This window comes from Amblyomma americanum, chromosome 2, assembly GCF_052857255.1.
Source record: "Amblyomma americanum isolate KBUSLIRL-KWMA chromosome 2, ASM5285725v1, whole genome shotgun sequence".
NCBI lineage: Eukaryota > Metazoa > Arthropoda > Arachnida > Ixodida > Ixodidae > Amblyomma > Amblyomma americanum.
The window spans coordinates 93987000-94039140 of NC_135498.1; the positions used below are offsets into that span (position 1 = coordinate 93987000).

The 52141-nt window shown below is 48.1% G+C and overlaps 1 protein-coding gene, 1 long non-coding RNA gene and 1 pseudogene across 3 annotated transcripts; 1 reads left to right on the forward strand and 2 right to left on the reverse strand.

The window, feature by feature from the left end:
* Positions 1 to 2467: 2467 nt before the first annotated feature.
* On the reverse strand, positions 2468 to 9521 carry LOC144119894 (membrane metallo-endopeptidase-like 1). The gene is made up of 3 exons (XM_077652405.1): positions 9320 to 9521; positions 6853 to 7014; positions 2468 to 2580 (listed from the first exon to the last, which is right to left on the reverse strand). Exons 1-3 carry the CDS (start codon positions 9519 to 9521, stop codon positions 2468 to 2470), a joined length of 477 nt encoding a protein of 158 aa, XP_077508531.1.
* Positions 9522 to 10011: 490 nt separating this feature from the next.
* On the reverse strand, positions 10012 to 11399 carry LOC144119895 (uncharacterized). The gene is made up of 2 exons (XR_013312414.1): positions 11315 to 11399; positions 10012 to 10244 (listed from the first exon to the last, which is right to left on the reverse strand). It is a non-coding gene; the product is annotated as an uncharacterized LOC144119895 (long non-coding RNA).
* An 8346-nt stretch (positions 11400 to 19745) lies between these two features.
* LOC144118823 (neprilysin-1-like) lies at positions 19746 to 51879 on the forward strand (annotated as a pseudogene). Its single transcript, XR_013312156.1, has 22 exons — positions 19746 to 19841; positions 20559 to 20591; positions 23336 to 23454; positions 25242 to 25322; positions 26268 to 26429; positions 31224 to 31310; positions 32906 to 33108; positions 34015 to 34197; positions 35230 to 35316; positions 36074 to 36204; positions 37477 to 37708; positions 38527 to 38626; positions 39277 to 39354; positions 40645 to 40757; positions 41408 to 41466; positions 44422 to 44473; positions 45123 to 45190; positions 45810 to 45940; positions 47678 to 47743; positions 47853 to 47960; positions 50683 to 50759; positions 51715 to 51879. The product of XR_013312156.1 is annotated as a neprilysin-1-like (transcript).
* Positions 51880 to 52141: the final 262 nt, after the last annotated feature.

Sequence of the window (52141 nt, forward strand, 5' to 3'; positions counted from 1 at the left end):
GGCTCGTGCTTCGGCGTCGTTGAGATAGGAACTTGCTCCGCTCGTGCATGGACGCCGTTATGAGTGAAGATCGCGCCCGCTCGAGGGTTTTTTCGCGCTTTGACACTGCTGCGAAAATTTTCCGCGCGCTTTCGTGCTTTAGAGAGGGAGCAGCTCGTGTGCGTGGCGTCAAGCAAACAGTACAAAAGGGCGCTGTTTTCATCACGCCCCAGTTTAGTGCCCAGAGCACATGTCCCCGTGGTGTACGAAGTGAGGACTGAAATTTAGCCTACCTTCGAACGAAACTGCGGTACGAATGCGTTTCGCGTTTTTTTCTTCGTGTCTCTTCAAAATGTGATAGATCGACTCGATCTGCTTGTTTCCGCCTTGCGTGCTGGTGACATGTTTCTGCTGCCTTTTTCTTTCCCTTTTCGCGGTGTTTCGATGGCTTTGGCGCTATGCTGCTCACCCCAGTGTCACAGGTCGAATCGCGCCGAGTTTAGATTTGTGCAAAATACGAAAGCGTATTTCGCGATGTCGGAGCGCATTAATGAATCCCATTCTGTCGAGCTTTGAGAGTGTTAGCATGGGCGTGCGGCTGATGCGACCAATATGGTAACGCACTGCCGTTCCTACCGGTGTCGCGCTTGCCTAGCTGCTTCTGCCATATGGTCGTATTTAAAGCAGATGGCGCATTTACCAGACGGATATCTAAAAATAATCTGTTATTCCGGAGCCCTTCAAAAGCGGATTTTCGCACAATCTACGTACAGCCTTAGGACGTTAAACTCACAAACCACTGGCTCAAACCTCAGTTCTGATGCGCATCGACGGGGCACGTAACACTATTGCGCGGCCGCCTGAGGTCTGCAGTCTGTAATTTGCAGTCCCACACTGCTACTCGTGTGTACGACAGACACAAGGTTAATTCACATGTGGAATCGTGTCTGCCATATTCGCCTTCGCAGTTGTATGCGCTGCCACTTTACATGGTGTCGGCCGAATAAGTGCACGTATATTAAGTGCTACCAGCGATATCTCCTGTTCCCGCAGGTGGTGGATCATTAGTACTATTTTTAAATCAATACTGCAGCGCGTGATAATCCACCGGCACTTCGCATTGAACGATCCCTGCCACCTGGGTAATTTCTGTTGACAGCACACACGTCAGTAAGCAAATGCGTCATTCCATAGAAGCCCACAAGTCAAGCAAGACGCTTCCCCACCTTTATGCAACCACGGTGCCACTTCGATCACCGCGTAAAAACTGCCCACCGATGGACATAAACGGCGCACTGTGCAGTCGTAAGGCTGTGCTCGCACCCGCCGCGCCAGCGAGGAGACGGGCGCGAGAAGCACGCGGAGAGAAAGGCGCACGCGAACACGGCCAGTCGGAGCGCCTCGGCGCCCTCGTGCCCGATCGACGCATTAGAATTCCGCCGCTACGGGAGGAGCACGGCGCTGTCGTCGCGCGGCGTTTAGGTTTTTAGGTTGGGGTACCTAAAGCGCGTGCGCACTGACGGCGGGCGACGCCCCGGTACTGCGGTCATGGTAGCACGGTATGCTAAAAGTGGCTGTTGAGACATTGGTATCTGCGCCACTTACGGGGTGATGAAACTAGGGGGAATAAGGCGGGTCAGACAACTATCACTGTCAGTTCAATGTCCTTGCAGCAGGGCGAGAAGTTTAGCATTGTTTAATCTACAGGAGTTATATTTACGTTACGTTGTGAATCCTCTTTGCAGGAGGAATATTTTTGCAATGGTGCGTGAGACATTTGTATGCATGGATGTCCACTAGGAATTTGCCGACGCATAGTGAATAATTTGAAATTGAATTTCTTCTGACATTAATTTCAGGTTCATAAAGTCGAATGGGGACTATGAGGTGCGAGTTAACTTGTCAAGTGACAGGCATGCAAAGAACAGCGATATAATTAAGAAGCGTAAAACATTGGGCAAGTTGATGAGACATGCTTTGCGAAGGCTGGCGCAGCAGGAATTGAACGCGAGAAAAGGACACGCACACAAGCGCCTTGTGTGTGTCCTTTTTTCGTCCATGTTAATTATTGCAACGCCAGTCTTAGCAAAGCAATTTAATTGCCGCTGATTTTTCTTTTTTGCCATTCTGGCTCTTGAAGCATGCTGTCGTCCTGTTTGGGGTGCATTAAAATGACAAAATATACGATTACAATCTAATCAGCTAAAGGACGAAGCACCGACTTTAGTGCAACTATTGCATGCTTCACATGACCTCACGTGACTTTACCTTGACCTTACAATTGAGCTCACGTCTCCAGCCACCGTAGTGCTGTCGAAACCTGGACCAAAACAACACGAGATATTACCTAGCAGCATTTGCCCAATACTAGGTGGAGATCGATGTTTACTAATGCCTTGAGTATCCTTCCAACGAGAGAACACACAGAGAGCATTTGGTGCCTCTACTTCTTGCCCACAAGTGCCCACCACAGGGACAGCTGCTGTGGTCATGGTGACTCACTCCAGTTGGTGCACGACTCGTAGAACTGAGCCACCGTTTCCTGCACGGGTGCCAGCTTGGAGCCTTCGTTGCGCTCCTTCATCAGGTTGTTCATGGTGCCTGAAGGAAAAGCAGGGAAAGTGAAAGCGCGTAATTGATTTCACGCTGTGGCGACACAGTCTTTATGATGCTGCGTGGCATATTCTTCACGCACATGGACATCTGCTGGTTTCTGGTCATCTGTGTGTCCTGTGTTATTCCACGGAATTCCAACTAGCATGAAGTCACTAGTATTTCTTTTTAATTCTTCTTTTTTTTATGGTAGCGCTTGGAAGCCAACTGCGGAGGAGTGTTCCACGAAAGCTTCCACTTCACGCCGGCCGGACATGCGGTAGATTCTTCTTCTCCATTCTTTAAACGCTACCGGCTGTATACAAAAGCTGCGTTACGGTGTTATTGCACTCATCATCATACTAACATGAAGGCACATAGTAAAAAAGGAAAACAAAATTAGTTTGGCGAATAGCAGTCTATGGCTTGGCTATCACCTTACGTCCTGTTGACTAGAAATGTGTTCCAGAGTTGAACCGACGTAATCAGCGATGTGGTCCATACTTCATGTTAACCGTTATGACAGAATTAGCATACTTCTCTGGGTGAAACCGCTGCTGACCACGCGCTAGCATCCAAAGGCGCGCGGCTTGGTCGAACGGCTCAACTGCACCCGGAAACGCATAGTAGGATGCATGTGTCAAGAGTGCCTTAAATGCTGCGGCCGTCACTTGAGGGACATCAATGTGTCGGACCGTTATAACTGTTTATAGTACGGAAGATACGTGGGGGAAGGGGGCGATGAGCCTTCTTAAATACCTGTGGGCCAACAGAAACCAAATGCATATATACCAGCATGCGACGAAGATGTGACAGCGCTTGGAGAACGCCTAGGCTACTATCCAAGAGAAACGAAAGAGGGGCAAGCAGGGGCAAAAATCGTACTGCGATAAATTCGGGAATGCAGAGCTCGCTGGGCGTGACAAGGTTCTCGGTGTTTTGCTGGCCGAGTGCTATAAACTGATTTGGTCTTGAATATGACCGTATAACACATTCGAGAGAAAAAAAACTAGGGAAAGTACTTAAGACTACTTACATGCTGTGAAGGCGAAAGCATTGGCTTCTTTTTGATCCACCCAGAAATCCACTGTCATCCTCGTAATGCACCCTAATCCCCCTAATCCAAAATACACCTAATCCACTCGAAAAGCACCGTAATCCGCCACAATCCACCCATCATTGACCACAGTACACCATAATCCAACTTAATCCATAATACTCCAACTTAATGTAATGTAATCCACTCTTAACTTAAGCAAATTCAAATAAATCCTACGTGATCCGCTTTTAACCCACCGCAGTCCACCAGTATCACCCGCAATCCACCACAATCAACCATGATCAAAGCTTATCTACCCTTGTGCAACTTAATCCGAACCAATATACTCTTAATCCAACCTAAACTACCCTACTGCAATTTAATCTGGTGTATTCCAATCTTAATCCACCACAATTCATCGTAATCTAACCTAATTAACCTTATTGCAACTAATTGTCATATAACCCACTTTTAATCCACTGTAATCCAACTTAATTCACCGTGCTTCTAACTTATTCAATGTAGTAGTCTTAATCCACCACAATCCACTCTAATCCAACTTAATTCAGCGTAATCTACTCTTAATGCTCCGCAATGGGGCAGAATTCGCCGTAATAAAATTTAATCTAACGCAATTCATTCCCATTCCACCGCAATCCGCCATGATCCATCCGTAATCACCGCAGGACGCCGTAAGCCAACTTAATCTCACGTAATCTCTCGGACTATGGCGTGGATAAAACCCTTTTTTTGCAGCATCTCCACATACATACAGATGCCGCTGGCTTTTCTCTCAACACGATTAGCAAGGCTTTCGCTTTGAAACAACGCCGGCTATTTGTCGCCGACCCCGGCCACAGGGTGAAGATTTCTCGGATCAGCATGTCGATGAACTACCAGGAACGAGTGATTGGCGTGCCACGGTTATCGGTAGCTTCCATGACCACTCAGTATACGATGGAGAAGTGCCGGAAAGTGCTCCCCACCCGATGCTGCACCAAACTAAGGATGAGGGAGATGTCGGCATGTCATCCGAGCTCACTACCGAGCAGCGACGGAAGGCGGACAAGGTACTGTCCTAATGACTTTTTTTATTCACCTGGTCAAGCTGACTCCGTTCAGATCCGACTCAAGATCAGCACTGATACTTCTGTTCAAGTACAACAGTTATCGATTGCATTTGCCCTGAAGAAAGCAGTCGAATAAGAAGCCCATGATATTCGTTTATTTATTCAGTCGTACTGCAGGCCAGTAAAAGCCCATACAGGAGTGGGTTGATAAGATAAGTCGAATATGGAAGCGCAGGAATTCAGCAAAAGCAACAACAACCGTTATACAATAAAAAAAAGCAGCAAGAACACCCCATCTCTGAAATGCTGCGCCTTGGAATTAAAGACAAATCATAAAGTAGTAATTACTCGTTACCTCCCACCCAAACGCAGCCGTACAGATACAGAAGAAAGGTATGCAGCTTTCACAGGAACCTCATGGATGAGATAATTTCCTTCTGGTCCGGATGGAGTTGACCTCTCTACTCAAACTTATGAAATTCCCTAAACTTTGGACTTATAGAGAAATCTAAATCACTGTGCCACTCACCAATTTCGATCGTAAGAAAGAAGGATGGCACGATCCATTTGTGTATACACTTACATATAAGCTCGGCATGACTTTCATCGCCGAGTGTGAACCGATACTTCGTGCCGACAATGTTAGGCAAAGCCACCGGACGCAACCACTTCTCGAAGTTTGATTTCTGAATGCGCTACTGGTAGGTACTTATAGCCCCGCGCAGTCGATGAGAGCCATGGCGTTTCCATGCGACTCAGGCCTCTACCTCTTCAACTTTATCCAGCATGGAAATAAAACTGCTTCAGCTCTATTTGAGCAAATAACGAAAAAAAACTACTAGGAGACGTCCCTCACATACGCCGCTACTTTTACGATGTACTGGTTGCGATTTAAACCTGGGAGGAACACACTGAGAACTTTGAACTGTTGTTCTGTCGGTTGAGAGCTGCCACGATCACAATCAAGCACAAAAAAGCGAAACTGGGTTTAGACTCCCACCATATGCTTTCTAGGCAATGACTCCAAACAAGAAGTACCTCAACCCTTGAAAAAAAAAAAAAGCTGTGGACAAGATCCAGGCGTCCAAAAGCCCTCTAAGTCCGAACGTTTCTGGGCTTTACCGGCTAGTACTGCTAATATTAATCGTTATAACAAAACTGACGCCATTTATTTAGATTATGCAAAAGCCTTTTGCATAATCCATAAGCCTTTTGCCATTTTTAACTCACGAACGTTTACTAATAAAGCTAGATAAAGCTAGAGCAGCTCATTCGACACCCTAACGTCTTCACATGAATCGAGAAATCTCGAACTAACCACTCCCAGTTTTCGTTAAGAACAAAAATTCAACCTCCCTTGCTGTAACATCAGGCGTCCCACAATATAAGAATGCTCTGTCCTTGCTCCACTTTTCCCTATTATACATCAGCCATTCATCAAAGCATCCAAAATGAAGGGTTCGCTCTTGAAAATTATCTTAAACACGTTCAGAGTAGGTGTGACTAATGGCTGACGAAACTAAACGCGAACCAATACAAAGCTGTCTCGTTTCGCCGTCGCCAACAGCCGGTTGCACATTATCATCACCTTCGCTGTTGAACTTGTACAATCTTATATGTAACTTGGAGTAACCTTTAGCAGCGATCTTTCCTGGCATACTCGTATAAATAGCGTCATATGATAAGCAAACAGATCTCTCGGATTTCTGTGCCGTCACCTACGACATGCAATACGGCACGTAAAGTTACTTGCATAAATCGGCATCAGGTGAGGGTAGAACATGCATCTCCGATCAGGCGCTCTTACCGAGGTAACGCACTGAGGCTTTACAAAATTGCGCTATAAGATTTTCATCCTGACTACTCCTATAATACCAACATAACAGCATTAAACCTTCAATCCGGACATCAGAACCGTGGCACTACTAGTGTAAACATGACTTTGGCTATAAAAAAAAATTGACACTAAAGCATAGAGGAAGAGAGCAGGGAGACGGGCGGGATATAGGTGCTGAGCCGTAGACAAAAATTCCTAATCTCTTTGTCCATACCATCGTTTTTTGCTTACCTTACATGAACGTTTTTGTAATGAGCGCAATGTCACCTTCGAGCATAGCTCTGAGAAAGCAAATGGTCCCCGACACGGCGGACGGGGCGGCGTGGAGCGCTCACCCTCCAGCTCGGCGATGGCGTTCCTCCGGAGCAGCGTCCACACGTTGCTGGTGTTCTCGGCGAGGCCCGCGGCGACAGTGCGGGGCCATCGGTGGCACGCGTACTCGTAGAAGTGGCCGCATGGCTCGGCCGAACGGTTCAGCGTCGACTCGAGCAGGCGCGCTGGAGGCGAGACAGGGAGACAGGAGCCGCAGTTACATGAATGCCTCTGAAGTCGACTTCAGTGCACTTCTTGAGAGAAAGAGCGGGTTTTGAGAAGGAGAAGAAGCGTGACTCGTCCTCTGCTCTCTTCCTCGACGTTTTTCACTTTCCATCTAAAAGTGGGCTGGAGTCGACTTGTGTCGCATTCATGTAAACGCGGCTAGGGAATGGCATGGTATGCACGCGGGCAGGAAAAGGAGACTGGGAGTGCGAGCACATGCCGGGAAGAGAGGAGACGAATATCAGGGCATGCCTGCAGATACACAGGAACGGTTGGAAATTCTGAGCATGCAGCCGAAAAAGGGAGCCGGGGAAATGTCAGGGCATGTCTTGAAAGCAGGAAATGTCGGAGCATGTTGGCGAGGCAGGGATACGGAAGTCAGGGTTTGCCAGGGAAGAAGAGAACGTCAGCGTACATTGCGGGGAAGTGAGTCGGTGAATGCATGCTATAGGGAGAAACAGAGGCCGGCAGTGTCAAGGAACGAAGCAGGGGCACTCATTTATACCACCTCACTGCTACCGGTAGCTTCGTACAGCAAGCGGGAACTGTCTCGCTCTGCGTGGTATACATATATAGCAACGTCAGTGTCGCGCATGACTGTAACTACGTTTCATTAACCCTCGAGGCATGTTCCACTTAAGTCTAGGCTGCTGCCGAGAATACAGAATGACCAGACAGAGAAGACAAACTGGCACCGCTATGCGTGGTATTGCTTGCAGGCATGCATTGTTAATAACTAGCAGACACAAAGAAGGATGACATGCCGTTATTCGAGGACAGAAGCTTGCGAGCTGCATTTGTTGGCTTGTAGGCACATTCGCAGCATGGTGAATAAGTGGCTGCGCATTTTATTGTTCCCGCAAAAAGCTACGCGAACCAGGTACACAGGGTTTGCTTTAGATCGTCAGTTACTTTTAAATATAGGCCTTGAGTTAGATGAACACTTTTTTCGGCATACCATTATCAGTGGTGTAGTGCATAAGCTAAGAAGTGCTGCAGCATTAGCTAAGAGATTACAGCGAAGAGGTGCTAACTAGCAGGCTGGTAAACTATAATATAGAATAGTAGGCACTCTAACTAATACTGTTAAAGTGCTTATTTATTGAGAGGCGTGTAGCCTTCCCTCAATAATAACCATATCAGTTTTTAGAATTTAGAAAGCGCGAATACCCCAGCTGCCGCGGCTCAAGAAACTTGGGCCATCTCTCGCGCCATTCAAAAATCACACGCTTGCGGAGAGCGAAAAGCGACGTCCATCAAATCGCGTCACTCCATGGCACACGTCACAATCCCTGCCTTACCCGCGCTGGAGCAACGATGTGGTGAGGAGCGCTGAGCGTGAGTTCGGAGGGCAGAGTTTGTACGGACAGAAGCTGCGGGTGTTCTGATGCAATTTTACGATGCTCCGGGAACCGATAATCTCGAGATGCTATGAATGCGTGCGTGATATATGCCACATTCAAGGCCGAAAATTATGAACTCTCGATCGCGCTTTTAGGATAGAGATATGATGTTATGTATCTGGTCTGCTATTACCCGATTTTTTTTTAATGCAGGGACAGCTTTGAGCGAAAACGCGGCACTTTCAGCCAATGTTTACAAATAGTCTAGGCTGTCCTCCACTGGAAGAGTGCATTGCAGAACCATTAGAAAGTGCCCCTCCTCCGCATCTGTCTCTCTATGAGTAGAGCGAGAAGGAAACATTGCACGAGTACAACAGCAGGCACCACATGCGTGGGTGAGAGCATCGTCTGAAAAGTGCTATCACAAGTTCTGGGGGAAAGGGAGGAAGGGAGCGTCTCGCTGGCACTGTGTTGTGTAACTATTTTACGAACAGCACTGTCCCTCTAGCTAACTGCACTAAAGTGGCGAACGGCTCACATTGTGGGCACCCGACGGCCCATCGGCGACTACGCCACATTGCGTTCAAAGCTACGCGCTGTTGGCTAACGTCACGTGACATTTGTAAGTAGTACTAGTGCAGTGCTAGTGCAAACCAACTGGACGTCGGCTCCACCGTAATCAATCGGTGTCGCCTATTACACAAATTATACAGGTGTACAGGCAGTACAAGCCGTGCTTGTACCAAACTATGGCTGACAGCGGGAAAATGGGTGAAAGTGACGCAGTAATTAGAACGTGTCACTGAGAGGTGCTCCCATTCGATTTAAAGTAATGGTGGTTCGAATAATCATTTTTTTATTGCTTTGGGTACGAGAAGGATCAGTGAAGTCATTGGGTTTCCGGGTCCGCAGAGCCGCGTACCGTGCTCGACGCAGACCTCTTTGGTGCAGACGTCGAACTCCATGCCGAAGACGTGGCGTCGGCCGGGCAGGTTGTACGTCTGCGCGAAGTAGGCCAAGTACGTGGCGCTGATCATCAGCAGGAACAGACCGAAGCACAGGCCCGTCAGAAGGAGCTGCTCCAGCGGGCTGCGGTCGTCCCACAGCGAGTCGCTGAAGTCCATGCTGTGCATAAGAGGACACACCTTATTAAATCGCTTGCCGTACACCCATGCCTACGGTGAGAGGAGCTTATAAGGCGGGTTCAGCAGCGGGCTCTTGCTTGTCGAGTGTGTACTAGATGTGCTAATAACGGACTGGATGAAGATTTTAATAGAGTATAAAGGGTTTGACATCAACTGAACATGAACCGCCAAACCTCACTTGGCTTCGCAGAATGCAGGAGTCGGGCATGTATTACGACCAGCAGAAGCGATTCGTTACAAGCCTTCTAGAGCATGAATTCGAATACTATTCCTGCTTGTTCCAGTGTAAGCATCTGGAGAAACAAACAACGGACGCTGACTATAAGTTGAATTTCAACAGCCTGCTCGAAATCACTTCTGAAGAAAAAGTTCGACTTCTGCCGCAACTTGTCACGTTTTAGCGAGCGAGATAGCTGATGCAGTCTGTTGAATGACTGCGTGATAGTTTTTCCTGCCTTTGAAAAGATGTCTAACACAAGGCACGTCCAGGTTCCGAACACTGCTCGACCTCTGGCGCAGCGCGCATGGCGACGACGCGGCGCCTGCCTTGCCTTGGGTACAGCGCGGAGAAAGTGGTGTGGAAGTCTCCGCCGGACTTCCTGCGAGGGTTCGTCCGGGGCTTCATGATGGTCGACATTGACTCCAGGCGGCGCCCGTAGCCGGCCAGGGACGACGTCAGCTTGTGACCCCACGACCGGCCCTCTGCACAGGGAGCCAACAGGAAAATGCTGCAGTGCATGCTGGCAGAATTGAGCCTCAGGAAGTGAAGGGTAGCTAGATGTTGCCTATACGATCGAGTAGTTATCCCATTAAAGGCTAACAGTTTTCTTTTGTTCCATGATCTTATCTCAAGTAGTCATTAGAGGATCGGCAATTGCATCTTGTTTCATATGCTCGATAAGGCAACGTTTATGAAGATCAATACAGGCGTGTTTTTTTTTCAGCCACCTTGTTGTAGATTACAAAGCAAAGCAGTCACGCTGCATGTGCTAAGGTGGAGAACTTAAACGGCGAACCAGTCCTTGAAGGTAAACAGTGTTAAAAGAATGGTACTTCTAGGTCATAGGAAAATAAGTGTCTTTAGCTAAGACAATCCACACAGAGCTTCGACGAGGAAAGCGTAAAAGGTTCGCCCTGATGAAAGTGTACGAAAGTAGGAAAAAATACAGAAGGAACGTAATAAAGGAAAGAAGAGTGATGGTGGGAATGAATAAAAGGAAGGCAATAAAGCAGAAGAAAGAAAGCAAGAAAGAAGGAAGGAAGGAAGAAAAAAGAGAGTAAGTGTTCCTGTGGAAGGTGACGAGCACAACAGAAGCCGTTCGATACAAAGATAAAGAATGTCACAGGCCGCAGAGGGGCAGTGATTAAAGGGCGGTTCCTTTCCAGTAATAGCGCTCTGACTTACACTCAGATTGCTCGCGGAGCACGCGAAATTATGCTATCGGCACGAACATTTAAAGATCCCCAGGTGGTCGAAATTATTCCGGAGCCCTCCACTACGGCACCTCTTCTTCCTTTCTTCTTTCACTCCCTCTTTTATCCCTTCCCTTACAGCGTGGTTCAGGTGTCGAACGATATATGAGACAGGTACTGCGCCATTTCCTTTCCCCCAAAAAACCAATTATTATTATTATGCACGAACATTTAGCGGAGCTGTAGACCGAGCTAATAGGAGCAAGCGCAGCGGCTACTCCTCAATGTGTGAACAGTAATGCGCAAGCGGGCTCTGCGGCGAGGCATCCACGTCGAGTGCGCCTGCACCATGCACTCACGGGGCTGTCGGGGCATCTTGAGCGCTGTGCCGGACATGGGCGAGTAGAACACGTCAGCCGTCTTTGGCGATCCTCCTTCTTCGACTTCTCGTATCACGTGATCTCAGCAGCGCACGTGCAATGCCAGCTTTGTTTTCCTTTCGTTCTTCGAGTGTCTTCTTCACCCATGGCCATCCCATGTCCGCTCCTGTGACAGGGCGACGCCCTCAAGAGCAGTCCCCAAGGGTAGCACCGCGGGGAATCATCTTGCGCCACGGCATTTCATCCGTGCACACAGCAACTTCTCAGCTGCTATGGCACACATGGGTTAAAAATAATAATCTCCAGACATGTTGCTGTCCTGACCTACCCTCGAGCAACCATTTTCTGTTTCTTACAGAAAAAACTTCCATGCGCATCAAGGGCCCTTCTAAAGCACTGGAAAAGCTGTACTTGCCGTCGAGAACGGCCTTGCAGCGATCGCCGAAAATCAGTGGGCGAAAAGCGTTTTCCGAAATCTTTTGCAAGGTAGATAACTTGCGTCGGATGTCGTGATGAGTGTCTGCAGAAAACTCAATGATCAAAAATATTGCGTGTATGGTCCCCAATTTTTGTACCCCGTAGCTTATGTGGTGTCCCTGTATGTCGCTTCGGTACGAGGCGTTCGCCTGCTTGCCACTACGAAAGTTATACAGGAGAGCCGGTGACCGAAAATACTGGCGAATGTTTTCCAGTGTAGTCTCGTGATTCGGGCTAACCGACCCTTGTTGGCTCAGTCGTGAGCAACGTTGTGAGTCCGTGGGTGTGGAGAAGGGCACTGTAATTGTAGTCTGTTCTGGACCAGAATGTATACGCGAAGAGCCTGAGTTTTCTTTACAAAGACAGCTGTACAGGCACTTCCTCCGTGATAAATCGCATCGCTATTGCTACCATCATCTTCCCAAAGACGTTAACTGCAGGAGAAGGGCCTCTCCCACATACGTCCATTCAGCCTTATTCTACGTCTGCTACGGCCACTCAGTACAAGCAAACTTTCTATTCTCCATGCGCTCACCTGACTTTCTACCGGCCCCTATTGCATTGCCTTCCCTCGGAATTCTTTACGTCACCCTTAACGACCATAGGTCAGCTGTTCTGCTTGATTACATGCCTGCGCTGGCCACGACCATTTTTCTTGGCCTCAGCTATAGTCCCCGTGCATGGCCTGTAGAGGCGCCACTGAAGGCCTCCTAGCGGTGTCCGCTTAAAACAGAGTCGGGTCGCTCTCCCACCGGGTCAGCGTGCATGCTCGCGATGATAATCATCGTGGCGTATAGGTTTATTCAAAAAAAGGTCCAAGGCGCCACCATATTGGGCACTGGGTTGTGCGCGTAGCACAGGAGAAACTGCAGGATTAAGCTCAATGTCCATTCCACAGTACAGAAAACTGATCGCTCCGATGGTCGTGAAAATAACTAAACGATACCGGCACCGCATTATATTCTACCGCCACACTCCCATGCTCATCCGCTGGCCAGTTGCAGTGTCATCAAGCCCCTTACAAGTGGACTCAATGGGTTATTTTCAATCGCTGAAGTATAATTATAAACCATTCCGAAATGAGAATGTTTCATCACTCGTTCTAAAGCTTCTTTTGCTGCCTCGAAAGCACGGGAGCTAAATCCAGTACCATTCGCTTTGACATGCATGCCTTAATTTATTCGTGGGAGAAAGAGAAAGGAATTTTAATTAGAGGAAAGGAGGAGAGGTGGCTGGTGGTGACATGACCCTGGCCTGCTACTCCACACTGGAGGAAAGGGGAAGGAGAGGAAAGGGAAAAAGCGAATGAAGGTTGATGATGGCATAATACAATGAGTTTCAAGGGTGATGTCCACACACAAGCTGGCTGGCACTCGCATCGCGGTGATTAGACGCATTTGAAATTCATGTCTTGAACAAACACCGACGCATGTAATTAATACATGCTGGAGTAGTGGCTCCATCAAAACACAAATGTGCATACTCATTCACGCATGATGTCAGAGCTGTCACTGTGTAGGCACTAACGCAATACGCTGTGTAAACCGTGTAGGTAGTGCACAGGTGGTCCCAGACGGGTGTCCAGGCCTGTTTCTCATAAAAACCTGAGCACGGCCTTCGTCGCATGCCTTATAAGTGCTTCCGTGCCGGCGCTTTGGCTCTCGCAGCGTTTGCGCCAAGACGTGATCGGTTCAGCGCTGGCTGGCCGCGTGCACACGCTTCCAGGAAGGAGAAGAAGAGCAGGAGGAAGGGGCTGCGAATCTCGGTGAGCGCTCTCTCTCTCATTTTCGTTGTTCTGCTTGCGACTGATTGGAACATCGCTATAAATTTCACTTGTGGTGGTCTGGAGTCACTGCTTGCATGCAGCTCGGCGTCACAAAACTGAACTGCGTACATAAAATGCGAGTGCTGCCTATGTTTCCAGTCGTGTGTGCAATGCAGTGTTCCTTCACGCCTTTACCACTGAGGCTCTGAAGGGGTAATGGTAATGCGCTATTGTTCAGGACACTAATGTGTTCAAGATTTCTTGCCGTGTTTTGACTCCATCCTTCCTGAGTTGCCAGGATTTAGGCGCTACGGTGGCAGCGTTTGATGGGAATTAATGTGTTGTCGACGCTGGAAGGAACGAAATTCTTTTCACGGAGTAGCAAGAACAGTTACCTAGGTTAACAACCTGCGCTACTCCCGTCGCTGTAGTATTCTGAGGTCGCGGCGTAGTATAGTATTGCGAGTAATGTGCCAATACTTCATAACGAGGCGTGTTGCATTTGCTGCTTATCGGACGCATTTTTTACGATATATGTCGAAAAGATGCATGTTGCTTAGAGCAAAATGGGATAAAGCAGATTTCCTTTTGCACGTTATGAAACAGCTTCCACAGAGAGATTCTTGACGTTTCACGAAACACCTGGTGGCGCGATGGCGTCACCAAAGTCGTAAGTATAATTTTTTATTGCCTGCCGATCCTGCTTTGACTCGCTATTTTCGGTCTCTCAAATCTTTGCCGCCGAAGTTCGCCTATACAACTGTCGTGAGCAAACTAAGAGCCGGATTTGCAATAAGCGTTTTTGATTGGCAAGTGTTTCTGCCGTCGTGTGCCATGAGTCTTCTTGAAGTCTGAAACTACGAGTGAAATGTTTTAGTGTTTTAGGAGACTCCCCCAAGGAGGAATAGATTTGTAATAAGGGTGTAATTACTCACTGGCATCCACCCAAGTGCAGCCATACGTCAACGAAGAAAAGCTATACAGCTTCCACAGAAAGTTTGCAGTTAAAGAAAAATTCGTCCTGGTCCAGGGTTCGAACCCGGGACCACCGCTTTACCGGAGCAGGGGATCTACCAAATGAGGAAACCGAGACGGCCTGCATATGGTAGGGCGAGAGCGAATTGGTCAGTAACTCGAAGTGGGAACAGTGTTGGCCAGATGTTGTAGGAGAATCCGCCAAGGCGAAGTAGGTTTGTAATAAGAAAGTAATTACTCAGTGGTGTATACCAAAGAGCGAGTGCTCTGGTAACGGGGGTCCCGGGTTCGTACCCCGGACCAGGACAAATTTTTCTTCAACGGCGAAGTTTGTGAGCAAGCTGTATAGCTTTTATTTGTAGCCGTATGGCTGCGCTTGGGTGGATGCTAATGAGCAATTACTTCATTATTACATACAAGTGATACAGTAACCCACGCCTTTACTTCAACGACAATTAATTGTTCTATGCCATTTTTCTAGTTATTTCTAGTTCATTCGCCCTTTCTTAACTACCGCTCATGGAATAGTACTGTTGAAAACTGTAATGGAATAAAACTAAACTGTTTAACACTAAGCCCGCGTCAGCTCATGCTCACACTGATATCGACTGCTTGGAAAAAAGAATTAGGCTGTCGTATATGTATCTTTATGGGGCCTTGATTCGCAAGCACGATAGCCGAGCGCGACTCCTTGTATAGCACGCGACTTAAAATAGCTAAAGTATCAGTAGACATGAGAGTGCCTAACCAGCCCATATCCGACATGTAAATTATTTTCTCTATTTTACTTTTAAATCGAACAGCAGTGGTTCACATCCTACATGGTTTTGTCAACTGCTCTTTCTTACGCACAGCAGTCCAGATATCTTCCCCTCCGGTACCCCCTTCCCCCACCTATTTTAAAGCCGCCGCGGTGGCTGAGTGGTTATGGCGCTCGGCTGTTGGCCCGAAAGACGCGGGTTCGATCCCGGCCGGTGCGGTCGGATTTCTATGGAGGCAAAATTCTAGAGGCCTGTGTACTGTGCGATGTCAGTGCACGTTAAAAAACCACAGGTGGCCGAAATTTCCGCAGCCCTTCACTACGGCGTCTAAAATAGCGTGAGTCGCTTTGGGACGTTAAACACCCTAAAACCAAATCAAACCACCTATTTTAAGCCTGAACTCTAGGGAAGTACACCCCCACTCAGGTCCAAGTGGGCCTCAGGGCCAGACGCTGCACAGCTGCAACTTTGGGAGGGAGAAAATTCCCTCCCACAGTTGCAGCTGTAAAACGCAACATGCACACGTTACCGCGATCGCTTCCGTGTTAGGCCCGTTTCACATGCATGCGATTTTCGCCTGCGACACTGCGAATTCTGTCGGTATGCGACTGCGGAGGGCCGTCGGTCTAGTCGCAGACGGCTTGCGATCGAGTTCCGTCCGGTTGGAATTCAGTCGCAGCGTCGGTGTGTTCGCTCTGCGACTGACCATTGGGGAGCGCCGAGACTGCGTGCGGTCACGTGGGAACTGTTACCGCGGTGGAAGCAAAAGTGTTTATTCTAATCAAAACATACGGAATAATGCATTGCATCTAAAAGTACGCTGGTCATAAAATCATTAACACATTCTGCGTGATGTTTCTGTCGCGATTAATAATGGGTTGCCTATGCAAACATCAAGGAACCTTGCCTATTCCTCTGACCGAATTCGTTGTGTCGGTGTCGCATGTGAAAGCAGGGACCGAAAATCGCACTGCGGCCTCACCGACTACACCGCATATTTTCGGTCCAGTCGCAGCATGTGAAACGGGCCTTACGCGTGAAACCGTCGGTGTACGGTTTACGCGCGCAGCGTGGTAAATAAAAGCGATCATCTTGAATCCATAATTCTAGGGTATCAGCCACACATTGTTGTAATCACAGAGACTTGGCTGCACGAAGGAATTGATGATGGAGATGTTTTCCCTCCCCTTTACCGGGTGTTCCGTCGGGACAGATCTACCAGAGGAGGCGGTGTTGCCGTACTCGTAAAACATGGCATCGACACTTCTTTCCTAACTCAAATTGAAAGGCATGAAAGCCTCGCGTTAAAACTTTCTTGTTTTGGGCGGTCCTTTCTAGTAATTGCAGTTTACAGAGCTCCCAATTCCCCTACGCAGTTTCTACGTGAACTGTCTGATTTCATGAATGATTTTTATCATGACAGAATCTTATTAATTGGTGATTTAAACCTTCCATCAATTAACTGGGACAAGCCCTTTCTCAATCCCGATCATGCTGCTCATGAAGAGCACATATTTAATATTATGTTGAGGCATGACTTGCAGCAAGTAGTGAGGCAGCCAACACGTGTACATGGTTGTACTTCTTCTCTACTTGACCTTATCTTTGTAAGCCGATCTATTAGTGACTACCATGTTTCAATTGAGCAGGAAACTTCCGATCATGATTTGGTATATTGTTCCTTCCCTGTCCATATTGTTTGCAAAAAGCTTGTGGCCAAAGTGTGCTATGTAAAGGACTTCTCGCGTGCGAAAGATGAGAGCGTGTTGGATTATTTAGATTTTTGCCTCAGCAGTTTCCGAGGCAGCAATGCTGATGAGCTATGGAATAAATTTAAAACACTGTGCAATCACTGCCTTGAGAACTTTGTCCCTAATAAAATAATAAAATCTCGCAAAGCTTCTCCCTGGATCACACGTGAAGTCCTGCAATTGAAAAGAAAAGTGAAACGTTTGAAACGTGGAGGCGCCAGTCGTTTCATTATTCAGTCTTTTCAAATATGCCTTAATGCAGCTGTGAGGTCCGCTAAACGTCATTACTTTGAATACAGACTGCCTAATTTCATTCGAACTTCACCTGAAAAATTTCGGAACCACTTATGTCAAAAGAAAAAACCTATTGACCGAATAATGCACGACGGCAAGCCTCTCACAGATAAAAATGATATTGCTACGCAATTTAACCGCTACTTCCACAGTGTCTTTGCTAATGCAAGTGGTGAACATTATTCTTTTGAAACGCCCTCCACTATGCCTTCTATTACGATATCAAGACCTGGCATTGTTGAATTGCTGCTAAACCTGAAAACTAAAGCATCGCCAGGCCCTGATAAAATTCCAAACGCTTTCTTGCGCCGGTATGCCGAAAAGCTTTCCGAGTTTCTGGTTGTTATTTTTTGCGCATCTCTTTCATCAGCTGTGATTCCTTCAGAGTGGAAAACTGCACGTGTTGTTCCTGTTCTAAAGAAAGGGGACGCATCACTGATATCAAATTATCGTCCCATCTCTCTCACTTCAACCTGTTGCAGATTACTAGAACACATAGTTGCCAAGTACATCATCGGTTTTCTTGACGATAACAATATCCTTTCTAACGTTCAACACGGGTTTAGGAAGGGCTTTTCTACTGTAACTCAACTAACATCGGTTGTTCATAGTTTTGCATCTGTACTTGATAAATCCGGCCAGGCTGATATTATTTTCATGAATTTTAGTAAAGCATTTGACCTCGTCTCCCATTCTAAATTAATTGACAAGCTTAAACAAGTTGGTCTTCCGAACTTTATAGTTAACTGGGTTTCAGCTTACTTATCTAACCGACAGCAGTTTGTTAGTATTGACGACCATTATTCAAACAGCCTGCCTGTCTCTTCTGGTGTTCCCCAAGGAAGTGTCCTCGGTCCCCTGTTATTTTTAATATATGTGAATGACATTGTAAAAGTAGTTACTCATCCCGTTCAAATCCGGCTATTTGCAGATGACTGTGTTTTGTTTAATGTAATTACTTGTCGTGAAGACCAACTATTACTCAATTTAAACCTAAAGAATATTCTGGATTGGTGCAACCAGTGGGACATGAAACTTAACGCTCAGAAAACCGTATTTATGAGATTAACCAAAAAAACAGCCTTTTATATCCTTACGGTCTTCCATCATTTCCACTTTCGGAGGTAACTGAATATAAATATCTTGGCGTGACGATAACTAATAATCTAAGCTGGAACAAACATATAGGTAACGTATGTGCATCAGGTTTTCGTAAACTTTGTGTCCTCAAGCACAAATTGAAGCATGCTCCTGCAGACTTGAAATTTTTAGCCTATTCATCATTAATCAGACCCAAGTTAGAATACGCTTGCATTGTTTGGGACCCATTTACTAAAACTAACTTTCAAGCGCTTGAAATGATCCAGCGCAAGGCCATTCGATTCATCTTTTCAAAATACCGTTCAACCGATTCACCTACTGCCATAATGCGAGCACACCGAATTCAAACATTGCAGGTACGACGTAAAATTCTCAGATTAAAATTTCTTTTCCTTCTCAAACATAACAAGTTGTCAATGTGCCCGGATCCCTACGTCAAGCCATTTTCCGCTCCACGACCAACAAGACATCGCCACTCTGATTCACTAACGCCATTCACCGCCAGAACTAACCTATTTAAATACTCCTTCTTCCCTCGCACCGTAACTGAATGGAATACTTTACCTTTAACAGCACTATGTGACATAGATTCCATTGAATAAATAGAAGATTGACGCCATCAAACTTATTTTGCTTTGTGTTTTAAATTTTCTTTCAGTGTTTTTTGTATATTCATGTTGCACTGTATTGCCCCTCCTGCTAGGGCCCAGAAGGGCCTGCAGTATTCTGTAAATAAATAAATAAATAAAATATTGGCATATTGATTATTGGGTTAGTGTCCCTTGCAGTCCAACGCGTTACAGCAGTGGAGCTGGAGAGACTAGTTATTTAAGCTCACACTGTATTCTGTTTGCTTGCAGTGTACTTACAAGGCGCAGTCTATCTAGATTTTGTTCATAGTTTTTTCGTGCTACTTCGTTTATTTGTCACTACTCACGTGATGCAACCTGATTGTAGCCACATTTGGACTTATTTCTTTTAATTTACGTAAAGGCTTTGCTGTATCTTCACTGGTTATTTCTAGTATTTCTGCTTTTATCGTTCCTATTTGTTACTGCTCATTAACCGGCTTTCCAACTGAATGTTCCTATTATTTTTAATCATGATATTGTTGCCCCGCCCACCTACAGCAATCCTAAATGGGATCAACGGTAGGTCCAAGTAAATAAATAAAATAAATTTATGCATGGTAGAGCGCCTCAGGCCGAGCTCCCATCGCTGATTTCTTGGTGCTCTCCTTTTTGGTTTAAGCGCCTTTTTGGCTTCGGGCATTGCCCATTCGTGCGTGTCTTTTCGTCGGTTTTGAGTGCTCTTTTCGGTTAAATAGAGATTGTTTACTATTTTTCTTTGCTTGACAGACCCCCGCCGAAGCAGAAGGAAGAGTAAGTCAACCAATCGCTTGCCTTTTAAACACTTTTCACGCTTTATATTACTTACAGCGAATTCTGGAAAAAGGAAGTGCACCACTGAGTAGTCATGCTTTCCAGTTCAATAAGACTAGGAGCCTGGATTGCGTCTGTGTTTCAGGCAAATAAATAAAAAAATTAAAGTCGTGTGCATGCGCCTTTAGTCAACTGTTAATTTTTGTTCATAAAAAAAATAACCAATTTCCACTCTTTCGCCAGGTACGTATTTGGTAATATCTTAAACAAAACAAAACTAGAGACAACGGTATAGAGATTTCTTGCCCTATACATATCCACGTTACTCCGTCGCAAAGCCAAAATTTGAGGTTGCTAGGTGGTTGAACTACGGCCAGTTCGTCAGGGCTGCTGATACGTCTTCGCGCGAAATGGTCTGAACAGCATCGCTCTCCGTGCCCTGTCGTCAGCCTCCGCAAGCAAAGCTCTAACATAAATAAGGAAGAGAACAAAGGAACGTAAAGCGCTGTATGCGCTTATGTCTTCTTCCGGCTTGGCCGTTTTGTGTAGTCCTTTATTCCTATCGTTTGCCACCCACACTTTCTGTTCACTTTCTACTAGATTTCAAATCTTGATGACTTCCTATTGGCTTTTTTACAACATTTCATTAAAAATATATATGGCCGTTCATCGAAAATATGTTCAGAAAAACTTCATGGTTGTGTTCATTTTTTTCAGTAAAGCGAAGCTTGTCGAAAAGGCAGCAAAGGTGTAAGTATTCCATGACTGTACAAAGGCGTAGTACAACGGTGCATACATTGGCACCGCCTTCGTCAAAAGCATGCAAGCCAGTGGATTTCCCGTTGAACCGTGGAGTGAAACACGCACGGCATACGGGCGTTCTATATTCTAGAATTATGCGCATAGCACTCCTCCTGAACCTTCCCAAACTATGGGGCTTCATGGATGACTCATACATCGCACTAAATACCTTAATCACCCATTGTATGGCCTGGCAGGCTCATATTAATGGCACAAGGTTCACATCGTTCGGTGACGTAATAGTAACATTTACTGTTGTTAGGTCTGCTTCGTAAACAGCTCTTTTCCTTTTTTTTTGACCAAACACTTCTTGAGTGTTATTTCGAAACAAGCTCAGGAGGCGTTTGTCCTTTGTATCTACGCGTGTTTTCTTGCTCATTTCTGACGATATTTTCGGCTTTGGTTGCAATGTGAGTATCGCCGTTGGTTACGGCGTCAATTTCGCCGCAATTTCGTGACAAAGTTCCCCAAAGCTTGGCTAGCATTATAGCTTGAAGATGGTCTATGCCCTGCTTCACTTGATACAAATGGAAAGTCTCTTCTTAATATCCGCGGCGCAAACGTAGTCTCCTATGTCTCCATACAAATTGTGGCCGCACTGGAGTGAGCGACAGAGTCAGAGACGTGAAAGAGAGAAAAAGTGAGTGAGTGAGCGTGGAAGGCTGAGTGAATGAAGAATAAAGTGAAGAGGGAATGAAAGACAGACAGAGTGAGTAATTGAGTGGGGAGTGAGACAGTGAGTGAGCAGTTAATTCGCGACGACTGGGTTGTGAACCTTAGCATCCCTGGTGGATAGCACAGAAGCCTGGAAGGGCACACTTGCAGCTCGATGGTCAAGGACATGGGCGGCATGTCGCTCTAGGCGAAGCCAGCGAACGGGACGAAGGCACTGCTTTGGGGCGGCGCAACTCTTCCATGTGTAAAGAACTTGGGGAGGTAGGCGGGTGGGAAGAGGCAGTACTGATATTGTCGGACGGGAAGATGAGTTCAGTGTGTGTGTTTTGTGGCACGATAACCACCGCACACCTGACAATGGAACTCTATGTCTTATTCAATCGCATGTAAAGTGAAAATGCTGCGGGTGAGGTCATTTCTGGCTGTAGAGAAGACTAGGCTGGTACGTGCATTGCGGGAGCAAAGATAGACCTGTACTGGTGGCATAGTCGTGCCCAAACAATATCTTATTCATTTTTCTGCTGTAATAAAGTTGAATGGATAGTTGCTTTGTTCACTGTAATATACTTAATACGAGCGCACACGGAACTCCGAGGACTTGATTCGTGAAGAACATTTATTTTCTCACAAACAAAAATAATACTCCTACGAAAAATCGCGGATATTTAGAAATTTTCACGTAATATATAACAACACAAAAGCCTCTGCTCTACAAAAAAGTCGGCAACTGCGAACGAATGGCATTTGTCAAAATTTCTATCCATGCTTGTGAACCTGCGCTCGGACGCAGAGGCGCTTTAAAAAATGCGCTTTTTGTTTTCGCGATAGTTTACGATCATTTGTAGTTCTAGACAATGCAAGGGTGAAAAAGTATACTGGCAGAAAAGGTGTGTTTTATTGGATGAACTGTGCCTACAATTAAAAGGAATGCCATACGTCGGGCTAGGCGAAGAAGAGTGACTGTTTACTGCAAAACTTCCGCTCCTATTTGAAGAACTATTTTTGTCAACAAACCAAAGCTCGATCTTTTTATTTCCGTTTGTACATTTAAATATATCGATGCGGTGTGAATAGCATGGGCGAAAAAAAGGCCGAAAGGAGGGTGTGTGTGCGTCTGTGGGGAGGGGGGGATGGTAGGGAAATGGAGCGCTTAGATAATTTCTGGGGGTGTTCTGACACCGAACCCCCCCTGGCTGCGCCCCTGACCTGTGCTGCACAACGTTTTTGTTACCGATGCGAGATCCGCTGCTTGGCGACGCGCTTGTTACGCAAAATACACAGGGTGTCTCACCTAAGATTTTAAGCCATTTTTAAAACTAGGCTTTTTGAGTTAGAAGAGCGCTTTTTTTTGGATTATCATTGTCAGTGGAAAACTGCATCAGAATAAGGCTAAGGCGTACTAATTAACTAACATGCTGGTTAACTAAAATATTCAATAGTTAATTTTTTTAACTCTTACTGGCAGGTTCTGTAATTATTGAGAGTCGTGTAGCCCACCGTAAGTAATATCCATATCAATATTTATAATTTTTTTCTTTTTCGACGATTTCCGTGCACTGAATATATTGCTTTGCCTGCAAACTTGCCAAAAGCTTATGCATTTTGGGGCGATGTAGCCGAAATTTGTTGGGCGACAGCGCCGAGGTCAACCACATTTTCCAAATTCTAAAAACTGACATAGATATTACTTACTCAGTAATTAAAGAGCATTAAGGCAAGAGTTAAAAAGTTTTTTCAATATTAATTATTCAGCCTGCTAATTAACATGTTTTAGCTATTTTCTGATATACTTCACCCCTGACAATGCTATGCCGAAAAAAGCGCTCTTCTAATTAAGAAAGCCTGCTTTTTAAAATTTTGTAAGTCTTGGGAGAAACACCCTGTATGCGTGACAAGCACATTATTGGCCTGCTCCGTCTCAAAATAAAAGCATGGGTCGTTTCGCTTTCGGCATGCTTGTCCGCTTTTCTTGCGGTTTGAAATAGCGTGGCGTTCCCTCACCATGTATTGCACTGCAGCGCGCAGAAGCAGCCGGACACGTTCTTCAACACGTGCGTCACCGTCATCGCTGTGCTGATCGTCATCACGCTCATCTGCATGACCATCATCTTGCTCAAGTGCTTCGCGAGCAGAGACAGTAAGCGAGCCGGGGAACCGAACGGCCTCGTTTTCATGTGTGCGCGTTTCGCTGCTTTCTTACCGGACCCATTTCTAAGTATGACTTTTGATGTGTGGTCAAAACAGTGTTCAGCTGAAGCTTTGTGAGGCTGCCTTTGCTCCATTGTGAACCTTGACGTGAGTGAAGCAGCGCTGGATCAAAAGAGGGAGCCATAAATAGAGAACAGACGCGGAACTATCAGGGTGGTATTTCTGAGCTATTGCTTGAGAGCACGTAGTGCAAACGTTGGAACCCTGCAGTCTAATTGCTGCAAATAACCACCACCCTTTGGTTTCGCATTACGTGGCCTCCGTTGCCGCTCCTCCATTGGCCCTCAAATACTATACTACCACTACTACTACTGCCAAGTCGGCAGAGAAAAGGTTCTCACAAATTTCGCAGCCATATGAGCCAAAGAAATGACCGTGACAGTTGTTATAGCGTACAAAGTTTTTTTAAGAATACCCCTTATCAACTCACCCTAAATTGGATAGACCGCTTCTGAGAGCGGAACAATGTAGCACGGTAGAGGGAAACTTCTCAGAAGCAGGAGCGACTGAGTGATTGACCTTACTGCGGAAGCTGTGTCAGTGCAGATCTGTGGCCGGACAAATAGAGGCAAATAGTTTGGTGAGTGTAATCTATTTACTGCCATATTTAGCATAGAACACTGAATATATCTGCCTAAACCTTCAAAATTGCCCAAAATACTCGAAGCGACGGTTCAGTGTTTGTGGGATCCTGCTAACAAATACAAGTTAGCGATTCGATCTCCCACTGCAGCGGTCGTATTTTAACCCTTCCACTCACTAATTATTATCCACTGTGGGAGAAGAAATTTCAAATTCTCAAACTTCTACGAAGAACACGAAATACTCTCACCTTTCAAAGCAATTATTTCTCTAATTTCATTCGTGTCCTCATGAGTAAACAGCGACACACGGTAACTCATTCTTTACGGGCTCCGTGAAGTCTGTACGGAAACAATTTAGCTCATTTTAGGCCCTATCGGGGTTGCAAATCAAGCAGGAAGAAACGTACGCTCACCACAGCTCTCTTAAAATGCAAAGTGTTGTAACCGCAGCGGATTAAGCCAGGACAGAGCGACTAAGCAGCATGTGCATTCGCCATATTAGACCCTAGAAAAGAGAGCGATCGATCTGCACCGAGCGCTTTCATACAGATAAGTGAGCGTAATAGTAGCGACCTCATTTCGTGGTGCGCACAGTCGATGACACTGCGCAAAAACCTATGTCTTGAAAACAATTTTGCGCATTCATTACGCATGCCTGGCTTCACATTGCGCCACCTGACTTGGCGCCATGTTCCAACTATAAGCTGCATCCGGAGCCCCAAGAGCAACCGCGAAACCCAAAACAAATAAGTTGAGTGTCCGTGTGTACACGACGTTACATAAAGGATTCGCGCAGGTGCCGTGCAGAAATGTTAATGAAAGCACTAAAATTTTGGTACACAAACTCATGCTGTCCAATTTATCAGAGTCCTTCGCAAGAATATATGTGCCGATCGCCGGAGTGCAGCTGTAGCACGTAATATGTGCAACTTTTCATTTAATTAAGCTTCCTCTATCGGCTGTACGCATCTCCTATTAAATGCGCAGTAAGTCCTGGGAGTCGCTTAGCCGCTCGGAAACGATCACGGCGCTCTACGCAAGACCTTGTTGCGAACTGTGAACAGAGAACGGCCGAAGCGGATATGTTTCCACTCCCCTTTTCGACTCACTCACGTACGCTTGTCTACCGCAGTCTGCCCTCACCCGGAGGTCCCGTACAACCCGTACACCAACACGGCGCTCTCTTGCAACTCCCAAGAGTGCCGTAACTACGGTGAGCCATTCAACTGCGACGCCCATATTATAAGCGTCGCAGCTTGAGCGTTTGCGTCATGGCAGTGGCCGCCGTTGTACACTGGGTCTGGCCAAGGCCACCTAGACTATATACATAGTAGGCCCCCGCACTGCCTGCTTTTATTGGTCCTCTAAAAAAGTATAAAAACAGCATAAAAGAAAGAGAGAGGCTGCCCAAACCAGCAAAGCTTTGACCGGCCTAAATTTAAACGGAAAAGCATGGAAGTAAAAAACAACAACAAAGAAAAAGAACAGCAAAGTCGCAGCACAGACAAAGTCGCAGTCACAGTCAGACAGTCAAAGCGCAGTGTGCAGGCGGTGGTATGGAATGGGGAGGATGCAATCGGTGCCAGGATCGTCACGAGCAGAACCATCTTACTTGCGTGACGTCACGTCGGCGCGCGCAAGCCTTCCAAGTCTAGTAGGTTGTTGAGGATGGGGTTCCAAGCCCATCGCAGGCCACCAGTGTTGGAGACGGAGGAGCCCTTGAGTAGGCTGACTCGTTCAGCACCGCAGGTGCCACACCTTCTTAACGGAGTCCGACATCGTAAACAGGGACGGGACCTGCGCTGTTGAACGAGTCAGTCTACTCAACGACCCCTCCGTCTCCAACTCTGGTGGCACCGGTGGCGCTGAAGCGCAAACCCCAACAATGGTGGCCTGAGATGGGCTGGCACCCCCATCCTCAACAAGGTGTTGTTTTCACAGTCAGATGCACAGCGTAATAGCCGAGAAGCCAAGTGTTAACGGAATAGATAAGTTAAAAGAGAAGGTCGGAAATGTTATATTTTAAGTTAGCTGCCTGTCCTAGAAACCACGCGGTGGTGACCACGACGGACTAATAAACGATTTCAAGGAACCAGTGATAACTGCGAGAGACGGCGCATACAAGAAAGGCGTTCCTGCTTGCTGCCGCATTCCGCAGTGGATATCTTCCGTTCGAGCCTGATGCCGTCGATGGAGCCGTGCGAGGACTTCTACGAGTTCGCCTGCGGCGGCTGGGTGAGGGGCGCTGTAGTGCCCCCGGACGAGGTCACCACTAGCGTCCATTCGCGCCTGCTGCGTCGAGTCGAAGACGAAATAGGAGGTGAAAATGGGCAGGCTCTGAACAGAGAGCTGCATTCGGATCACTCCGATGGTTAAATCGCTGTGGTTGTGCTCGCACATGACGTACGCTGGTTGTTCTTAGGACCGGACTCCCAAATGATGAAAAATCAGACTAACGTTGCGACCTACACTGAAACCCAGAAGGACTAAAAAGTGCCACAGGTCTCGTTGCCTCGGAGCTAATTGCTTTGTCGCAACCTTAAGTCACTCCAGAGAAATCATTACTCCCTCACTTACAAACTGCAAAAGGACATGAGGCACCTTAGCCTCCCAACGGAGTAACCGTTCCGGGACAAAGTGAGTCGTTTAGTGCCGTTTTACGCACTTCTGGCTTTAGTGTAATGCCAAAGTTTTGCACCGACTAATCTGTACTCAGCTGTTTTTGTTGGCGCTCTTAAAGAACTGCATAACTGGACACGACAAGGCAGTTGTAATAAAGAAGCTCCAGCTTAGAGTTTGTTTCAATACCAAGATCGCTGGTGTCCATGGGCAGTTAACGACAGCCAAAGAGGAAAAAGAAAAACACGTTAGCACGTTTGGTGGGTGAGTAGGGGAGATATTTTGTTACACCACCCACGCGCAGGTTGTGAACCATCAGTACCTTTGTGGGTTACGCAGGAAGTTAGGAGGGCGCAGTGGCAGCTATGGTGTCATAAACGGAGGTGGCGGACATGCCGTGCAAGGCGAGGGAAGAGGATGGAGTGAACGTCCTGCGGTGGTGCGGTCCAGCAAAAAGAGACTTGGGGAGTGAGGAGGGATGTGTGGGAGATTGTGTCGCGACGGTTAGGAACAACCATACTGCCTGTACGTGCGTTTTTTGTCAGCATAACCACCACTGCTAGGCCTGACTACTCTTGAGTTTTAGCATAGCGCGATCCGCTATCGTGATCCCCTTCCGCGCCACCAGTGCGCACGCGCTGATTGGTTCTGACGCGGCAGGCGTGCGAGCAGCTAACCGGCCCCTGGCGCCATCTGTCGCCCTTAGAGCAATGTATACATGGTAGTGGTTGAAACATTTATTGCCAAATACCGAGGGGGGCAAACCCCCTAACATGATACGAGGCAACCCTTAGGGCGGCGTCCTTACAGGGCAAAGGAGAGCCCTTGGAGGGCTATCCGTTTCAGGGCATCGGTAATTATCCGGCGCTGGTCAGCAGCAGCGGAGCTGGCCAGGAGAGTCTCCCAGTATGACTCCGCCGTGGTGGGGGATGGAGGGTGTGGGAAGGCAGGACATGTGAGGAGTACATGAAGGAAGTCTCCCGGTTTCCTGCAGAGCTTACAAGAAGAAAGGAATTGATTGGGGTAGCGGGCATGAAGGAGAATAGGGTAGGAAGCAGTTGGGGTCTGGGGTCGGCGCCAGTGTGAGGCCTGGGTTAAGGTCAGGGAGGAAGCCGGCGGTGCGTAAACGCGCCGGGTATCTCGCTATTAGGCAAGAATATCTTTGAACGTAAGCAGACGCTCCCGGGATGGCGGAGGAGATCCAACTCCGGCCTGAAAAGTGAGACCTCGGGTGCGGGAGTGGACCTCCTCGTTACCCGGGAGGCCTGCGTGTTCGGGGGTCCAGATAAGGATTACAGGGTGGGTGGGGTGGGTGGGGTGCCAGAAGCGTAGAAGCCGAGCCACTGTGCGGGATATCAACCCTTTGGCGAAATTGGATGGGGCGGATTTTGAGTCGGAGATAATTCTGGTGGCAGAGGTGGAGGCAAGAGCGAGTGCTGTGGCCGCGTCCTCTGCAATTTCCGATGAGTCTGTTGTGACGGATCCTGATGCGATTAGTCGGGCCCTAGAATTAGCAACGGCGAGAACCATGCGGGAGCCCAACGAGTACGCTGCCGCGTCCACGTAGGCTACCTCGGGACTGTTGCCGTAGAACTTGTGCAGGGCTGTGGCGCGGGCTGTCCTGCTTTCTCCGTCGTGCTCGGGGTGCATGTTCTTAGGGATTGGAAGGATGATGAGATGGGAGTGTAGGTCTGGAGGTAGGGGAACCCCCTCGGTAGGATGTGTGATCGGGGTGATGCCTAGCTGACAGAGTATAGTGCGGCATGCCGCGGTACTCGACAGGCGAGTCAGCTGTGCTGTTAGGGTGGCTTCTGTCAGCTCCTCAGACGTGTTGTGGGTATCGAGGTTGAGGAGCCGGGTAGTAGAGGTGCTGGAGGGTAGGCGGAGGGCAACCTTCGTGCAGTTCCTGGGGAGCGCGTTGATGCGGTCTCGCCCCTTCTGCTTTAGGGGGAGGTAGGGGAATGAGTACGCCGTGCGGCTCGTAATGTAAGCTTGGGTGAGGCGGAGAGTGTTCCGCTCTCGCAGACCCGCGCGCCGGTTCGCCACGCGCCGAATGAGACGGGTGGCTTGCTGAGCTTGGGTCTGGAGAGTGTGGATGGCGTTGCCATGCGTGCCGTGGGAGTGAAGGACGAGGCCCAGGATGCGAATCTTGGAGACCAGGGCAATGGGGAGGTTTCCTAGAGTGAGTGAGATGGGAGGGTTGGCGGAGTCGTGCGGCCTGGGGCGGTAGAAGATTTCTGATTTAGAAGGGGAGAAGGCTAGGCCGCGCGCGCGAGCGTATGAGTCGATGATGTTGAGGGCCGACTGTAGGTTGTGTTCCATGTCGGCATCACTGCCTTGATTATCCCAGATAGTGATGTCGTCAGCATAGAGGCTGAAATGTATGTCGGGTATTTGGGCGAGTTGGTGGGGGAGGTGGAGAAGGGCTATATCAAAGAGGATAGGAGACGGTACATCACCCTGAGGGGTTCCCCGTGCTCCCAGTGAGACATCAAGCAGCCGGTGGTCGCTCATGGTGAGTGTGGCTGTTCGTTCGGAGAGGAAATCGCGGACGTAATTGTACATCCGCGGGCCTACGCCTAGGGCGTGGAGGCCCTCTTGGATATCTGCGTGGGTAACTTTTTTTGTTAGGTCGATGCCGACGATAGGATTGGTGTCGCCCGCGGGGGGAGTCAAGGATGTGGTGCTTGAGCTGTAGATAGACGTTCTGGGTGGAAGCCCGGGCGGAAACCAAACATGCACGAAGGCATAAGGTTGTTGTTCTCCAAATACCGGCCGAGCCGGGTCTGGAGAACGCGCCCCATGAGCTTCCCACACACGACGTAAGAGATATGGGACGAAGGTTAGCGGGTAGAAGTGGTTTGCCGGATTTCGAAATAAAGACTACTTTGGCGTCTTTCCACTGAGGTTGGAGGGAGCCGCGCAGCCAGCATTCGTTGAAGTAGTCGGTTAGGGCTTTGACGGAGGGGCAATCGAGGTTGCGGAGTGCCTTGTTGTGCACTCCGTCGAAGCCAGGAGCTGAGGACGCGTTGAGGCGCCGAAGTTCTGCCCTCACTTCCGCCTCGGTGATCGGTTAGTCGAGAAGGTCGTTGGGAGAGCCTGTGTAGTCAGGGTGGTCTGCGGAGGGATATGCCGGGAATAGTTCACGAAGCTCCTCGAGAAGTTCCTACGGGGAGGCCTCGCATATGAGTATGAGCTTTATGAGGTTGTGTTTCTGGTGTGTCTTGGACTGTGTCGAATCAATGAGATGGCGGAATAGGTTCCAGGTCTGGGGCAGGCTCATGTTGCCGTCCAGCTTTTTAGAGAGAGATTACCATTTTGGCGAGACAGAGTTGCAGCATGCATCTCAATCTCCTTGTTGAGCCGGGCCAGTCGGCGTCTGAGTGTTCTATTCCAGCGCTGACGCTGCCATCTCCGTTCGAGGCCCGCCTTGGCGTCCCATAGGCGCAGGAGATGGGAATCCATCGCGTCTTCAGGGCAGTCCTCTGGGAGTTGGCGACTCACGGCGCGGACGTCACGCTGGAGTTGGTCGCACCAAGTGGCTATGCCTGATATGGTGTGTATAGTGCGGGCTGCTCGGGAGGTGCGGAACGAGTCCCACTTCGTGATGGTAGCATCATGAGAGGGTCTACATGTTGGGCCTGGTTGTAGGAGAATCTCGGTAGTGCAGTTATCACTACCCAAATTTTTCTGGGTGTTACACCACGCAGCGTGAGGGAGGCGGTGGGTGAAGGTGAGGTCAGGAGTAGTGCCTGCGCAGACGCTGTTCCCGGTGCGAGTAGGGGTGGTGGGGTCTGTGAGGAGAAGCCAGTCTGCTGAGCTGCGAGCCATACCCTGCGCCCCATGGGTGTGTCGGCTGTGTAGCCCCAGGCCGTGTGCGGGGCGTTGAAGTCCCCTACAATCTGAAGGGGACATTTGTTTGCGGCTCGCTTAGCATGCGTGAATAGTCGGTCGAAGTCGTGCCGCAGGCACTTCGGGTGGCTGTATACGTTGAGGATGAAGAGACTAGTATCCTGAGTGCGCTGCGGCATGAGTTCGATGAGGAGATGATCTATTTCGGGGACGTCTAAGGGGTGAGAGATAGTACTGAGCGCACGGCGTACAAGAAATGCAACCCGGGGGGGGGGGGGGGGTGTAGGAGAAAAGGGGACGATGGGCACGTAGCTGGGTAGGATGAGGGGATTGGAGGGCTCTTGCGGCGCGAGCACTTCGGGGCCGTCTGCCCGAACTAGGAACTGGTGAGCAGCCCCCGCTTGGAACCACAGCCTCGACATGAGCAGTGACGCCCCGCGGAAACAGATCACGGAAGCGGATCGCAGATCGCGCTATGCTGTACAGCGCTCTAATAATGTGGTGAGTTATTACGTCGCACGGCAGTTTAAGTGTTCGTTCCTCACGAATGGCTCCTCCTCCTCGGTGTTTGAAATCAGCGGTTGTAGAAGGACCTCGAGCGAAATTGCTTCCTCTTATATGGAGACTTGCTTGTTCCGTGCAGAGATCCTTAACAACACCGTGGTAACGTACCGAGACCAGACTGCAACGCAGAAGGCTGCCGCACTCTTCCAGTCCTGCCTCAATGTCGGTGAGTCTGCGGCGACCTTCATCATGCTCATCATCAGCCTGAGTGCGTCCACGGCGCGGCAAATGCCTTCCTTGCCCATACCTCTCCAAGTAATCCTGCCATGTGGCTGCTGCGGCCACCATATCCCCGCAGCTGGCACAGGACAGGGTTAACTGCCAGCTGCAGGAAACACAACTTAGGCCCTGCTATCGCATGCGGCGAAAGTTAGGTGGCAGATTTTTATTGTTTATTATTTTTTCTACGTTGCTGAAATAAAAAAGTGCGCAGCTTGGTGGGCGCATTTGTGACAGCGATCTTCGGAAGCTGCTATAAAACTCTCACTGTAACACCCAATGCTTCCTTTTATCCGACACATGAGATGACAGCAGGGTTGATCGCTCGGAGAATAACTAAAAGGAAACGTGGAATGCAGGTTACGCGTCTATTCTTGCGAAAACAGAAAAAATCTCTTTGAGTAGTTCCGGAACTGCTTCGCGCGCGGGACCGCTAAAAAAATTATCGAGGTGCCCTATCTATAATTACAGTTTGCGTTTAAATATTTGTCGTATTTTTTTTCTTTGAATTTCTGTCAAGATTTTTCTGGAAAGATTGTACAACCGCAATGTTGCATGGACCATTATAGTCAAAACCGGGCACGTATCGGCGCTCCCCTGAACATGTATATTTTTCAGAATATCTCCCCATTACATAAAAAAACGTTCTTTTCCTGCACTAGGATAACGGGAGAGGGAGCAGCATCCTTCTCTGGCGGCCATTCTGCGAAGTAAACACCATTTTTTGTGTCATGAATATCAACCTATGCTTTCAAACGGGCGCTCTATTTCTGCTGCATTAGCAACAAAATCTTGCGCATTCATGGCAGGCAGGCCAGACAACACAAAACAACTGCAGATGGGGAGAGCTATCTCAGTACCCGCGTATTCCTCATCATCGTTATCGTCATAGTCAACCGAGTCACGTCACGTTCACTGCAGGACTAAGGCTAATGACCCTCTTTCCAGTACCGTCCTGCGCATGGGCCAAGCCTCGTCAGCCGTTTTTGCCCACTATGGCAGGCGAAAATGGGGAGGAGTTCGCTGCATGCGTTTGTCCACGAACTAATTTCCTTTTTTTTGAACGGATGAACTGTGGAATCATAATTAGGTGCAGTGCTAGCATCTTCTAGGCCCTCGCAGAAGCACGCATGGTCCCCGCACGCACCGATTCCAAGCCCTAGAAGATGCGGTCAGGCTCACCAGCCTTCGTTAGTCGGGAAGTGGAGTGCGAAAGGTGTGTCCCCAGACGACTTACCCCAATCTGCTCTGGCTAGGCAAACCCTTCGCTTCTATTAACTATTGCCCAAAAAATAAGCCCACTATTGTAAAGGAACTGTGGCAGAAATAATGCGAGAGAGCTTTTTTTGACCCGACCCGGAAAACGTGCTTCGCTTGGCAGCCGCTACAGTGGTGCGTTACTTAAAAAAGGTCCCTTATCCCCGCAGATTTTCTAATCTCACATACCCACCTCACTGCCCGCTACCCTCTGCTGCGTTCACCTTCTCTTTGGAGTCCAGTCCACTAGCTTAACAAGACCATCGATTGCGTGTGTTTCCGTAGACCTGCGCAACAGCAAGGGCACGCGGCCGCTGGAGGAGCTGCTGTCGTACGTGGGCCTTCCGCGGTGGCCCCTCCTGAACCGGACGGCCAAGTTCCCCACCTATCTGATCCTGGGCAACGTCATCCGGGAGTTGGGCCTGGACGCCATCGTCTCCGTGCGGGTGGGCCTGGACTACTACGACAGCGACCGATACCTGGTCTACGTGAGCAGCTCTGCATTCCTCCTCCTCACTTGCCGCTGTCGAGTCGATTGGTCGCAGATGCTTCGCGGGCGCCGTGAGTAAACGGCAGAGACATCCTGATGAGAAAAACACGTACGGAGATGCATTTATGACACAACTGCCGGAGAGTGCGAATTGTGTGAATAAAATGTTAGTATGGCATCGCGGAAACTCGAGTGCAGAAGGAGGTCCCCAGATTTCATGTTCGGCGCCTTGCAAAATCGTGGTGGTACGTACAAGCAAGCAACCTTAAAATTCTCTTTCAGCCCTCGGTGGAGAGCGAAAACTTGTTTCTGAATTTCTTCTCGGCATAGTAATGAGCTCATGCAAGGCGTAACGATCCGCTCTCACAAAGCAAAGATACAGGGCCGTTGGGAGCCATGAGGCTGATCGTTAACGCACGACGAGATAGGAGAGAGATTTAGCATAGCGCGATTAACGGCCGCTACTGCTATCAATCTGGCGCCAGTGCGCACGTGTTGATTGGTCCCGACGCAGTACGCGCATGCCCAGCTGGTTGGCACCTGTCACCATCTCGCGCCCTCTGGATGATCTGCGCCTACGCAGCGTCTTCCCATGCAAGCGGATTGCACTATACTAAATATCTCAAGTCACGCGAGGAACAGGCCCGCATATGGATGCGGCTCCTGGTGGCGCAGAAAAAGAGCTTCTCGCACAGCTCTTTGCGTCAAGAGAGAAAGACAACGGGTCATTAAGCGGGCCTTGAAATGTGCAACCGCCGCGAAGTAAGAACAGGTGCCCAGAAAGACCCAGCAAAAGCGTTTTGATGACTGCTTTTCCCGCCGCCAGATGCCGCGACAAATGGGCTTGTAACGCACTCCTAGCGCACAGCCTGAGATTGATTCCGTTTCCCGCGCGCGTGCACAGATCGGGCAGCCGTCGTACGGCGTGGAGCCCATGGTGCTGCGAGGTCGCTACCGGTCGCCCTTCTTCCGCATCCTTCACCGCTACAAGCTGTACATGTACCGCTGCGCGCTGCTCATGGGCTCCAACGTGGCGGCCGCCGACCTGGTCAACGAGATCGTCATCTTCGAGGCCAAGCTGGCAGCCGTGAGTCGGCCCTGTCGCTTTGAGCTGTCCCGCCTCGCCCTTCCTCTCTTCTTCGCCCACCAACGCCCCCGATGAGTCCTCTTACGCCTCACGACCCCTGGGCCACTCCGAAGGAGAGATCGTTTGTCCTGCAGGCAGTAACTTAATTTTGGCGTGGTAGCGTTGGCAACGATGAAATTCTATTTTTTTTTTCATTTTTTTAACAGCTCCTAGTTTGCGTAACGTTTTGATCATGAAGGAGGCATTGACATATACGCGGTTTCAACTGTAAGCCCTGTTAGTCGCTCGCCATGTCAATGAAATTCCAGTCGCAGAGACTTCCAAGCCAAGCAGAGGTGGTATTTGTGCTATGGTATGCTTGCTTCTAGGAATTGTGCCACTGATTAAGAAATCGTGAGGCCTGCGGTAAGATTTAAGTCAGCGCTGATGGCTGCAGATAATCGCCCCTCCCCCCTTCCGCCAGCAATCCGCTTTAAACAAACGCATTATGGGGAGCTCGGTTTATACAGGTTGTACCAAAGTAACATAGACTACGGTGTTAAAGATAACTGTTAGCTTGTTGGTGCAGAGGTGAGACAACATTGTGTTGGTCGATTTGTGAAGGAAGCAGGGGTAAACAAAACAACTAAATTACCTTAAGAAGTCAACGAACATTTCAGTTGTGACAGGCAAGATTGTGTTGGTCGATTTGTGAAGGAAGCAGGGGTAAACAAAACAACTAAATTACCTTAAGAAGTCAACGAACATTTCAGTTGTGACAGGCAAGAGAAAGTTCAGATTAGGAAGTAATACAGTGTTGTAAATGGCTCACTTTTTTAAATATACCCATTTTTTCTGAACTATTTTCACGCATTCTCGAGGAACTATTTGGAACTACAGAGAAACGCGAGAATGGGCCCGCAAGCGAGCGAGCTAATAGCGACTGAGTCTTCGAAAATTTGGACTTGCGTTTGGCCATCCAGCTCCTCTGGGCGTTCTGGTCATGTATCTTTACGAGAATTTTTGACGGTGTGCTGATGTTTGCCTTCGCAGATATCGGAGCCGGAGGTCGTAACCCACAACCCGAGGAGAGTCTACAACCTCATGGCTTTGAGAACTCTCGAGGGCGCCATTCCTGAGGTCAGTTTAGGCAAGTTTTGAACAACCGTTGGGATCGAGGCTAAAGACACCCTACGCCCGCCGTGAAAGGGTTATAACGATGTACCTTCAACATACATTTCAGATGTAACTTGGACGGCAGTTAAAAATCGGCCTTATATTTTCTTTTTTATTCCAATAAACTGGTTCTGATTCTTAGTTGCAGAAATTCGCTCCGTATATGATATCGATGGAAATGAAGTTTCTGCAGGTCCGCGCAGCCTTTACGTGCTACTGGTGTTAAAATGTTGTAGTATGACTTCATTATTTGAAGGCGTGTTCCAAATCCAAAGCATGTTATTCACGTACGCTTTTAAATTAATTTTTTTGTAAGGCGAACATTTGCGTCGCGTTTCTTAGGACGCTCATTTGTCGACATTTGTTTATTAAGCGACGCCCAATGTAAGATAACGCCAGTCGTCCAACAAATAAAAAAAATCAAATAGTATGCTGCCTCCCGCTACGCTCAACACTTGCATGCCAAGAAAACGTAGAAAGCTGCGTTAAAAAACGCCATTGAATTTAAAATGCGAAAGCGTGCTATTACGCCCGCTCTTTGTTTTGTTTAAAACGTCCTGAAATGAAGTACAGCCATTCAGAAGAAATTTGCAAGGTTCTCGGGCTATCGCGCCAGCGATATTGCAGAGAAACAGGAGCTAGAACTCTCCATGGTACCGTAAATGACAAGTCCCAGCGATGCACGTCAGCTTGCTTTGTGCAAACATCCTCTGTTGCGTAGGTTCGGTGGACGTACTTCCTCAACCTCGTTCTGCGCGACGTGGGCGTGTCGATGGACCTCAACGACCACGTGGTCGTCACACACCCCATGTACCTCAAGAAGCTCTCCAGGCTGCTCAAGGGGGTGTCCAGGTAAAATAATGCACCACGCCTGCCTCCCACTCGACAGAAGCGTCCGTGAAGGCCATGAATTATTCCTTACTCCGCTGAAGTGTCTGCAGCGTCTCTCACTGCCCATGAACGACATGGTCTTTAAATTCGGCCCATCATTTCAGTCGTCTTTGAAGGTTTCCCCACAACGCCACACGGCACTGGCGCACGAAAAACCTGTCTCCGTTAAAGTAACCGTTAAGACCTACTCATACATCACTCTATAGATGTTTGCGCACAATACGTATAGTTCTTCAAGACTTACTCAGAGGAGAGGGTGTAGACAAGTTAGCCAGCATCCCAGGCACGGCCCCATTAGCTCAAAGCAGTCGGTCAGTGTGAACGTGTAAGCACGTTTGTGCAATGAAATCAGTCATCTAGGCGTCATATGTGGCATAGTGATCATAGAGCTCAGAACCTGTGATAAGAAACATGTACATAATTTTCAGGAGGATTCTCTCGTTTTATGCTAAATAGCATTGGTTCTCCATACCACGGTGTCCAATGAATGGATTGCTTGGCAGCGCTTCAAAGTTGCAAAACCACCCTCGGGGGCTTTTTCTCTCTCAAAGCGCCCCTATCGCCTCACCTACATATATTGTGTGACGTTTTGGTTCTTGACTACGCATGTATGTAATTCGGTACGGATGTTAGCCCAGTACCTGATCAATCTGGATAAGTGAGCTCGTCTGTGTCCTCGGTTGGTGTCAGTGGGGCTAAGTTGCCGCAGAGTAATAATAACACCTTAGTTCTTTTTGATATAAGAAAAGGAGTAGACGGTAAAAAGCTGCTTCGAAGAGTAGCCTCACGAAACGGCCGCCCCGTGTATGATGGCATTTGACAGAAGGCGACAAGTCACGACAAGAATCTTGTGTAGTAGGATGCAGTTCAAGACCTAAGCGGCAAATATCTTTTAAAAGGGGCCCTCATTCAGGTAATCGCATCGTCCAACCATCATGACGTACGTCGTGGTTAATCCGGTAAATCGGGGCTAATACCCTTGTACCTGCCAGGCCTCTGCGATGTCTCCCGAGCTGGTGCTGGTGTGACCCCAACGTCATCACAATTTGTCGACACCATTGGCTGGAGCAGGTCTACTTTATTAAGGTAGTATTTGTCACTTCGATCTTGAGTTGTATCTGATTACAGGAGGCTCCGGCTGTTATCGATTTACGGCAGACTTGTTTGGTCTGCCGGGCCTCTTAGAATGGCTTTGCAACCAAGTACACCGACGTCCTTGTCGTTGCCACGCAGCTCGATGGTGGCCAACTATCTAGGCTGGCGTGTCGTGGAGTCCTTGGGCCAGCACACCATGAGCCGCTTCCGGCAGGCGCGCTTCCGGTTCGACCACTACCGCTACCTGCTGCTGGAGCCCACCGAGGTTCCGCGAGAGTGTGTGCGCCTCACCATGCGCCTGCTCAACTTCGCCGTAGGCAGGCTCTACTACGACCGGCGCGTCACCAAGGCGGGAAACCGATACAGGGCGGTGGGTGCTCCGCTTCATTGCGCCCCCGTATGGACGCGCTACTTGTTCGGTTTAGGTTACACTGCCGGGATATAGTGTGCCGCGAGTGGAACCTTTGTAGACAACGCGGGTAAAGCCATCTGATGCCAGAAGAACTTAATGAGCGCAGAAGATAGTTTTCTAAATTGACATCTACGCGTTCTAAAAGGGCTACACAGGGGCTCCTGTGAGTGCGTGAGAAGCAGAAAGTAATTTACGGTTTTAAAATTACATAGAGGGGAATAACTGGTCCCGCAGGCTGTGCGGTCCGGTGTGTGAACCCGTTATGCACGAGACGTTATGTACGAGATGGCGCAAGGGCATCTGCGACCAAAGAACTTCATGCCACGCGGTGTTTAAGTTTTGCTCAATGTGGAGTCAGAGACCCATTTCCCAAGCATTTCACCCTAAATAAGCCGAGCATCAGACCAGGGGAAAGCTTGTACCCATTGTATCAACGGTGGGTACCCGGCGTCATTGGGGATCGAAGCTCGCACCTCTCGCATGCGAGGCGGATGCTTTACCACTAGACCACCTCTGCGGTGTAATTGCGCTCGTTTACGTGGATCCCTGATTACATAGCGGGTGCGTAAAATTTTCAAAGAGAAGTTTCAAAGGTTTTCGAATGAAAATCTGTGAATTCCGAACCGTATAAACCGTAGGTTAAAGAGATCTTCATCCTGATAAAATTAACCTTTCTAGCTCGCAAGCTCTGTAGGCCACACGATTGGCTATTGTTATTTTACCTGCCTGACTTTCAAGATCGGCGAATTTCCTCAATCCGTTTTCTTCTTTCCTAGGTTTACGACATGGCCGAGGAACTGCGGGCAGGCGTTCAACGTCCTCATCGACCTGAATAACTGGATGGACCCGGAAACTAAGGAGCGGGCGATGGTCAAGGTGGGCACCTCCCCCGTTGTTATGCACAGTGGTAGAGCAGGACCAGCCAATTCCTTTCACTAACTTGTTACGAGTACGGCCCTCTCAGTTTGTCGGTTGAATTTTTCAATTACGTGAGAATATTTGGCTGCGAGATTTGCCGGCATCGAAGGGCATTGCAAGACCTACAATCATAAGACTCCGGCCTTACCACTGTAAGACGATGTCTTTTCGCTGTGAACTGCTATGTAAATGCCAGAATGTCAGAGCCACAAGTTTCCGAGCAGGAGGGCGATAAGGCAACACCAATTTTAATTCTAAGTTTCTTGAAGCCGCCCTATAGCTGAGGGATTCAGCAATCGCGGCTGTTTCAGTGATGCTGCAGAACTGGTGCATGTTCCTGGCTTGAAGAATTAATTTAACCTGGAATAATTATATCATCAGTTATTATTACGTGTCCGTAGTTTCCTCGTAAGTCCAGATCATAAATGCTTTCTTATGTCCAGTTCTCGGAAAACGCACGTTTGTCTTCTTCATCCTTGTTTTGTGCGCTGAAACCCATCATACCGCACTTTGACAGATTTGTTGCATGCGTATGTGAAATTGACGGTCTAACATTCAGTTTATATTGTGTACTGCCTGCGTCCTTTTTATTTGGTGGTTAATTCCAGCTCTCTCGCCTTCAACTGAACATTGGATTCCCGCCATGGATAAGAAGCGATCGCGATTTGGATGAATACTACAAAGAAGTGAGTCAAAATTGCGAGTTAACTTGCGAACAAACAAAAACTGGAGGGAACACTTATGCTCCGCCTTAAGGTTATGACACGATGGCGTAATGAGTTAGTTCCCACATATGCAGAAGGTAATTCTCTACTTTAAATTCATACATCCCTGGGAGTCCCTATACCGCTGATGGCGCAGTTGTGCAGCGGTTAAGCGATGCCCCAGTGCCCTGCGACGGCAGATGCTCTCAGAGGTGGGCCTTGTGTGGCGCAGGTTGCTCTTCTCGAGCGACCAATCATTAATTTATAGGTTGCTCTCTGGGGACCCCCTTCGAGAGCCATATGGCCGTAATTTTTCTCTCACAACGCCGATACCAACGCCGAAAACGCCGCCACCGGATTTTCTGGACAACGGCACCTTTAACTCTATCGCGTTAATACACAAATTAAGCTTTGCGTGTTTTTGTGCAAGATGAGTTTAAGTAGGCTTGTAGCTAAAACACGCGCACAATCACAGTGATGTTTGCTTTATACTAATATTATAAGTGTCTATAAATAGCCTTGGTAGATGACAATGATGAAAAGACTTCGGTTCAGTTGAAATGTCGGCCGTCATGGAAGCATCTTGCAACCAGGACCTACAGAAGCTCATGCAAGCATGCAGGAAAATGTCTGCAGGCACTGCACATCGATCTAGGGCCGGGAAGCGGGACATAATCTTGCTCACTGGAGCGATTCTTCCATGTCATCGCCAGGGAAACTGTCAGCTCCTACAGCTCCTGCAGCTAATGCAGCTGATGCGGGTGGAAATAGTGAGGCCTGGAGGGAGCATGCCGGCGGCGATAGCTGCAGGAATGGTGGAGGTGGCGAAGCAGTACCGGGGGTTGTGCTTCCTGAACACATTAATATAGATGGGCTGACCATAAAGCGACTTGAACAAAGCTCCGCGAGGGAGGAGGAAGGACTAAACTGAAAGATCGCGACACACCTCCACTACTTGTGAGACGGAGGGCCTCCGGAGCAGGCTTTAATGCAGCTTTCAAGAATTAGGCGCTCCACATGATGAAGGCGGTCGAAATTTGATGATGATGATGATGATGATGATGAATGTTCACAGATGATGTTCATGCACAATGCTTCTAATACCTATAACAGTGCATCTTACAGTCGAGTGACCACAGTCTTCACCCGTCGGTTCTTTCTGCCGCTAATCTATGCTAGGATCTTCTGTAGGCAGTGATTGGGCAACGAGTTGCAGTGACTCGACTTCCGCAATGTCACTCATTTAACTTGCATCTCTCTTTGCTTTTGCAGCTTCCTGACCTCAGAAAGGAAGACTTCTTTGAAAGCGTTCTTCACGCGAAGAGGATTTACTACCGCATCCTCTACGGTCGACTGAGACAATCCAAGAGAGCTCAGGATTTCGGGTACGCATGACTAAACCCGATATCAATTTCAGTCTAGACATCTTGCAATCAGCAAATCACTAGTGAACGCGACACTTTGCAGAGGCTGGTTAAGGTTTTCCTGTATCAAACTAGCACGGCCAATGGTGAGGCTCTCTACAGAGCTTATCGTTTTAAGCCGGCGGGCTCATCAAATCCTCCATATATTCGGAAAAACATGTTTATGTTAAATTATTTTATGTGATTTAAAAGTTGTGAACTTACGCGTACGTACGTGGCTCAAGTACGTCGGTGATGGATTTCATTCGTGTAATAAAACCTGCAATTCCAGCGGAGATGGCATACAGCGAGCACACAAGATGCCACTACGGCTCTCAGTTTAGCAGAGTGGCTTCAATGACGATGTGGGTGCAAGTGTGAAGGCCTTCATCGTTGTCTTGGCTTTTTAGATTACTGTGTCCAACCACAGACAGAACCCTGATGTTACTGCACTCATCCACAGAGAGAACTTTGCATGCCCTTTGCTTGGTTTCATCCAAATATAACTCGTCTGATCGATAACGAAACTGTGTGCTGCAGTGTGCGAGTGGCTTGACTCAGAGTAGCTTGCTACATCCTACGAAATGTAGGTTATCTTTATGACGCTTTTCTTTGTCTAAATCTTATTTCAGATGGCTTCCGTCTGATCCCACATCGACAATGCACTACAGCTTAGTCGGAAACTACCTGTGTGAGTGACTCCACATGTTCCGTGAATGCTCAGCTCTCCTGAATAAGACTGCTTGATCACTGCTATTTTATTTGTGTGTACAGTGTGAGACTGATATTATTGAATGTACACCCCCCACGAAAACTCTTCAGGCCATTGCATTCACTGTAGTTGAATGAATGTTCCTTAAATGATCCGCTACTCGGAGCATTCAAAGTACACGTCAAGCGCAAGCTTCTCTACCGAGAGAAGAAACCTTCTAGCATTTTGAGGCCCTTCGGTCTTTATTGGCGCCGTGGTGGCTCAGTTATGCAGCACAAGCAAAAAGCCTTTGGCCTGAAGACTTTTGACCAACACTGTGCATGCATGCTGATGTAAAAGTACACGTCTATAGAGCCTCGGTCAAAAGTCTTCAGTCCATGGGGCTTGCTCTTCAGCAGCAGAACTGGCACTTGCGGCAGTTTTGAACCTCACAAAAACCAAATGGTCTTCCTACCTCTCTTAAAGGGGCCCCGAAACACATTTTCAGTGCATTGTTTTGCCTGTTGGTTGCATAGAATGAGTTATAGTGATGCTATTAGCGTCGGTCGTACCGCGTATACTGTGGTTTTTAATATTTTAATTAGCTCGCAAAAAACAAATTTGTGGCGCTGATGGTGTCCCCTTCCAGTGGCGGTTTTTAGCAACGGATATGACATCACTTAGAGCGAGCTTGATGATTGGACTAAGAGTAAATTTACTGCAAATTGCGTTAATAACTAGAGATACGTTTTGTCAAGTTTTTGTGTTTAATATATTACATTAACAAAACCAACTTGTTTGCTCTAGATAAAAGCACTGTAAATCAACTAAAACAAAAACACACCACCAGAGGCACTGGCTACTTTTCGCATCGAAGGACTTTGCGCCTCTCTGTAAACATCCTATGACCTAGCACTAAACACTTATGGCTACTCTCTATCTGAGAGCGGCTTTGCGGAATCGATCCGATCGAGCCATTGCACTCTATAAGCATTCGTTTCGGTCCCAAGGAAGGATGCGTTCGTTTCGCATTTAGCAGGCAGCGCGCATCGTCAGCTTGTGGAGGATCACCGGACGATGGCGCCAGATGGCGCCACGTTCCCAACAACAGTGCGCTCTCCTTGCTCGCCGTGGCCAACCAGCGCGCTAGGGGCGATGGTTGGCGGTAAGCAGTAGCGGTACGCGCTATGCTAAATGTGTCCGATAGCTTGCGCTATCTGTCACCGTCGCAGTTTCTCGCGCTCGAGTTCGGATCCATGAGTAAGGGAACGTCACTGATCAGTGTTCCCTTCTGCGCCGCCGACGTGACGGTGAAGCATCGCTGGGTCAGCTGGGCGTTCACATGGTTGTTGTAACCATACAAACGGCGCTGCCAGCCTTGGCATGAACGAGTTACAGAGAACAGGCAACCATGGAGTGCAAACTTCCGCCACGTGCTATGATAGCCTATATTGATTGGTCGCACGTGGTGTCGTCATTGGGAGGGTGCAATCGGAATGGGAAGCTGCGCGAAAATCGAGTTGAGGGCAGCCTTTTTTTGCTTGTATTTTGAAATTTCTTCATTGAATAACTCCCGTTCCTATGCATCGATTCTCGTAATTGTTTTGAGTCAGCATATGTGTGACATAAATAATCCATCTGAAGCGTAACCGGCATCCGTTCAAGCGGTGTTTCGCAGCCCCTTTAAGTTTGACCAAAGCTGTAAATTGAGAAATACACATTGTAGGAGCCTTCCATAGATCATCATCTTTCACTTGTACATACCATCGCGAACACCCCAGTGCTCCACCTCTGGGACGCGCCTCGCGTTCGCCAATAGAATAAACACCAGGCACGGTCGTCTTCCCGTTTGGGCCTAGCCTTTCTTGAAAAGCGTCTAGGCCTAGCCTTCCATCGCAATACGCAGTACTCTCAGCCGTCTTTATTACATTTAAAAAACATCTAATGTGTGTATGCGGAAAATTTTCGCGCATGCGGTTCTTATTACGAAAATCGTATGAGAGGTACGATGGAGAGGAGCTACGCCAACTAGCCCCCGGTAGCGGGCAGCATGATTGGCGGCAAGGTGTGGTGCCCCACCTAAGGGCCCGTTACACCTTTTAGAAGCCACCAATTGCTTGATACGGTTTTCGTGAGAACCATGCCCCATGCCCTAAGACTCCGTATTTCGTTATCATGTGCCAAGTCATATGCGATTAGGGAAGGAATAAAGGCGTTTGCACTAACGTGTCTGAGCCCGTTTTGTCTAATATACTCGTACATAATATACATAAGTGTTATGACTGCTTTTCGTGGCTCTAAAAAATGTAAAACGCTCATCAAGTGGCTTCGTCATGCATTCTCAGTGAGTGCAGCACTCCTTTATTCACAATTCCACTGCACCAAAGTTTCTCCAAACTTTCGCGCTGGCAACGATTTCAGCTTCCTTTTTTTCTGATTTAAAGATAGAGTAGATTAAATCGGTAGGCAGATGTCTTCAAGGGCATTCGTTTACTGTTTCTTTTTGGAAATCTGGTGCAAATATAACGCCCTCTTTAGATAAGCACCTACAAAACAGTGTGCACAAATCCGTATCAACAATTTGCTCTTGATGTGCATACTTGTTGACTAAACGAAACGCTCCACATTTTGTAGTGTGCAAAGACTGCTTTCCCTGTATGATTCCTCTTAAGTGTCAATGTACACAGATGCATACAACTAAACACTGATCTAGCGGTGGAATTAGCAAAGTTATTAAATTAACGTAGGCTACGGCAGTTAAAAGCGAGCCTCATTTCATTTCGAGAATGACGCAGTGCCGCCGAATCGAACAGTTAGAGACTTAAGTCACTCGGCAGCTCTACGAACGAATCTAGGGTGAATGAATGAATGAATTCGTTCTTTTTGCATTTGCTTGTTTGTCGAACACATCTGGTCGGATCACCAACTGTAAAAGCGAACTATATTTTTTTTCAGTGCTGCCACTCGAGTACATCCAGTTCCCGTTTTTTCTCGTCGACATGCCGCCGTAAGCTTGGCACCGCAGTGGTGTCTTCTTCAGATGTCTTTAGTCAAATTCTTCGCCAGCTTGATAGACAAACGATAAGAAATTGTTTAGTTTTGCACTTACCTTTAATATCCCTTCATATTTAGACAGGGCAAGTTGCTTGTAGCACAAATATATTTTTATTTATCTCCAAGCGCTGCACCGAGATCTGTAATGGGGATCTTAGTTTAGCGTTCTTCATTAGATGCGACCCTCTACGATTCCATCATTTACGCAAGTGTAAATACACAGGCGTCTTTGATTTCGGCTTCCATCATAATGTTGCTCGGCCTTTTCTGCAAACTGGTATTGAGCAGCACAACACCATATCGCAATTCACCACGGCTGGTCACGAGGATCTCTACCTAGTGATTTATTACAACGGTCAGTGCCGCAGGCCGCGGCTCTCAGCTCATTTCGATAACGGGGCCCGTGAAACGCTGTAAGTATCGTGCAGTGGTATACTCGGGTTCCTGTATTCTGTGCTTACGGTCTTTAGTGTGCACTTAAGCATTGTTGACACTTCGATTCGTCGAATGATCGATTTTGCGATTGCTTGCTTCGCACATTATAGATGGAATTTACCAGTTTGGGTCAGTGACGGACACATCCCCTTTGTCACTCCACGCAGGCCAATTAACTTCGGCGCCCTGGGGACTATACTGGCCCAGCAAATAGTCTACGGCTTCGGAGAGCAAGGTGGGAAAATGATACTGGTCGCTTGATTTATTCCTGTTTTGTTCCCTTCTGCAATGCCGTCTAACTGAAAGCGGTAAAATGAAAAGGAGGGAGCGGAACTAGACGCAATTCGAAGGCCCGCTCAAAGGTGATCAGTCGAAACTCGCACCTTTGGTGACTAGCACATTGGTACGGTATCAGCGAGCATGTGCGAAAGCGCTCGTCGTCTACCACAGGGGTTTTTCTTTAGAAGGTTCGTGACTCACATGCCCGACAGAGCAGTCTTCATTCTTTTGTTTTGTTATTTTCCGTGTCCAACAGACAAAATGCAGCTAGTGGAGATTCAGTTCTATCAACGCTATGCCCTGCTCTTGCTCTATATGTTATGAGCCAGAAACCTAGCTCCAAGATTTTGAAAGCAGCCATGACCATCAGAATAAAGATTACGTCGGAAGCCCTGGTTTCACCGATGCCCAGATTTCAGTTCACGGGAAGAATTGGCTTGAAGGGTTTCATATGGCGCAGGCGGCACATGCGTATTGCAATGAGCTCCTCTCAATAACGCATTAGCTTCTAACTTGTTTTACCTCCTCCTCCTCTTTTCAAACCTCCTCCCTTCTTTTTCTCTTCTGGCGGCCAGGGTCTCTGTACGACGAGTACGGCAAGCTCTCCGAGTGGTGGTCTCGCGACACGCGCCGCAAATACTCGCCGGGCGTACGCTGCCTGCTGGAGCAGTACGACGCCTTCACCGACCCCATCACCGGGCAGAACGTACGCACCGCAGCCGTTCTCTGGCGTCGCATCCATTGATCGCTCATCGACGCATGCCTACGAGGGAAGCAGTCTCGGTCCAACAGAAAGAAAAAACTTCGCTAGTGCTTCGTCACGAGCTGGAAGCGTTGGGAATGTGATTATTGCATGTTGGGGTTGTCGCCGCTGTGGGTTGCATAAGGCGCGAACAAGACCGCGAAATCGTCGTCCTGGATGCCACACTGGGGCTCGATTACTGATACGTCCCCCCTGCCCCGTTTGAAAGGGGTACGGCCTAATCCGCCTATAAATTATTCCATTATGCGTTACGCTCTGTATTCGAGGAAACAGAATCAAGCACCTGCGTACAACCTTGATTTCGTCTTCGCACACCCAGTATGTACTGTAAATAATATTAAGAACGTACTTAATTATTACTCGCTTGTAGACCCGAACTGCTTATGGGATATTGCTGCAGCGGAGAAAAAAGCATTCGCCTAGTCCAGTGAACTAACACCGAAATGAACGTCACTTCAAACAACTTTTTCTGTTTTACGAACTTTAACGAAATCAGCTGCCGAATCCCTGTTGTAGCCGTGGAAACTAATTTCAGCGCACCGCAACTTTTGGTCCAGCGAGCACTGATCATTTGGAAGCACTAATAACATACTGCTTTCGGGTCAGAATCGTTCATTTCAATAGACATGTAGTAATCTTAACCCGCGATATTCCGAAACTGCGCAGTTCATGAAACTTCACAGCGCCGTACTTTGGCTTGCAAAGCTTTGGGGCTCCATGTCTGCTCCAGTCTGCTGCGGCAACGCAGCTGCATTGTAGCTTGACGAGTAGATGAACGTATTCGCTAGAGCACTTACCTCACTTCAGCTACAAAATCATTAATTTATATATACAATTCTAAAGTGTTTGCCATTCATTGGACGATTGTTCCCAAAAGGTGCATAAAAACACGAAGTTGGCGAAGGTGGACAGAAAACTGCAGCAGAAAATTACTGCACGCGATCAAAACTGCAAATTACCGATCGCCAAGTATCAAGACTGTCAAGTACTACATCCGTAGTGCATGGCATAGGGAGAGGTCGGTCAGATGGTTCTTGATAATCACAAAGTGAACAAGGGAGGGAAAGCTTCAGGGTGGCTTTGCAACGCTTCGACGAGAGAACTTGTCTTCGTCTGGGCATCGCTATAGAGTTTTGTACGTTGCGAAATAAGTGCTTTGGAACAATTCGTGTTCTAGAAATATACCTCGATTCAAGACAGTGTTTGCGTGGTAATTCATCTCGATAAAATGAACTTTCATTTAAACGAACACTTCTTCATAATCCGCAGAAGTTCGTTCAAGTGGTATTTCAATGTAGTCGTCGCCGTGTAGTCGTCCGTGCGCACTGTTATCCCCGCACGTCGGCCTGAAGTCACGTTCTTTTGTCATTTGAGCGGCGTAGTGTGCAACATAACCTGTAGCTTACATCGTCGCGCGTTTGAACAACATCCCTTTCTTTGGAGATCAACAACTCTTGGTGTGGTAAATCAAGAACACAGAAGTCATTCCTTGCCGAGGCACTAATAAGCGTCTACTAACGTTAGTGTCGACTCAAATTAATCGCATAGAGATTCATGAGCCATTGCTTAACGATGAGCTCGGCTTCTCGGACATACTTTGTCATTGTAGTGAAAAGTACTGGGCAGCAAAAACCTTCATGTTGTGCTGATATTCTTCCATCCTTTTTTTTTTGCTTTCAGCTCGACATAAACGCCACCAGGGAGACCGGGGTGTCCGACAATGCGGGCATCAGACTGGCCTTTAAGGTAGTACAAGCACGGACTGCCTTAGTGAGCGTGGGGGGACGCAGCTGCCAGACTTGTTAAACAACCATTAATTCGTCTTCGCTTTGTTTATTTGTGTCACCAAACCCAGGCGTTCCGTGTGTACCAGATGAAGTACGAGGAGCGTTACTCACTGTACACCATACCTGGCACAGAGCCCCGAAGCATGGAGCAGATCTTCTTCATCGCTTACGCCCTGGTACGTGACCCTATAGGACGACGCAAGACGCTTCGCGTTTTGCAAACCAAAAACGAAACAGTGGTTTCCATCTAACAATATCTTTATTGCGCCCTTAGAGCTCCTTACGGTTCCAAGTGACCAAGGTGAATTTTGGCCCGCTACTCATCCGGAATTCCCGGGTTCGAGCCCGACCGCAGCGGCTGCGTTTCGATGGAGGCGAAAAGAAAAAGGCATCCGCGTGCTGTGCGATGTCAGTGCACGTTAAAGATCCCTAGGTAGTCGAAATTATTCCGGAGCCCTCCATAACGGCATCTGTTTCTTCCTGTCTTCTTTCACTCCCTTCTTCATCCCTTCGCTTACGGCGCGGTTCATGTGTCCGCCTATATAAGTGAGACAGATACTGCGCCATTTCCTTTCCCCCAAACCAATTTTCAATTTCCTGCTGTTGCAGCGTTGGTTCAAACGCTGGGAAATGAAGTGGCTTCGACAAGTTTTCTCTCCTCGAGACTCTATAGCTTTGTCATTAAGCGATGGGATTGAGAGATAATCCTTTGAATGAAAATTTGAGCTGACCTCTTCCCGAGGAGCGTGGCATGTTTTGATACATTCGGTGACGCTCTTCACCGGCGACGCTCTTCGGTAGTAGAACGAGGAGCGGCAGTTTCCATTCACCAACTCCTGTAGCCCGGACCTCGCGTTATCGGCACCTTTGTGGTTTTTTTCAAAATGAAGGACCATCTTCAGGGTTTGCGCTTCGCGTCTAGGCAAAACACTCTGCATTGTGCCGTTGTCGTCGTCAGCAGCTGCCGCTCGAATTCTCGTACACGATGTCACACGGAGACTATGCGTCGGGGGCTACAAAGAACCGCCGCTATAGCGGAGACTGCTTCAGAAGAGGACGAGCGTCTGAGAAAGAGGCCATATTAATTTGAAAGTATTTCCATAACTTAGAGAAGTAACAGCCGAAGCTAGATACAAAACTTGTTGAACACGGCTCGTATGCGGCTTACACTTACTAAGGGCGCAATGTCGCGCCACTTGGTCAGGTCTGCACACCCAGAAGTTCTGAAGACGCGCATTTTTCAACGGGAAGTTTTTACCGGCACAAATGTTTCGTGCGTTGTAAGATTCCACCTATAACAATCAATATATCCTCACATGCCCCTCGGCAGGCTTGCACTTTTTTGCCCTCATTTGCTTCCTTTTTAAAGCATCCTGATCACTTAAATCTGAACAGCCTGTATAGCATATTATGTATATGGATTCTAAGACCACTTGAACCCTGATAACCCCTCCCCAATGCGGCGTTTGTAGCAGCTAATGTCGGTGCGTTTCGAAGCACCAAGAAAATGGCTAAACAGTTCAGAGAAAAAATGTATATACTTCCAAAATTTCTCCCCTTACCCTGAGCGGAGTGTCCACGAGAACTGTAAGAACCCCAGTGTAATGAGGATGTCCGTTCCAAAGCGTACCTAGGCCACGTTGCCATACGTAGCCGACAGACAGACACAGACAGACAGAAAAAATGTATATACTTCCAGAATTTCTCCCCTTACCCTGAGCGGAGTGTCCACGAGAACTGTAAGAACCCCAGTGTAATGAGAATGTCCGTTCCAAAGCGTACCTAGGCCACGTTGCCATAGGTAGCCGACAGACAGAGACAGACAGACAGACATACGGCAGACAGACGGACGGACGGACTGACGGACGGACGGACAGACAGACGGACAGACCGACCGACAGACAGCGACCGACAGAGAGCGACAGACAGAGAGCGACAGACAGACAGACAGACAGACAGACAGACAGACACACAGACAGACAGACAGACAGACAGACAGACAGACAGACAGACAGACAGACAGACAGACAGACAGACAGACAGACAGACAGACAGACAGACAGACAGACAGACAGACAGACAGACAGACAGACAGACAGAGACAGACAGAGACAGACAGACAGAGACAGACAGAGACAGACGGACAGAGACAGACAGAGACAGACAGACAGACAGACAGACAGACAGACAGACAGACAGACAGACAGACAGACAGACAGACAGACAGACAGACAGACAGACAGACAGACAGACAGGCGGTCGTACGGACGGACGGACAGGACGGAAGGACGTTCTATCATTTGTTCTCTGTCTTGCTTCTCCCTTGTCTGCGCCTTCTTCGCCGGGCTTATTGCTCCCGAGAACTTTACGATCACTACGCACTACAGCGGCGGCGCTGTGTATGAGAAACTCGACCATACCGCTAACGTTGTACAAAGGCAATGATCGCTGTGAGCTGAATGGATCTTTTTGTTGCTTCAAGCTGCTTTGGAGCTATAGTCCAACTTCTCTCTGGACGGGGTGGCAAATGATGGTGGTACACAAATGGTCAGGTCTTTGTGGGTGGTCCTGGGATTAGAGTGGGCCTGGTCAGCCTTCATATTCTATTGTGGCCGCTTTATGGAGAAAGAGCGGAGGTCTAGGGCCAGCAGAAATACCCCTAACCTTTCTTCACCCCGATGAGGAGAAATATATCGGTCAATTTTTTCTGACATTTCCATTTCCCTCTTAGAGAACGCGCTTATTCTAGAACCCTTTTTCCGTGTGCTTTTCTTAACTAATCACACTACACTTCTCATTTTTGATGGGTTCATACTGTGCCCACACAGAACAGAAAAGGGTTTCGAATCATGCAGAATAACCTTGTGGTGTTTTCTTTCGTTTTCTTTCCGCCCGCAGTCCAGGTGCGAAGTAACGCGCAAGCATTCCATTTACCATTTCCTGCGCCCAAGAGAGCAGGCACCCAATCGCTTCAGGTAAGGAGGCACGCCACTAAGTGACACACTGTCACATGGGCATTGACATAGTGCAGGACCCTACAACATGCTCTTTACATAGGACCGTATACTAGTGCTCACCACAACTGCGATGAGCCCAGAAACAGCGCATGGAAGTTGCCACTATAGGAGGCGGACTGCTTCCAGGTCATGGCGTATGTTTGTGGCGCAGGTTGATCTTCGCCTTGAGGGCGCATGCCTCCAGCTAGGATTTCGAACAGGCTTAGCCGGTGTAATGCGCGGTAGCCAATTTGTGGGCGGCTTCTAAAATTCCCGCTTCAACGTCTAGGCCGGCGTATGTCTGCTGGCGTTGTTCTTTCCCTTGGGGCTTCTATGGAGAGACAGATTCATGGATAACTCTTGGAGGGGGCAGTCTGGGGGGAAGGAGGAGGAGGAGGAGGAACTTTATTTTCAGAAAAAAAAACTTAAGGTCCTCAACGTTGGGCTTCTACTTGTCCAAGAGTCTGTGGGCCTGGGCCTCACGGAGAGAGCTCTGCCAACTAGCCATGTTCTGGCCAGCTGGTTGAGCAGCTCGCAGAGCGGCCTCCCTTGAGGGGGGGGGGGGGGATGTTTTTTGCAGACCACGGTATCCTGAATAGTGTGCTTAGTCAATAATGAAAGCTAGTTTCGTTGATGACGTACGCAAGGGCCGGTTGTCTGAGCCCTTAAAAAAGACTTACAAACCTGCATTCAAAGTGAGCACGCATTGATCTGGGTAACGGAAGATCATAAATGGCGGTACGTATAATGGCGGCGTTTACTTAAAACCCGTGTCCTCTGAATGCGATAGATGCACGCCATGCCTCTGTGTGCACTCAAAACAAAGATTTCTTTTCACAAAAGTCGAAGTTTAAATTATACGCCTTCTCACTTGTTTATTTGTTCGTTCGTTCATTCATTGATTCCCTTAACTTTCCCGTCTTCTTTTCCGCAGGACTCTGATTCCCCTGATGAACTTCGAGAGGTTCTCGAGCGCATTCGGTTGCAAGACTGGAACCATAATGAGCCCCGACCAGAAGTGTCTTGTCTGGTAGCTTCCCGACATGCAGCCAGGAGGCACTGGCTACGTTAGTATAGCAATACAAATAGGCATATTGAAGGCAGGTTTTTTTTTCAATTAATAAATGGCATACTTGGGCACGGAGCATTCAGTGAACAACTCACGACTTGCATCCACGACGCATAGAAAAAAATTCACAGAGACATCTCAGTAAATTTACATTGCCATTGCGATAGCATAAGAAGCTGTTGATGCGTTTACCTGAAGTGACGTCACTTCCGACCTGGTGATGTCCCTTCCAGCTAATGGGTGACTCCACTCTCCTCCACCCAATCAGTGAATCCATCTTCCGACGACTCAT

What these genes read in the sequence shown, in the direction of transcription:
- LOC144119894 (XM_077652405.1), bottom strand. Translation starts at nt 9,521, where the DNA reads ATGGACTTCAGCGACTCGCTGTGGGACGACCGCAGCCCGCTGGAGCAG. An exon ending in AGAGGTCTGCGTCGAGCACG is followed by an intron (nt 7,015 to 9,319) that starts GTACGCGGCTCT and finishes TCTCGCCTCCAG; the next exon opens with CGCGCCTGCTCGAGTCGACG. An exon ending in CGCCATCGCCGAGCTGGAGG is followed by an intron (nt 2,581 to 6,852) that starts GTGAGCGCTCCA and finishes CTTTTCCTTCAG; the next exon opens with GCACCATGAACAACCTGATG.